The sequence below is a fragment of the Chiroxiphia lanceolata genome, chromosome 3 (genome assembly GCF_009829145.1).
Source record: "Chiroxiphia lanceolata isolate bChiLan1 chromosome 3, bChiLan1.pri, whole genome shotgun sequence".
Lineage (NCBI taxonomy): Eukaryota > Metazoa > Chordata > Aves > Passeriformes > Pipridae > Chiroxiphia > Chiroxiphia lanceolata.
In genome coordinates, this window is record NC_045639.1 from 65,266,999 (window position 1) to 65,339,087 (window position 72,089).

At 38.6% G+C, this 72,089-nt stretch overlaps 1 long non-coding RNA gene across 1 annotated transcript; it reads left to right on the top strand.

Annotated features, from left to right (window-relative positions):
• Positions 1–30,392: 30,392 nt before the first annotated feature.
• Positions 30,393–39,581, top strand: LOC116784552. Its single transcript, XR_004356129.1, has 3 exons — positions 30,393–30,555; positions 32,206–32,289; positions 39,482–39,581. It is a non-coding gene; the product is annotated as an uncharacterized LOC116784552 (long non-coding RNA).
• The last annotated feature ends 32,508 nt before the right edge of the window (positions 39,582–72,089 follow it).

Sequence of the window (72,089 nt, forward strand, 5' to 3'; positions counted from 1 at the left end):
AGATCTAACAGTATATTCTTTTCCATGGAGTTTATAAAACAGTTTCCATGAACTGAATGATTTTTTTTTTAGTTTTGCTGTAATCCTTCCAGAATAATGCACCTTGTCTTGCATTTTACCATGAAATGATTCCACATCATTATTGCCTTATTTGTATAAAAACTGATAGAGATCTTTCTGTATAGAAAAAATAAGTCCTAGAGAGAATGTTTATCACTTTGCTGTACAAAAATTGAAGGGAAAAAAATTACTCAAGCTGTCACGAAGAACATGTAGATTTCCTAATATGAAGAAGGTTTGTACCTCTAAAGCTGATGAGAGGTTATAAAGGTTTTCTGGATAGTCTAATAGATCTCTTGTAGGTTGGATCTCTAAAGCAAGCTACTTAGTATCTGCCATACATAGCTTAATTATAGCAATTTCTACTGTGTGTAAGAATGGGAAGTCAGTTAGGAGGCTTCTTGTCAAAAAAAAAAAAAAGAGAAAAAAGAGTGTTGTAAAGCAAGAAAAAAAGTCAAGCTTTCATTCATGTTGACTAACATATTAAAACAGCCAAATAGGAAGAGGGTAGATAGAATTTTTATCATTTTCATACACTTTTCACGACCATTTTGGAACATAGTTTGCAGTGAAGAAATGCCAAACTGATGGGCTTTTGTCTTTCAGGCATCAACTGCAGCAAAGTGTTAGAAGAATAGTGATGAAAGAAAAAATTGACTAAAGAGAAATATTATCTACTTAAATGTTAAGGGAATTATAAGAGGTTTTTATTATTTTAGTACTCTCAAGAAATAAACATTGTTGCTTAATCAGTGAACTGTAAGCTAAATGAAGCAATAGCCTTGAAAATTAATTGGGGAAATTTTTTTAACATATATTCCTTGGAACCAAATTTATATTTCCCAAGTGTTGGGAAAAATCAGATATAAATTTACTACAGTATCTTCTTAAAACAACTACTTGAATACAGTCCAATAAAATCACTCAATTCTGGAGACAAAGTAGGAACATATACAACAATATCAAACTTTATATGAAAGAGAAACATACACTAAATATTTTATTTTCAGTAAAGCCTATGAGTGTACAGATACATTATAAGGAAAAAAGGGAATATTTGTCTTTATATTCTTGGGGTTTTACTACTTCATTTATCTTGTTGCTTTTGGAAATCCAATTTGCAACACTTTGAAAATTGCCCATATTTTCTCTGAGGATCATAGTTTCCTGAAGCAATTCTAAACAGAATACTGAGTTATTTTTTGTCAGACTTGATGAATATAGGTTGAATTTTATAGCGAGTAGTTTCACAGGATCAGCTTCCTGAACAATATCCTAGAAGTACAGATGACATCCCAAAGCGATAACTAGATAATCTAAGTTGAGGAAAACCTCCCATCATTTAATAAATTAAATTTTTATATATTTTAAGTCAACTTGCCATAGAATTTCTGGGAACTTAGATTTGGAAGGAAAAAAAAGTGAAGATGTTGTTCCTGTAGTTGTAAGGTACATGTTAAAAGGCCTAGTAAGGAGGATATGGGTCTTGTGAGAGCAACATTGTTATTGTCTCATCTAATTTTAGCTATTTATTAAAACTACCATGTTCCCTGCAAGGAGTACTGTACCTCTTGTGGGCACTTCTCTCCATATAAAAATTCTTCAGGCAGACAAGCTGCATCCAAGGAGAAACAGTGAGTTTTCATATCTCGGAATACCAGGCGTCACAGTGATGCACTTGAACTATATGCTCAACTTTCAAGGCAGTTAAAGTAAAATTATACGAATTTACTCTTCAGTGACCTTAATTCAGCGCTATGTATCTTGCTATTACTGTTCCACAAAGCTTTATTCTGGTAGAAATTATTTTTTAAAGAGTACAATAGCTGAAAGGAAGCGTTATATCCCTAGTGTCTTGAAGATATGTAACCTACTGCAACTTGATTTTGCAAACTTCTTGAAAAAAAGGTAGAGAAGTATAACAACTTTTTTTTTTTTCAATCAATAAAGAAAAAACTCTTTTGATTATCAAAGGTCATGGTAAACTAATTTTGGAAGAGATGGATTTTGATATTACCTACATATAATGAATATTCAAGAAGAAATAGAGATACAATAATTCTATATATTCGATGGTAATGGAATCTATTTAGGCTGATTTTTCTGGTCAGGAATTATGAGTTTCTGAAAACACTTTTGGTTTCATATTTAATATTTTTATGATCTAAGTACAAGAGGAAATAGGAATTAAAGTCTGAGTGGGAGGTGAAAAGTTGTCACAAATAGAAAGTCATTTGCGAGAAATGAATGGAGTTAGAATGAATGGAAGAGGGAGGCTCAAGTACACAAAGATTATTAAGGATTAAATAAGAAATAGCAGAAGAAGAGGATACCAAAGCTCAGGGAGAGGAGAATTAAGAAGAGCTACACATGAAGAAAAAGTTAGGGAGATTATAAAACATGAAAGAAAGGAAGGTGAGAAAAATAAACAGAAACCTTTATTAGGTAGGTAACGTATCTGAGGCAGGTAGGTGCCAGAAAATAAGATAATGGAATTAGCAAAACCATAAAAGGCAGAAGAAGTGGCTTTTTTGTTTTCCTGCAACAACAGTGGATTGGACTTGATGGTCTGTCATAGAATCATAGAAGCATAAAATGGTTCAGATTGGAAGGGACTTTAAAGATCATCTAGTTCTAATCCCCCTGCCATGGGCAGGGACACCTTCCACTAAACCAGACTGCTCAGGGCCGCATCCAACTTGGCCTTGAACACTTCCAGAGATGGGGCATCCACAACTTCTCTGCACAACCAGCTTCAGTGTCCCACTGTCCTCACAGGAAAGAATTTTTTCCTAATGTCTAATCTAAACCTATTCTCCTTCAGTTTGAAGACATTCCTGCTTCTCCGGTTGCTACATGCCCTTATCAAAAGTCCCTCTCCAGTTTTCTTGTGCCTTTTGGCACTAAAAGGCTGCTGTAAGGTCTTTTTGTAACCTTCTATTCTCCAGGCTAAATAACTCCAACTCTTTTAATCTGTCTTCATAGGAGATGTGAGCCAACCCTCTGATCATCCTCCTGGCCCTCCTCTGGATTCACTCCAACAATTCCACGTCCTTCTTATTTTGGGGGCCTTGAGCTGGGCACAGTACCCCAGATGGGGTGTCATGAGAGTGGAGTAGAGGGGAGAACCAGCTTCCTTGAAATGATGATCATGCTTCTTTTGATGCAGCCCAGGACATGGTTGGCTTTCTGGTCAGCATGTGCACAATACCATCTCATGTTGAGTTTCATCTCAACCAACACCCCCAAGTCTTTCTGCTCAAGGCTGGTCTCAATCTGTTCTCTGCTCAGCCTGTTCTTGTGTTTAGGATTGGTCTGACCCAGGTGCAGCACCTTACACTTGGCCTTGTTGAACTTCATGAGGTTCACACAGACCCACCTCTCAAGCTGGTCAAGGTCCCTCTGGAGAACATTCGTTCCCTACAGAGTGTCGACTGTACCACACAGCTTGGTGTCATCAGCGAACTTACTGAGGGTGCATGAAATCCTGCTGTCCATGTCACTGACAAAGTTGGTAAACAGTGCCAGTAGGAACATTGATGCCTGAGGAACACCACTTGCCATTGGTCTCTACGTGAACATCAAGTGATTGACCGCAACTCTGTCTGACCATCCAGCCAATTCCGCACCCACTGTGTTGTCTATCTGTTAAATTCATATCTCTTCAGTTTAGAGACAAGAATGTCATGTGGGACAGTGTCAAATGCTTTGCACAAGTCCGGGTAGATGACATCAGTTGTTCTTATCCACTAATGCTGTATAATGCACTGTAGGAGGCCACTAAAAAAATCTGGCACAATTTGCTCTTAGTAAAGCCATGTTCGATATCAGCATCATGTTCTTATTTTTTATGTACCTTAGAATAATTTCCAGGTTGATCTGCTCCATGATCTTACTGGGCTCCATAGTGAGATTCACTGGCCAGTAGTTACTGGAGTCTTCCCCTTTTCCCTTTTTATAAAATAGGTATTATGTTTCCCTTTTCCAGCCAGTGGAACTTTACTGGACTCCCATGACTTCTCAAATATCGCTGTCAGTGGCTTAGCCACTTCATCTGCCATTTCCCTCATGCCCCGCAGATGCACCTAATCAGGTGCCATGGACTTGTGCACCTTTGGGTGCCTCAAGCGCTCTCAAACCTGATTTTCTCCTACAGCAGGCAGTTCTGCATTCTCCCAGTCCCTGATTTTGCTTTCTGTGACCCAGGTGATGTGACTGGAGCACTTGTGGGGCTGAGGCAAAAGAGACTGAGGCAAAAAAGTCATTGAGTGCATCAATCTTCTCCATACGCCAGGTAACCAGGTTTCTCATTTCTTTCAGGGGGAGTGGGGACATTTTCCTGAGTCTTCGTTTCATGATCACCATACCTTTAGAAGCTTTTCTTGTTGCCCTTGACATCCCTGGCCAGATTTAATGCTATCAGGCTTTAGCTTTCCCAATCTCACCCCTAGCTGATTGGATAATTTCTCTGAATTTCTCACGGGCTATGAATCCTTGCTTACACCCTGATATGTTTTGAAGCTGGCTCCCTGCCAAGTCTCCAAACCTTATCGCAAGAAGTCCCCCCCCAAACCTCAGGGAGAAGAGGGAGAAAAAACAACTAAGAAAACCTGAAACGAGAGAGAGACAGCTAAAGTGATATATATAAATATATTTACACTTATGTTATAATTATATACAATTGAAATATATACAATTTCACAAGGGAAAGGGAAGGGGGAAGGGAAAAGGAACAAAACCAAAACAAAATATATATATATATCCCAATTAGTAGCCCAATATCTAGCGACTAAAAGAGTTAGCAAAGAAATATCTCACTACTCTCCTTGGGACAACCGAGAGTCGCTCTGGAACAATTGCCGGCTACCTCCACCTCCCAAGGTCAACAAGGCCCTACCAGGCCTCGCTCCCCAACACGGCAGACTCAACAGCAGGGAACCTGCACCTCCAAGCCGCCGGAAGGAAAGAGAGCGAAGGCCTTTCCTCCTTTCTTCTTATAGTCTGGCTTACGTAAAAATCGTAGGGAATACTGGGTAAATCTGGGCCCTTCCTTGGTTACAAACTGGTCACCAAGGAAGGCCCAGACCAAACTACCACACACCCTGTGTGGGTTTCGTTTTTGTGTTTGTCAGTTTGTTCAGGAGCTCCTTTATAAGGAGCTCCATATAAGCCTTGTGGTGGTTTTGCCTGACTTCCTTATGGTTGGGATGCATTGCTCTTAAGATTGGAGAAGGTGATCCTTGAATATTTACCAGCTTTCTTGGGTGCCTCGTCTCACCAGGGATTTATCACATGGCACTCTTCCAAGGACATCCTTCAACAGACCAAAGTCTGCTTTCCTGAATTCCAGAGCAGTAAGCTTGCTGTGCATCCTCCTTACTGCCTCAAGGACCTCAGATTCCATCATTTCATGGTCCCTGCAGCTCAGGCTGCCCTTGGGATTCGCATTCCCCACCAGTCATTCCTTGTTGGTGAAAAAAAGTCCAACATAGCACCTCTCCTCATTGGCTCTTCTATCACTTGGAGAAGGAAGCTATAATCAACATATTTCAGGAACCTCCTAGTTTGCTTATGCCCTGCTGTGTTGTCTCTCTAATACATACTGGGGTGGTTGATGTCTCCCATGAGGACGAGGGCTTGTGCTCCTATCTGTCTATGGGTGATCTCATCTGTTCAGTCTTCTTGGTCGGGTAGCCTGTAACAGACCCCTACTATAATGTCACTTGTGCCAGTCCCTCCCTTTAATGCTGACACATAGGCCCTCAGTTGTCTCCTTATTCATCTTCAGGTGGAGCTCCATGCAGTCCAGCTGATCAATGATATAGAGGGCTTCACCACCTCATCTCCTCCCCTGACTATCTTTCCTAAAGAGTCTGTACCCTTTCATCCCAGCACTCCAGTCATAGCATCCATCCCATCACATCTCCATGATGCCATTAAGGTGATAACCCTACAGGTATGTGCACATCTCTAAATCTTCTCAGTTATTTCCTGTGCTGCATGTGTTTGCCCAGAGACATTTAAATTGGGTCCTTGAGCAGCTGGAATTCCTCTGTGCTGCCCTTCAGCCTACCAATATGATGCTGTCACTTCTCTTTTACTGTGCTTCCTTGAGTGAAAGTAAGAAACAGGCAAATGTCCTTTCCTCTGGATGCCGTTGGCCAAAGTAGCTAAGCTTGTCTCTCTTGGCTCCTCTGGACTAAGCCCCAGAGCTCCTGCCTTTGGGAAACTGGGGCTTCCACACTATTCTTTCTGTTTTAGCTGTTTACAGTTTATTTTCTACGTGGTGCCTTTTCATCACCATGCCTGGGACATCCTGGTGGTTTATAACCAGTGACTTGAGTAGGTTAGGAAACAGGAGGCCAGGTTTCCAACACTGCCTTTTGTTTACAGAACTATGATTTTCCCACCAACTGAGGCCTAATTTTCAAATGTCATTATTTTAAAATATATTATAAAATAAATAACACTGAACTGTTATTGCTAGCTTTATTGTTCTGGGCAAAGCAGACCTACTAATCAGTGACAGAGGTAAAATCAGAAAGATAGCTTTTGTTTACAAGCACAGGAGAAAAACTTCTCTGAAGAGGAATTGGACTCAGAACATAAGCAAAGTAATTAATCCTAAATTAAAATAAATAACTGGTTTACCTAAGAAAGGGAGATATAAAACATAAAAAATTTGTTAGCAAATCTTTCTTAAGGGATTCTCAGTACAGGTTATGTATAATTAAAAATGCTTTTTGTAGTGTAATGAGAGCTCAGAAGACAACTGATGATGATGTTTGGTTGTTTTGTCTCAGACATGCAATAATATTTTTTACTATAAGAAATTATCCAGTAAGTAATTATTCACAATTAGTTTGCTTTTGTCATGTGCAAAAAATCTTTAAACTTTTTTCCTTAAATTCCTGAAGTCTGAACAAAGGGTCAAACTCACTATAAAAAAAGCATGCACTTCCTTTTTTTGTTTGTTTAAAATTCCACATAAAGGATCTAATACAGAATCCACATGAACAAATTTTTGTCTTCCTTCATTTTTTCATTTCCTGTTCTTGTTATTGCAAAAATAAAATTTAAAAAGAGGAGTTGTTGAGAATAAGAACTAAAAATATATATTCCTCAGTTTGAATAAATAGCATGGAATGTATTTATCTTGATGGGAAGTGTTTAAGCTGAAATATCAAACCTACTATATTTGCCTACCTGTCTTGTAATCTTGGGATTATGAGACAGTGATATCTCTTGAGGGCAGCTTATACCTCCTAAAATATGTGTCTTTTAGGTGTATATTAGGTGTATGAGTTAGAATAGAATGGAGTGGAACAGAACAGAATAGAATAGAGTTGAGTAGAGTAGAATAGAACAGAACAGCATAGAGTGGAATAGAATAGAATAGAATAGAATAGAATAGAATAGAATAGAATAGAATAGAATAGAATAGAATAGAATAGAATAGAATAGTTAATTAGAAAGAATCTACACAATCATCTAGTTGAACTGTCTGGCCATTTCAAGGCTGACCAAATCAAGATTATGGAGAGTCTTTTTCTTATCGCTGGGTACAGGGGGAAGATAATTAACAAGGAAGATCAAATTTATACATAATGTTTATCCCACACCTTAGTGAGAAAATGTTACCTGTTTGCACGTAATCACTCAAACAAATACAACTAGGACTAATAAATCAAGTTAATGGATTTTGTTACTTCTTTGTTTGGTTGGTTCTATGAAATATGACTCTCAAGTATTATGAGATTTCTTAGCAACTTGGGGGACATTATGTAAATACCAGGCTTAGGCATAGAAAGGCATCATTGCTATCTATAGAGGATTGTGACTAACTTAGCAACAAATGATTACTGGAAAATTGGAAAGCATGCTGGATTAACTCTTCCGCCCCCCGCCCTCCTCCTCCAACCCAGCAAGCTCATCTGTGTGACAGTCACCTGCATCAAAGCAATCTCAAAGACTGAACTTTCCCAGTATTAAAGGGTTGCTTTCCCATTAGGATACGGATACACTAAGTAGAACAGTTTCTTCATTGTGTCAAAACAGTTTCTATTAACATTAGGAGGACAAGTTTTTAAAATTCTAAGGCTTTGCAAAGTGTTTTATAGTCAGGACAGGTATTGCCGTAGCTCACAACAATGGAGCAAAGGATCTCATTTCAAAGCTGTCTCTTATGGGCTACCTTTTTAGGATTACAGTGTAAGTGTAACTACTGACATTACAAAGCCTATCTTTGGGGAATAAAAGCAGATTTTTCCATCAGGTAGTGATGAGCCTTCATCAGAATTTTCCTTATTCCAATTCCTTATTAGCTTGTGCAGTGCTACTCTCAGCGGGAAAAGATCAGCACCTTTACTATTTCACACAGGTACTGCTAAAATTAGTCAGTACTGCTTCCTCATGATAATCACTGATGCACACCTCTTCTCCTATTTTGAAGTACAAAACATACAATCCATGTTTTCATGCCATGTATGCTTATACATGTATAACAATTAGTAAACTAGACTCAGATTGATTCTCCACAGTTTGATGAAGAGGTGACTAGCACAGATAGGAAAATTATGTTAAATTATTGCTGAGATATTTTCTAGTCAATCCTGCCCAAGAAAATTGAACTCAAGACTGAAGTGATTCAGAAAAGCAGTATTATACGTACAAAGGAACAGTGACTACTTTGCCCAGGACAATGGGAAAGATTGGGTTATTCAGTCTTAGCAGCTGTCTGTCAGCTGGAAGGCGGGAGGGCTCTGCAGAGGGACCTGGATAGGTTGGAGGGTTGGGCTGATTCCAGTGGGATGAAGTTCAACAAGGCCAAGTGCCGGGTCCTGCACTTTGGCCACAACAACCCCATGCAGTGCTACAGGCTGGGGATAGAGTGGCTGGAGAGCAGCCAGGCAGAGAGGGACCTGGGAGTTTGGATTGATAGGAAGCTGAACATGAGCCAGCAGTGTGCCCAGGTGGCCAAGAAGGCCAATGGCATCCTGGCCTGGATCAGGAACAGTGTGGCAAACAGGTCCAAGGTAGTTATTCTTCCCCTCTACTCAGCATTGGTGAGGCCACACCTGCAGTACTGTGTCCAGTTCTGGGCCCCTCAGCTCAGGAAAGATATTGAGATCCTGGAGTAGGTCCAGAGAAGAGCAACAAGGCTGGTGAAGGGACTTGAGCACAAGTCCTATGAGGAGAGGCTGAGGGAGCTGGGGCTGTTCAAACAAGAGGAGGCTCAGGGGAGACCTCATCACTCTCAACAACTACCTGAAGGAGGTTGTAGCCAGGTGGGGGTTGGTCTCTTTTCCCAGGCAACTATCAGCAAGACAAGAGGGCATGGTCTCAAGTTGCACCAGGGGAGGTTTAGGTTAGATATTAGAAAGAATTTCTTTACAGAGAGAGTAATAAGACATTGGAATGGGCTACCCAGGGAAGTGGTGGATTCTCTATCCCTGGAGATTTTTAAAAAGAGACTGGATGTGGCACTTAGTGCCACGGCCTAGTAACCGCAGTAGTAGTGGATCAAGGGTTGGACTTGATGATCTCAGGGGTCTTTTCCAACCCAGCTGATCCTATGATTCTATGAAAAAGAAAACCAAGTGTGGAAACAGACATGAGATGCGAATGTTTATGTAGAAATACTAGGGAAGGAGAAGAATTACTTCAGTTCTCATAGTAACATGCAAACAAAATGTAATAAACTGACATCAAATTTGTAGAAACTGGAAATTAGAAAAAGCAATTAGAAAATTAGGAAAAGGAATTAACTTGGAAGAGAGGAGGGGAAGTGAATGAAGGAGCAGCAAAGGAGGATATGGATTGAGACAAGGCAATCAACTGCAAATTCTTTTTCTTGCCTCAAAATATAGTGTTAATTTTGAAATATCTTTGACCTGAAAAAAACCAAACAGAATCAGAGATAGACTGCAGGTGGCATTGAACCAAAGAATAAACTATTGGTTGGTGATTTTGAAAGAACTAAGCAAGGTTATGTTAGTTTCTGGCCTCAATAAATATGTATTAAACGAGTGAGAGCAGTTCACATTAACAAGGAGACTGATTTATGTATGTATCAGCCAAGGAACCTAAATGAATTGTTTTATTGCATTGTTGCATACGGATTCCTACCGACGCTCTGCACATCTGGGAGATACACAGTTAAGAGGAAGATGGAGAAACATCTCATTAATTAGCCAGGAATTCGTGAATTAAAACACGGTGTCAGCAGAAGAGTGCATTCGTTCTTCTAAATTGATAATTGGTAATCATATTTTCTTTGAGGTGCTTTAAAAAGGAAACTTGGTAAATAGTAGCACAGAAGATATTGTCAAATGAGTAGGACTTACACTGTTCACTGTTCCATGAGAACTGAACTGGCGCAAACACTGAAACATCTTCCTGACATAAGAGCAAGGCTGCAAAAATAGTCTTCCCATCTCTGTTCTCCACCTTTCCATCTCTGCTCTTTTCTCTTGCTAATCAGTTCACTGAGTAAATTGTGTCATGAGAGTAATGACATAGTGCCTGAGCTGCTCAGTATTTTTCTCCAAATTAAAAAAACCAAAGGCTTGTTTAAAAAGAAAAACATGCTTGTTTTTCTTTTTAATTCCAAGTTAGTTAAGTGCATTATACAAGGTGATTCTCTCAGGATTTCCCATGACTCTTTGTTTTTATAGCAGAATCATTTAAAAAACAAAACACATATTCCATTACTGCTGACTCCTTAATGGAAAAGGAGGTGTTTTGTGTTCAGTACTTGAAAAAACTCCAAACCAAATCACACTCAAAAATCCAATGAAAAATACCTCTGTGTGTCAGATCAGATGGGTAGTGATATGAAAATAAAGATTTCATTATGACCTTGGTAATTTTGAGAATACTGGCGCATATTATTAAAATACAGATGAAAATTTGAAGAACAGTCAACAAATCACATTTAATGACTGTTTTAACATTTGTCTCCTACACATCTAAGCTAATTAAATCCTACAAATAAAAGAGCAGATAATATCGGTTTAGGACTCTGCTGTGAGATTAAAGGGTCTATTGTGTGTTGTCTAACCTTCAGATATTAAACTAGAGACAACCTTTCAAAGAAATGCCGGTGATAAGCCTTCAAGTGAGTCAGACAATGCTGGAATAAAGATCAACATGCCCCAAAGGATCACGACAGTATATGGTAGCTGGAGGCCTAAAAGCTAATGAAATATAAACTCTCAGTGGAAGGCCTGTCAATGAAAGTAAAAGGTTTAAATAAAAAGTCAAGGTAGGAACAGTATGTATTCTGCAATAATAGTGAGGGAAAGAAAGACTGGAAGAATGAGGTTGTGAAATCCAACCTGATCTTCTGACTTGTAAACATCTGTCTCCTGGAACCAGCTTTTAAAATCAAATAACTTTATTTCTGGTTTCCAGTGGATTATGGAAAGTCACCAAAAATAACTTTAGTACTTTGCAATGTATTTCACAGACTGACAAGAAGTCATTATTTAACCACCACATGCATCACAGTATACTCCCTTCTGAATTCAGAAGATCATGGCTGAGACTCAGGACTTTTGGCTTATACGCCACATGCTACATTTAGGTGTTACCTGTGATCCACCTTGTCCCTGATTCTCGCTCATTGACTGGCCAAACTCCCTACAACAAAACAAACCAACAAACCAGACTTAAACAGTGGTATTTCTAATATATATTTTCATAGGGAGAAGAGCTTGAAAGGCCTGAGGATATATTCTCCTTTTTCCATCTAGAATGCTCATAGTCATTTTTTTTGCCACTTTACAGTATAAGCACATAGCAAAAATGGAAAAAAAAAAAGGCCAAAAACCCCAGGAAAAACTAACCTCAATCACATATTCCAACGGCTCAGAAGACAAAGGACCCTAATCTGGGCATTGTAGCATTACTGACTGCTCTCAGAAAGTCCCCCAAGGTGAATGATATAACTAGCCCATACATTCAGAACTGCTGGCATATCCAAAATGCGTTCATGCCAAGATTTTCACAAGCATGCAAATACCACCACAGATACTCTGTGCTTAACAGAATTTTGAAAAATCAGCCTAAACAGCTAAATTTTTGCGTTATTTTTTACTTGTGAATTATATGTGAAATATACACTAAAATTCTATTAAATATAAGCAATAATTACTGACTTGACTCATATATATCACCTCTTTAAAATGTGCATAAAACCAATCACTCTGTAATACCTAAACTTTTCCACGTTCTGCTTTCTCCAGCAAACCAGACCAATTTTTTTTTTTTTTTTTTTTAAGGAAGGAAGATGATTCTCACCCTTAAGATTCTTAAATAAATATCTGACAACTAGCAACCGATAAAATAAAAAGTTATTGTATGGCAGCAAAGCTAATTCAAAGATCTCTGTTGGGAAAAATATACCTTTCATCACTTCTACCCCCTGCAATTGATTCTGTTTCTCAGTTTAGTCAAAAATATATGGGTAGGAGGGTCAAAGCTTGCAGTGAGATATTCCACTGCTTCTAAGCTAATGGGACACAACTGCAAAGGAAATAAAGCACTGTAATTAAACATTTGTCTCCTTGGTTCCTTTCTTCTATCACAGATACTATTTTTGTATTGGTGAAGAAAAAACAATAATTAAATAATGGCTTTTAACCCTGAGAAGTACAGATTTAGAGATTCTTCTCATCCACATCTTCAATACAAGTACCATTCCAACTGTACTTCACAGGGCTCTCATGTTCTAATAGATCACTCCCATTTGGGTCACGGATAAAAGATTGGAGCTGGAGATAAAAAGAGAAACTAACCAGCTCTAGTCTTAGCATTTACAGTACATACAGACTAAGACAAGGAAAATTGAATGTAATTTTTAGTTCTGCTCTAATTTCATAGCCCTTTTTTTTGTGAAAGTATTTACTCTAAACCATATTTTCACAGTTTGGAAAACTGTGAAAAGGAAGATAATATAACTGCACTGGTTTTTGTCCTTAACCGGTAATATATGTCCACTAGTTAAGAATTTTATTGTAAAAGTCAAATGTTAAAAGCATCAGTCAGTAGGAGACATTGTTACATAGATTTTGCTTTCTTTTTTTCCTACCCTTTGCTTGTTAAAAAGAACAACACTTTAAGAATTCTAGGTACTTCTTAAAAGGTGATACAGAAGTTTCCAAGAATGACAGTAGTTTAGGATCTATGATCTGATAGATGCAGAACAACAGAGAACAGAAAGAAGAATATTTGGAAGTTAAGTCTGTCTCTGTGGAGTAGGTGTGAGAGAGAACATGTTTGTGAAACATGAAGAGGAAAACCAGTAATCTCAAATTCTTTCCAATATCCTACAAACTTCACTTTTGAATGTGTCAGTGTAAATGGCATATCAGATAAAAGGGTATTTTGTTGGCAAAGTATCTTTTTGTTAAAAGACTAAGAAGCTAATATTTGTTTTACTCATTTATCTAAATTCTTAAAAGTGATTTATCATTTCTAAAAAATATTAGATTATTGTTCAAGTATTGTTCATTTTACAAATTATAGGTTAAATTTTCTCTCTGTTGTGTAGAGTAGCATGTCCGTTCCATGAATAATCCTGAATGCAGTGCTATGGATTTTATTGGGGAAACAAGGTAGCAACCAACACAATTGAGCAACACAGCTTCTGGATCAATGATTGAAGACATTTCCCAAAACAAAACAAGTAACTCCTGACGTTCTACTCCTCTCTACTAAGTTAGAACTTGCTGTATTCCAGGGACGACTGTAGAAAACACATACAGCCTTAGAATTAAAAGAACAGCTCCCGTCTGTGTTATGCCATGGTTGTGGTGAAATTCAGCAGGACACAACTGACTATCTGAGAAACTTGTTTTGAGGAAGAAGTGAATGAATATAAAGAAAGTATAATCTCTTTAGATCACAGGTTTTTAAAATTACAGTTTAAATAGTTTGTCTAAATAGAGATAATTTGACAAATGAAAACAAATTTGTTGGGCAGTAATGATCTCTGTCCGTACTAAAGCAGCCCTAACATTTTTAGATAGAACTGCATCAAAAGCATATCTAAAATCATGACTGTAATTTTATACCCCGATCATAGACTTTGCAGAGAATACCTTAGCAGCCCCAAGTGCAGTCAACAGTATGCTAAGTGGTTATTTTTCAAAATGTCTGAACAAGAAATTCTAGGGCAAAGAATGAGAAAATAAAGCTCTGTTTGGTAATGACAAAAACCTACATAAGACCCAAATAGAGATCTTAACTTTTCTACATCATACACAATGTTTGCATGCTATCTGTACTGTAGTTGTGACACACAAAAATTACAGTGAGCAAGGAAAGGCTTTGGTTATCTATAGCATTGGACAGATGAGCAGCTTGAAATGAGAGACCAGCTTTTTTTTATAATATCCCTTGTAGTTTTTTCAGCAAATTATCTTTTTCCACCACAGTGTGTTTCTTCTGGCCACAAAGTGCTGTGTAAGTGTGTAGGAATGGAAAATTCTTACTAAACCATGTTGAGCACTCATTAGAAAAACCCACATTTTCTTGCAGAAGTGAAGCTGGTACAGCTCAACCTTTATTTAACCCCGAACTCACACACCCTCTCTCCCCCACAGAAAGATATATAAGATTCAATTACATTTTTGCCTCCAGTTATGTCAAGTATAAAAAGGAAAATGAGATCTTAACAAGATTGGGTTTAAAATAGCTGCAAGTCATAGCTTTTATATGTTGGAACTTACTGCACAACGTTCCAGACATCTTAAGTGAATAGTCCAAATGAGTCAATATTAGGAACATTTCCAATATAAACCTTCATTGCATTCTAGGTGAGATGATTTGCAATTAAACCCCAGAGGATGCTATTCAAATTTTAAAGGAGTCTCCTATTTTCTTTGGAATAAGATTGATATACTTGCTTAATAGTTTCCCAGCTTCAGTAATTGAATTGCCTCCTCTGCATTTTTCAAGTCTCAATCCATTATTTTAATGTCTTAATTTCTGAAAATCCTTTGTGTTTTCTCTTTTGGAAAATTTGGCAAAATAGAAACCTTGGGAGTCTGCTGTGCTTTAATTCACTGTAATGCCCCAGCAATTTTGGTGGGATTTTTTTTTGTTTGGTTTGGGGTTTTTTTTGGTTGTTGTTTGTTGGAGTTCGGTTGGTTGGTTTTGGTGGTGGTTTGTTTTTACTAGTTTGGGGGTTTTTAATTTGCTTTTCTTTCCCCATTTGTCTAAAAGTAGATGGTTAAATCCTTCAATACAAATGAAATTCAAGGCTAAGAATCATACAACAATGCCTTTTCACAATAATGTATTATACAAAACGCACAGCACCACTTGTTAGCTCTCTATTGCCAGGAAGAATATTGCTTCTGCATTGAATCTTAATTTCCTTCTTTTGCCAATTAAAAGTTGAACATCCCATAGGAAAAAAGAGTTCAATATTTTTAGACAAGCTCCCATAGCTTAAAAAAATACACTGACCTGGTTCAGTACTTCAAACGTTTATTATATTAACACCTATTTATGTGGCATTACTTACATGCCACAGTTATGGAACCTTGAGTCCACCTGCAGGAGCTCATAATACATGAGCAAGAAAAAAAGAGATCATGGAGCATTCTTAAAGGCAGCTTTTTGCCCTAGAGTAGAAAAAGAGGATATCCTTAAACTCTTGAAAATGGGACAGGTAAATGCAAGAAATGTATACAAGTTGACTTTGCTTTGACCTCTCGTACCTGTAGCAATAGCAAGAGCACTTGTATGATGAGGGAAGATGCAAGCCACATACATCTTCCAGTACCATATGCTCTAGGGACCCTGTACAGCTACTGACTCAGTCTGACATACTCACTATCCCCAGTAAAATGCTGTAGAGATAATAGCACCTGAATGGCAAAAGCTAAATTCTTTTTTCAGGCTAAGTCTCACCTTATATGCTTAGGATTACACAGTACTAATTTCTGGTTTTAGGACCAGGCCAATAACTGAATGACAAACATATCAGTTTCAAGTAATGCTAGCTTCAACACGAGCAGCATAGATTTCTGTAAAATAGTCTGTTTAATTTGATAACATGGTGTATAGTAGCTCAGAATGTCTGAAATACAGCACTGTTGATTAACTGCAGGTCATTCTTCAGCAATTATTTAGAATCTACTTTGAATTATGCAAAATGGTTTGACAATGCCAAAGCAAAACATCAAACAAGACAATACCACTGTTCAGTCCATTTCTGTAACTAGAACAGCATTTAAAATGAAGGTTGGGAGTGTCCATTAACACCTAGCTAGGAAAAGAGAGGAACTGATTTCTAAGCACATTCCATCAAACACAACAGCTGATAATCAACAAGCAAAAACTAGTTATTAGACTTACAGTCATTATCTTCATGTCTAACCCAACAGAATTGTTATACTGATACAATAGAAGACAACTAGAGATGCAGTCATTTGTTTTGAGTTCTGCAATCAACGAAAACAAGATAAAAAGTCATTTTCCTGTTCTCTTCCCTATCATGTACACAGCAAAGGTGTAACAAAATTAAAGCCATATCCAGCCTTATGATCCAATTCCCATTCATTAGATTTACTGTCAAGTATGGCTGTCAGGACTGTCTTTCTTGTTCATTGTGCATTAACTTTTTTCTTAAATCCGCATTTCATCATCATAGACTCGCCATATTTTCTAATAACTGTAAGATTCAACTTGTTCTGCTCTACTGATGCTTCGCCAAAAATATAGCCATTGTGCAAATTAGTATTTACTGTGCTATCACTGAATAATGTACTTAGTAGTGGCTCAAAGCATAAACTAGACTCCTTAGCTAGAAATGTGCATTTTACTTTACAGACACAAGTTGAAGTAAACCTTAGACAACATCCAGGTCCCTGGTTTTTTTAAATTTTTTTCTTTCAGTTTCCACTTGCCTTTCCCTAGAATGGAAATATGTTTCTGACTGTTAATTCTGCTCAGCATATTCTTGGATTCCTTGCATGACTTATTTTTTTGTTTGCCAACTAGACTAATAAATTTGCTGCCATTTTTACAGAGATTATTGGAATACACTGTGCAGAAGCTCCTCTGTGAGTGTCATAAATAGGAAACATTATCAGAGAATGAGTGCTTGAAAGCTTGAAAATTAGCTTCATAGCATTAATGTGTAAGTTATGTAGAGTCATTAAGAACTAATACTTTATTTTATGAATAATAATTGTGTAATATACATCAAAGAGGTGCTCTGAATGTTTGTCTAATTAAGACAACAGTTTAAGGATTAGCACCATTCACTGGTTTGTGAAGAAGTGTGATTGTTGTGATCTGTCAGAAGATGATATATTCCATTAAAATAGTCGATATACTAACGTAAGTATTTGTGCATCTGCTTAAAAAATTACACCCAAAACACAAAACTGAATTCATTAATTTCAAGAAGTACTTTACCACTACCATTATTAGAGTGGAAAATGAAAGTAGACCAAAAAAATCCTTATCTTATGACAGCTAATAAATATAATGGTGCAGTCTGTTGACTGACTATGAAACCCCATGATTAGACGAGCAAGCAGAAAGCTTAAGGGGTAACAAAGAAATTGGTTGTTAACAAAAAGTGTTATCACTTTTTATTGCTCCTGAAAAGAAGTCATTTGTCTTTGTAAACACAATCTCTATAAATAATGAAGGATGTTTTGTAATGGGGATAATAAACTGCCAGTTGCATTTTTATAGCAGCAAGGCATATCAGCATTTGCCTTGTGGAAATATAACCATGTAGATTAGCAATAAATATTGTTGCACATGTTTTTGTGATCTATTATTCTTATTTTTAATTGCTACAAACAACTACAACACAGAACAGAAGGAGAGTTTTGGCATTCAGAGGGTTTGGGAACCCTCTGTTTTTTTCAAGTTTTAGGTTGTAAAGATTTTTACAACTCTCTGCAAAAGTGCTTTAGTTCATCCTCAGGGACTGGTCCTTTCATTTTCCTGGGAAGATGATTTTTTTGTCTCCCTGTCTATACAAGTACTACCCTGTAATATTTGTCAAGTACCATTGCATTTTTTACAGTGGTACCACATGAAGGTACTCATTCCCTGGCATATAGTTTTGCAACAAAAGAATATGCTTTCTCTACATAGGGATAAAACAGTTCAAAAAACTTTCTAAGTAGACTCTGAGACAGGATGCAGACTTTCTGAGCCAACTTGTCCTTTCTCTTGACATAATTCAAATCTCCACAGTCCAAAAATGTAATTATCAATTCTATTGACTTCTGAAAGATCAGTCCCTAAAATAGAGTTAATGGTATTTAAGCATTGTGCGTGTGGCTTTATATATAAAGTGTAAATATAATTGTTTCCTCTCTTTCATCAAATACACCTTCAGCAAGCTCATCAGGCAAACACAGACTACAGACTAGAAGCAGGTGTCTAAATTACACCCATAGCACTGCAAGATGAAAAAGAGAAACATTTATCTGATGGGATGAAGCAGTAACAAGTAAGCTGAGAATATCTGAATGTCTTCCTTACATCTACCCTCTTTTATTTTAAAACTGTTGCCCTTTGTCTTATCACAACAGACCTCAATAAAAAGCTTCTCTCCCTTGTTCTTACAAACCCCCTTTAAGAACTGGAAGGCTTCTATAATATCTCCTCAGTGTTTTCTCTTCTCCAGTCTGAACAACTCCAATTCTTTCATCCTGACTTCTTAAGAGTGGTGCTCCAGCCCTCTCATCATGTTCCTGATGAGATGATGTCTCTTCTGGACCCACTCCAACAGGTCCATGTTTTCTTTGTACTGTAGACCCCAGAGCTGGACGCAGTACTCCTGTTGGGATCTCACCAGAGAGGAGTAGAGGAACAGAATTACCTCCCTGTACCTGCTGGCCACACTTCTTTTGACACAGCCCAGGATGCAATTGGCTTTCTGGGCTGTGAGCGGGTACCGCTAGTTGGTGTCCAGCTTTTAAACCACCAGTAACCCGGAATGCTTCTTGGTAGATCTGCTCTCAATCCCTTCATCCTCAAGCCTGTATTGGTATTGGGAGTGTACAGGATAGAAGTTTCTGTGAATCTTCTGGCTCCACAAAATATTTCTATTTCTCTTGAGCTAGATATTTTGCCTATCTTTCAGTTCTTTTGAACTGTAAAGTAGTAATAATAGTATTCCCATAAAGTTAAGCAATGTTCCACTCTTTATGCTATGTGCAAGAGAGATCTTAAGGTCCATAAGTATTACAGTAATGGAATATATCTATTTTTGATAGACCAAACTGTACTTAATATTTCAGGTTCCACTGTCTCCTTTTTTTCTTAAGCCAGGAAAAGATGCATCACACTGATATCTTATTTTGTTTGATATGGCTCATAGCAATATATATGAATAAAAGACAGGAATTACCACGGCCTGAAGAAGATAAATCACCATGGGATAGACAAGATGTAAAAATTTAGAATTTTTTAATAATTTACGACTGCAAGTGCACACAAGCATACACACAAACACGTGCTTTCATACAGAAACATGATTATTACTTTAATTTGCTAAAGTGATCATTGTAGTATTATAATAACAAATGAATACTTTTCTGATGAATAAATGAGTTTTGATTGCATCAAGATATTAAGTATAGTCTTTAGATATTTTCACCAGTAATTCAGACGATTACTGGTGTCCCCCAGGGATCAGTGTTGGACCTAGTTGTGTTTAATATCTTTATCGATGATTTGGATGAGTGGATTGAGTCCACCATCAGCAAATTTGCAGATGGCACTAAGTTGGGAGGGAGTGTTGATCAGCTGGAAGGCAGGAGGGCTCTGCAGAGGGACCTGGACAGGCTGGAGAGTTGGGCTGATTCCAACAATATGAGGTCCAACAAGGCCAAGTGCCGGGTCCTGCACTTTGGCCACAACAACCCCATGTAGCTCTACAGGCTGGGGACAGAGTGGCTGGAGAGCAACCAGGCAGAGAGGGACCTGGGAGTTTGGATTGACAGGAAGCTGAACATGAGCCAGCAGTGTGCCCAGGTGGCCAAGAAGGCCAATGGCATCCTGGCCTGGATCAGGAACAGTGTGGCCAGCAGGACCAGGGAAGTGATTCTTCCCCTGTACTCAGTGCTGGCAAGGCCACATCTGGAGTACTGTGTCCAGTTCTGGGCCCCTCAGTTCAGGAAAGATATTGAGGTCCTGGAGAAGGTCCAGAGAAGAGCAACAAGGCTGGTGAAGGGACTCGAGCACAAGTCCTATGAGGAGAGGCTGAGAGAGCCTGGAGAAGAGGAGGCTCAGAGGAGACCTCATCACTCTCTACAACTCCCTGAAGGGAGGTTGTAGCCCAGTGGGGGTTGGTCTCTTTTCCCAGGCAGCTATCAGTAAGACAAGAGGGCATGATTGTAAGCTGTGCCAGGGGAGGTTTAGGTTGGATATTAGGAAGAAATTCTTTACAGAGGGAGTAATCAGACATTGGAATGGGCTGCCCAGGGAGGTGGTGAATTCACTGTCCCTGGAGGTTTTTAAGATGAGACTGGATGTGGCACTTAGTGCCATGGTCTAGTAACCACGAGCGATAGTGGATCAAGGGTTGGACTTGATGACCTCAGAGGTGCCTTCCAACCTGGCTGATTCTATGATTCTATGATTTTTATTCTGAAAAGTTATCTACAGAAAATTCTGTAGTACTGAGAATGATGTAAGATATATGAACAATGTGAATAAGGCAAAAATTGGTGAGAGTTCATAAATACATAAGAAGCTGTGTTATACCCCCTTTTTCTCTCCATATAAGCAAGCATATGGAGGGAGATTTAAAAACCAGAACATCTGCATTTATTGTAAATTCATGAATGACAGAACAATCCCACACAGCTCACTAGATCTAGGGAAAGTAGAGCTTCTTCTATGCATTTGAATAACTGCATTTATGAGCTTCCAGTCACACCTTGCAAATATGACCAAAGAGCAAGTCATGACTAAACTTCTCTCAGTGGTAGATCCTAACATCCTAGTTTCCACATGAAGTTTCAAGGATCCTTTCTCTCCCTTCATCTTGTGTTTTGAACTGCAGCTAATTGTTGTTTTACAAATCATTTACGCCAACATTCCTTAGGACCCTAAGGAAACCAGTGATCCATCAAGACAACTTATGAACATATTAGTGAAACAAGCATTAAGAAATGGGCTTAAAGTCTAAACTCGACAAAGCATCCAGATAGGAGGAAGTGACACAAAGTGGATGCAACTTGGATCTCATCACAGGGTATGAGTGGTGGATGATTTTCTGAATTCCTGCTCTGGTAACACACTAAAGGCTTTATGTCTCCCTCTCTGTATTGCTAATCAAAGAATTTGAGATGCTTCTAATTACAGACTTCTATAAAACTGAAAATTAACTATTGCTATTGGAATATTTTCTCTCTCATCAGTGTGGGGTAATTTAAACCAGACTGTTATGTATGTGTATTTCAGACAGTAATCAGTAAAAGCACCAATTTTAAGCATTTTATGTCAGCATGTATATTTAATACACATGAAAACATTGTATCTCCTCTAACTATTCCTAAGGAATCAGTCACTGTATTCTTCAGAATCTATTTCCTCTCTGCCAAACGAGATCTCCCTAGTGTGCCCTAAGTCAGTCACTGATGCTGCACCCTAACTCTAATAAATCCACTTCACCTTGCCCAAAGAACCTCAATTCCACATTTTACAGTAGGCATTGTGAAGAACATATATTCAGACCGCATCCCTGGGATAAAGTTGGGTTAAGCGGAGTGAAAAGGAAGCAGCAGTAGGGAAGCACAGTCTTTCTGATCCATCTGTTATATTTGAACCTTACTGTTGTACCAGAACATGATCTTGAGCTCATGATTCAGGTTTTGCTGTACAAATGACTGGAACCAAAACTGCAGGGGTTCTCATTAAGGTATGGAAATTTTTCATGCGTATGATTTTTTTTTTCTCCTATTGGCATCATCAGACTTGCCTTGCTAGAGTCTGGGATTAAAATGAAGGACAGCTTGCACATAGGGGAGAAATACACTCTTATTTTAACTTGAGTTGAGATGTATTGTTCTCAAAGATTGGGAGGGAAGGGTACCTCTTAACAGAACAGACATCTTCAATGATGCCTAACCTGTCTCTCCATCCATTCAGCTTTTCCTTACAGATGCCATACTCTAATTTCACATGCTTGTCTGTGTTTCATTCAGACCTTTAGAACTAAAGGGAATATATGTCGTTTGCCTGTGGATGTTCCATCATGGCTGTATAAATTCCTGGGTTATAGAGGTATATAATTGTATTGATGGATTGGCAGATAGATCATGCTGCACCCAAGTGGGTACTGCAGCTTGGTAGTTGAAATTTCCACCTTTGCAAAGAAAAGAAAACCAGGGTTTTGAGAGCTATTAAGAAATAGATTTTTACAAAAATGAAGTCATGAGAAAGCAGACTTTGGAGGTGGCTTTTTTTTTTTAAAGGTGAGTTCTATCAAGCCAGTGCTTCCACAAGAAATAGTGATGCACAAGAAGTGGATGGACTCTGCTGAAAGACCAAACTAAAAGTAATTTCTTACTGACCTATTGCTAAAGGTGAGAGGGTAATACTGGGAAAGACTGGGAAAGACATTGCATGTTCTGCATTAAGGACACACTAATTTTCCTCTAGAGGCAGGTCTTCTTATCTGACCAACAGTATGTGTGTTACTTGATAAAATTCTGAACTGCTTTATAAAATGAATTTTCTGGGTAATCTTTTTTTTTCTGATATTAGTCCGTTTTTATTTCTAATAGTATTATAAACTACATCACAAATATGTCACTAATTTTGAATCCTGACACAAGTCTGTATGTTATAAGTTCTATACTCATACACATTACTTAAGAAAAGACATATCAGTGGAATGAATTTTAAGGTTGCAAAATCAAGTGCCCAAATACTAGGAAATGCCAAAATTAGGGCTGCCTGACCAGGATTGCTTCCACTTCCTTATATTTCTCTATCATTAAATTTCTCTATCATTGATCATTGAACATGTGATGCAACATTCATTTTGTTAACAGAGATTCAGTATTTCTGCTTAGCAACATTATTCAATGAGAAGCTTTATACGTCTTTGTACATATCATTCAAATCACAAGCCAAAGACAACACAATTAATTTCTTTAATGTTTTTCCTCAGGTAATGTTGTTATAACATTTTAATTCTTTCTACATATTGAAAAAAATCAATCTTCAAAACACTTCTGCAGGGTGAGATAAGATGTGTTTTTCTTCTTAATAGATACTTGTTGAACTAGCCAGAAGTGTCCCTGAAACTTATTTGTCCTATGCAGATATGGCTCTTTCCTGTGGAGAGGGAAAAAAACCCAACCAAAACCCACAGGATTCTATAATTAATGTTAAGGGAATGAATAAGATTTGCATAGGTTATAGTCATAATGCTGGCGTACCCTATTTTTTAAGAATATGATTTAATTAGACTAGCACCTACTTTTGCAAGTAATTTTCTCCTTTTTCTTTTTAAATTAAAAATCTCAGAACTGTGTCTTGTAAGGTTATATTTACTCATATATGAGTCATCTTCAGGGATGGGATCTTTAGATCTATAGCACAACACCATTTTAAAGTTAAAAGATTAAAAAATGGAGAAAGATTCCTTGCTGACAGCATTTTTTCTTTTGAACTATTTTTAAGTGATGTGGACCTGTCACCAAGGCAGGTAGAGATACTTGCTTTATCAAAATTTTAACCATTTCCAAATAAAAACATTGAGACTCGAGATTCACAGTTTTCTTGGCAAAGTTTGTACAGAGGCATAGCTAAAAAAATTATTTCAAGATTTTCTGGATGATTTTGCTTTTCCCCCTAATAGAATTCCTAATAGTTCTGTGTGTCTCCCTGTGTGTTTACAAATAAATGTGTGGGGGTTTATTAAAAAATAATTTTGAAAGTGTGAGAAGCCCGTGGACTGGGATCCTGAGTCAGTGGCTCTGTGGCACTCCTAAAAACTTTTATTGCCATTTCAAAGCTATCACTACCAGTGTAGCTGATGGCAAGTGGTCTCAAGACTTCCCAGCTGTATCAACCTTGAAATCTCTCTCCCTGTCTGAACTCAACAGCATACTTCATCAAAGAAAGCCAAGGAGTAAGCATCAATAGGAAAAGTCTGTGTGGAATGCTTAGAAAGTGTGCAAATCCCACTGGTGTTCTGCAGGGTGGAGAGCACTCAAGCTTCAAGGTTATGTCAGGAGTCCTGTCAAGGATTGTATCCTGAAAAGAACTGTGTATTTATTTAACTCGATGCACTCTGAGTAGTTTCAACTGCTTAAAACAAAACATATGTACAAGGCCTCAGAAGTATACAGAGATCAGACCTCAATCTGAAAACTGCAGAAAGCTAAAGGATGTTATGTAGTTGGTGTCCCTTATTAGAAAAACACTTTAAATTCCAAATTCAAACAGTGTTGTTCAAGATGACAGTCTTTCTGTCGTGTCTCACTGGGAAAACAACCACTTGCGGAGTGGCAGTTTATACAGAAAAAAAAATTAAATTACATTTTAATGGAAAAACCCAATTTCCTAGCTGCAGGAGATGTTGAGATGTGCAAACATTCTAATCTACTGGACATTAAGTAGTTTTAAAGCTTCACAGCTGCAGGAGTGTGAGGAAGAAACTTCCCAGTGAGCAAAAGAACAGTTTTCAAGATAGAAAAATAAAAAGCATGATTGCTTTCCACACTTATTTCTTTATTAAATAGGCAAACACAGCAAATGAGCAATTATAGGCCCAGACTCAAAATCAATTTCAAAGCAGTGTGTGACCATATATTAATCATAGTAGACCTTATATAAGTTTATGAAACAAATAGGTAGATCTGCTAGCAGCAAATGTTGAAGGAAATCCAGCCTGTGCAAAACTGAAGACTCCAGAAGTGTGACTCTGGGTTAAAAGCCTGTTAGTGCTCATTTTTAGTGACATGTGAGTGTTTCAGGCAGGTATAAAATTTAGGTTGGGCATGTTGCTGATTAGGAGATGTAGCTGCACAAGAGCAGGCTGAGAAGAAAATGGATTGCGAGCAGCCCTGAGGAGAAGGACTTGAAGGTGTTGGTTAATGAGAAGCTCAACATTGACCAACAATGTGCACTTGCAGCCCAGAAAGCCAACCATGTCCAGGGCTGCATCAAAAGAAACATGGCCATAAGGTCAAGGGAGGTTATTCTCCCCTCTACCCCACCCTCATGACACCACACCTGGGATACTGTGCCCACCTCTAGGACCCCCAACATAAGAAGAATGTAGAACTGTTGGAGTAAGTCCAGAGTTGGGGTTATTCAGCCTGGAGAAGAGAAGGCTCTGGAGAAACCTTACAGTAGCCTTTCAATACCAAAAGGGAGTCTACAAGAGAGCTGGAGAGGGACTTCTGACAAGGGCATGTAGTAACAGGGCAAGGGAGAATCTCTTCAAACTGAAAGAGAGTAGGTTTAGATTACATATTAGGAAGAAATTCTTTCCTAATGTGGTGGAACATTAGTGTGGTGGGACACTGGAACAGGTAATCTAGACGACTGGGTGGACTCCCCATCCCTAGAAGTGTTCAAGGCCAGGTTGGGTGGGGCTTTGAGCAACCTAGTCCAGTGGAAGATGTCCCTGCCCATGGCAGAGGGGTTGGAACTAGATGACCTTTAATGTCCCTTTCAACCCAAACCATTCTAGGATTCTATAACTTTATTTCTGAAGGTGCAAAAGAAAGCAGTTTACTGCCACAGAAGAAGCTGTATAGCTCTCACATTGGTGTAATGAAACCTTTCAAACCAAGAAGCACTCTTAGGCCCCAGTCGGAATAAATAAAGCGAGCCAAATTACTTGTCACATTCTATTTCACATTGCTAGACTATGTGTTAGGCATTTACTCAAACACATTTTTTTTATAATGGAAGTATTTTACTCCAGAACTAAAGTTTTCATCTTCCCATATGGTCACTAGAAAAATAATATCTAATCTTTTGCTGTGACTGCAAGAATATGATCACATATATCCATTGATATCTGTGCTTTTCTACACAGAAATTCACAGCTCAGGAAAAATAAACTGAAAGGAGAATGAAGAACTCCAACTGTATGGAAAAGAACATATAAAGAACACTGATGACTTAGAGAGATCATTATAGAAGCAACAGTGTAAAAGAAAATAATTCTTGTAACATGCATATTTAATTAACAAAGTGATATTGTACCTTAGTCACGATAAACTAAGTGATTTGTCACGCTTGCCTAAGCACTATCCAGGACTTAATTTTACCCATGGAAGAATTGCAGGTTCAGCTATGAAACAATGCAAATCGAGAGTATCTCCAAGGATGAGATTTCAAATTGTTAATACTGAAAAACGCATTGCTACCACTAGTACATATTTTACAAAGCCTTAAACAACAACTTAATAAAAGGGTTTTCACCACTTAATTAGGATAGTTTTATGATCCAAGTCCTAATGAGTTTTCAATGTTTCTGAACAAAAATAGACAAAATGCTTTCCATTTTTAAAGTCCATAGCACAGGCTAAAATCAGGGAGATTTACCTTTGAGAGATTTCTGTGATACTTTACATTACAAAAGAAAGCAGTGAAGACATTTCCTTATATATTAAGTCACAGTGTCACTGACATTCAAGTCTCAGACTCTGTTGGGTATGATTCCAGTATAAATGCCCAGATACCACACACAGGTTTGAGATTAATCTCTTGGAATTTCCATTTGTTATTTGTCTTTGAACCTAAAATGTAAAAACCTTTCTTGCAAATATTGTTTTTATGGATTTATTTTGTAATTGTTTCTTACAGGTCAATGGAAATTTTAATTATTACATTGATATGATAAGTACATTTTATCTAAAAATTTGTCATCCGGTATCAGAGAATTGGTTAGACATATTGTTGTGAGGGTAGGACAGTTGTGAGCTATTTCATTCCTTTAAAAAGTTAAAGGATTAACAAGTGTGAGCTCACAAAGTCTTGGCAAGGATTCTCTCTAACCTAAGTTAGAGCCATTTTGGCACTGAAGGCAGCGTGGACTTGCCCAGGGCCATCAAACCCTGGAGGAAATATGAGCACATGTATGTGTGGAAAAAATGACAATATAAAAATGTTGGGGGCTGCAACTGGAAATGTAAAAGCTGGTAAAGGTGATTACAACAAGAACATTAAATACTACAGCACAGTATGGATTTTTTATTGAGACTACACATACTTCTTCATTGTTCACTCTGTTACTGCAAGAATACGATAATTATGGAGAATTTTTTTTCAGGTTTTTAATAAGAAGAGGATTTTGTATGGTTAGTTTTTAGATTATTGTCACTGTACACGAATGTTGATGCTTTTTGTTCTGTGGAATTTAGGAATCTGTTATGAAAAACATGGTTAGGAAGTCTCTACTATTTATAAGAGTACTTGAGGAACATTACGTTGGTGACTGATGAGCAGAATATGAAAAGTTAACTCAGTTGCAGAGATGTGGTGAGATAGTAGAAGGCAGAAAATGGTAGCTGAAATAATAGATTCACAGTGTTCAATGCTGACTACGAATATAAAATAATAACAATATTATAAATAAAATACTATGACTATAAAATAATTCATTCTGAACCTCTGGGTGTCATAAATAATTTATTTTCACCAAGTCACCCTTCAGTAGCTCAGTTATTGGTGCTTAATAAAGAACTAGATGCCTTTGACTAAAGCACAGTTTCTGACATTCATCCAGTTTTGAACTGGAGAAATGAGAAATGGGAGTCTGATGTCTTTTGACTTTTCTTTTTTTCTTGTACAATTGATCTAGTCCATCTAGTTGTTAAAAATGGTTTTTTCCCAACCTTTTGAATTTGTCTGACTCCAGCTTCTAGACATCATTTCTATTTTTTTATCCCCTAGATTAAAGAACTCTTTCCTGATGAGAAAATGGCTAGAGAGAAGAATCTAGCAGAGCTGAACATTGTAAAGCACTTTCTCTATTAAATTCACGGCATAGAAAAAATATGTTTTGGAGAGGCAATTGTGTGAGTTGGCACAGGCAGGACACAGGAACAGCCACAAAACCACAGATGAAGAGTAATTTTATTTTCATTACCTCGCCAACTGAGGGGTCCCCACATGGGCAGAGGAATGCAGACAGTAATGCTGGCACCACAGAGCTCAGTCCATGCTAGAGAATCATTAAACCTGCTGGTTTTGCCAGTATATCAGGGATTCATTCAAGCACAGTTTACCACAATGCTTTGATCTTTCCAGGAATCTTAAGCATATTTTATAGGGTGTCTCTACGTCTATTACAGGCGTATATTATCTAAATATAGATGCTCTACTTGTCCAGCATACTAGGCTAAAGAACAATTAGAATGATATATGGGGTTTCCTACATCCCAGTTGCATGTCACTTGACCATGTTTACAATCCTCCTAGCCAATTTTCCATTACCTTCCCAAAACAATAAAAATTTTCACATCAACAGGGCAACTCTGCATGGAGACACTGCTTAAAACCAGCACCTTTTTATTGCATTCATATTTGTCTGCACTTTGGTAATTAACAACTGTAATCAAGCAATGAAGAGCTTCGAGTATCTCGTTGAAGTATTCTCCAACTCTTTAATAAATGCCACAATTTTATTATAGTATTTACTTTCCCTTTGAAAACTTTGGACCCCTACATTTTATAAAAAAATTTACTAATGACTTCACAATGTCTCATACTGAATGAAACCACCTTGTATTCCTGCTTTCATTGTTGCATAATAATTTATGTCTTATCTGTGGTTCCCTAATAACACATTCAGGGTTCATGCTTTACCTAGTATTAAGATATTCTTCTTTTCAAAGTCCCTGATACTGAGACAAACACCAATTTTTTCAAGTTGTGGAATGGATATCTTGTTTGTAGGTATATACATTTACTTTAAACTGCAGAAAGAAGTCTAATATTCAAAAGGACCTGAACTAGCAATCAATCAGGAGGACTCTATGACCCATCCGCACTGTTCATTTGCCACTGTAGTCACGTTAGTGTCATCTTGCAAATTTGGTTTGATTTCGTATTTCTTCTAGATCATTGATCAAAATGTTGAGTTGCATCAGACCTGATATTATATATAGTGCATATAGAAACCAAATAACTTTGTTGTATTATAACTCTTTATTAGTTTTTGTGATATATCCACCTGTTCTATTAAATCCTAATTAATACTCCATATAGTTCTAAATGATAATGCTACATAGTTGGGGTTTTTTTCCAGATGATAAATGACATGAGACATATTTTAGTCATGGAAAGTCTCCCTGCTGCTTAATTTTTAATTTGGCACCCATTGCCCATCCAGGTCCTTTGCACAAGAATGCTTTTCAACTGGTTACCAAGCAGCACTGGTAAATGGCAATGTTCTCGCTTTACACTTCTCTTGGCTGAAATGCATCACATTTCTCTTAGCCCAGACCTTTTTTCCTCTGGACGTGATGTTTACCACCACTCAGTATGCCAACTGCTTCCACTAAGTTAATCTAAATCTGGCACACTCCAACTTCTGCTCTGAAGCTGAAATTATTCAATAGTCTTTTATATTTTTAGACTTTACAAGAAATATATTGTTATAAAGTCGAGGTTTGGGAATTATTTTTGTTTATCGTATTTACTAAACTTAACTATAATCCTGAGATAAAGCCTTAGGGAAAAAAAAGAAAGTATTCAAAATGTAACTTTTTGGGTAACCACACTTGAGTAAACTTGGGGAAATTATTTTCATAGGGTCCAAAGTGAGTAGTACAGCTTCGTAAGCAATTTTTTGTGTGTATACACAACTGTGAAAGAGCAGGTTTAGATTAGATGTTAGGAAGAAATTATTTGCTCTGAGGGTGGTGAAGCATGGGAACAAGTTGCCCAGAAAAGCCGTGGAGGCCCCATCCCTGGAAGCGTTCAAGGCCAATTTGGATGGAGCTCTGAGGAACCTGGTCTAGTGAAAGGTGCCACTGCCCACAGCAGTGGGGTTAGAACTAGATGATCTTTAAGGTTCCTTCCAACCCAGGCCATTCTATGATTCTCTGTTATGAAAACATATATGAAAATGAGTAATTCAGGTATCATTGAACTTTTCCAGTCAAAACAGAATTTAAATTTGTTATTTCATACCTTCTTGATGAAAACTATAGTCTTCACTTACAGCTGAAGGTACAAGTGAATTTCCTGAGCTATCCCTTTTTATGAGGTTCTTTGGACCTTGCTGACTATCCAAGAGAAAATTGTCCTAAAAATCATACTGTTTTGAAATTAACTGTGGTTTTTTCTATTCTTTTAGCTACAGCGACTGTGATTTACCACATCTTCCAAAATTCACCACAGCAATGGAAATTCCTTCCTTTAAATGTTTCTGAACTTGAAAAGGATGGTAGATGAGAGCAATCCTATTGAACTCAGTCTGAACTAACCTCATCCCATTCTAACAGCCTGCAGAAATAAGCGCTGGTACAGTGAATTAAAATAGCTTTCTATTTTTAGAGTTCCTATCCAGCAAAACATACCAGTATGCAGTGAACATTAAACACATGTTTCAATACCTCCACAGCCATATAAGCATTAAAGAATGTGCTTGGTTTAAGTACTACTTAAATCAGACTGACAACAATTTGACTTAAGCATATGCTTAACTGCTGTGCTGGAATGGGATAACTAACGTGTTTAAGACTGGAATTGGGCTGCATGGAGAGTGAATATAACGTGATACTATCATAGAGAATTTTGGATCTGCCCACACTCCACTAGGTGTTTCCTTTTATTCACCAGCACTGTCAGAAACATTCCAGTTCACCACAGCATCTGGGCAAATGAATTGCTATAAAGCTGATGGTCCAGGGAGGGAACAGGTTACATACCTTCCGTACTGCTTCAAAAGCAGGGTAATGGTGAACCGAGGTCTTAACTCAGTCTCAAAATCTCAGTCCTGAGAGGACGACTCTATAGAGATGTGTTCTTCGAGAGAGTATAGAAAACAGTTAACTCAGTAAAACTGGTCAAAACTCAGCATGTTCATCCCACATAGAGTTCTATTTTGGCTACTAAATCTAGTTTTTGGTCCAAATGATAGGTCCTGTGGGAATACAACTGAGAAACTTAATTATAATTTTGAAGAATTAGGACTTCTTTAATTTTTTTATAGGGCTTAAACTAATTACTTGGCTACCCCGTATTTTAAAGATCTAAGAGTCCTTTACAGCAAAATAGAGGGCAGAAGAGAGCTTTTAGGACTTTGAAACTCTATACCACTTAAATAGAAAATGACTTCAAGAACAGCTCTTCCCATGTGTTCTCAGATCAACTGGGAACCCAGAAAGAAACTCACAGGTACAAAAAAGAATATTGCTACAGAACTTATTGCTTTCTGACAAACCAACATATTTCATAGAAAAAGAAAATGTTGTAAGGCTTCCAGCAATCTCTAATTCTCAGGAGAAAACCTTTGTTACTCTCTTTAGCAGTGGCAGCTGTCTGAGAACAAGAAGTACCTGTTTGCAAGGGGTTGAGATACAGTCACTAAAGTATAGAAGTAATTCAGGGAATAAAACACTGACAATATGCAGCCCCGAATTACATCATCTTTAACCTAAACCAAAAGTGTTTGCAATGAGTAAAGGAGAGACTGTTTCCACTTCTTATTCCTGAATAAAAAGTCACCATGGTCCTGTCTGTCACACCAAGCACTTGAACTCCTCTGCCTTCTCTGAAGAGAATTATGGTTACAGCCCAGCTGCCTACACCAACACCATAAATTCTGACAAGGTCATGCACATCAGTAAATACTGTTTCTCACAGTGTAGACAGAGAGTGCCTGAACTCTTTTACTTCAAAAGGCACTCTGCACAACAAAGAATTCAAGATAAAACACTCTCATAAAATACAGTGAAATAGTAGAAACTCTGTCTAACAAGGCAAGTTTAAGGGGCAATGGGCACTTGATAATTTAATGTTAGCCTTCTGCTTTTAGCTACCCTGTACAGAAGGTATTCTGCTGTGTATGCCCCACCATTTGCTCGACAGCGCTGGCACTACTTCTGCCCTGGAAATATACTCTAAATTATATTACTGTTTTAAATCTAACCTTCACCATGTCTCCTGCAGGGATTAATATGAGAATGTCACAGAAAGATCATCAACAACTTTTGCTTTCATGCTGGAAGCAAACACCTATATCAACTGCTGCTGGTAAGTGAACAAACACATTGCAAGGTCTACACGGCTTCAGGGTTGATAGAAGTTTATAGAGCCAGGGGTTGCAAGAAAATGTTTTACTACCATTGGATGGTAGTAAATCAGATGGAAACATTTACTTTTTTTTAGCTCCTGGAGAACTAGTCAAGAGCTTTGACTGCAGTAGTAGCGAAGCCATCTCCTGCTCCATCATCCCTTTCAGCAATGTCCACTGCTGAGGTAGCCCTGGCAAAGGACACAGTCAGAGCTGGGTAGCGAGGTAGGAGAGCTGTCAGTGCACCATGGTCACCACAGAAGTGCAGGACTAACAGGACGCAAGGACTAACACAGGGAGATCAACCAGCTATGCAGGCAGAGCACCTCAGTACAGGGCTCAGGAGCACGGTGGCAGGTCAACATCACATTCAGTCAAACAAAAAGGGTGCCCTGACTCCAGTGTGGTTTCTAACCCTGAGTCATATTTAAAATCAGTGACCTGATCTCAAATCAGGTCAGATTGAAACCACCTCTGTGTCACTGCTGCAGCTGCCTCTGCCCTCACTGTGGTCCTGGCTGCCCCTCCACAGTCTCTGGCAGATTTGCAGCTGCCTGAAAGCAAACACACCTCCTGCTTGGGGACCCTCAGCAGTGTCACTACCAGTCACAGAGAGCAGCACCCCAAAAACAGCTCACAGTTTAATATCACTCAAAGTGGAGTGCCTTTTTCCTCTGCTTACCACCATTAGCACTGAAAAGTGCACACCATTCTCTATTCAACTCATGAACCGTGCATCACCTTTCAGGACTTTTTCTGTTGATTGCAACTGAGTAGAGTGTGAAGATTAGACACCTTTTAATCTTTCACTAGCCATGATTACCATCAGTGGAGTAAAAAAGCAATTGTCTGGCAGCGCAAGTGGCAGACTAATAAAAAGTTTTCAGAGCAGAAATTAGTCATACATCAAGTTAAGCTTCCACTTTTCAAGTCCACAGTGCCTTCCTTTGAAAACTGTAGAACTTAATGACTGTTTCCTGAAGGATTTTTTCATGGCCCTTTATGACAAAGGCTCATATTTCTCATTAATAACATTTCTACACAAAAAAAAAAAAAAAAAAAAAAAAGTCAAACCTGAACATAATTCTTTTTGCCTTAAATATTTCAATATTTCTACTTATCTGGAAGACTTTAGTTTGTATTTGAACATATCATAAATGAAGAACAAATAATTTCCAGAAAACTTGAACATCTCACTAGTATTCATCTGCTACCTGCAACACTTTGAGCATTGGGAATGCTCCTATAGAGACACTTATGCAGCTCTGACAGTATGTGAGCAAAGATTATTTTGGTTTAAGAATAAAAAAGGAATTCCTTTCCCCATTACATTGTCATTGGTAATACTAATAACACTAATGTCACAGCTCTGTTCAGACTGAAATTAGGCATATGATTTCAGATCATGGAATTTTGGTTAATACCAACTCCTAGACCAGTTGCCATGGCACAGGTTTCTCTGTACGTAAGTCCTTGCAGGTGTACCCCACATCTCTGTATGGTCTTCATCACAAAAGTAGCTGTCATGTGTGTCTTCAGTGCTCTTGATATGCACAATTACTGAACTAAAACATCTCGAGCATGCTTTCACGTGTTCACTCCAACCTCTCTGACACAGCATGAGCATCACTGTCAAGATTGAAGAAAAATAAGTGCTTTGAACAGATGTGTATAGATACCAAAATCTGATTTACAAAGTTAACTTAACCCATTAGCAAAAGGTAACCACTGAGTAACAATGACATAGGTAATATTTAAGGAGGTGAAGTCTGGGTTAAAGCTTTAGATATCTCATTGACATGCTCTGAGTTATCCGCTTCTTTCTCAGCCTTATGGGAGACATTATGTGAGTTAAACTCAAAATGCTTTTTGAAGCAAACAGACCTGAAGTGATGTGGATTTGAAGTTTCTTTTTTATATTGAAGTTTCTTATATTTATATTGAAGTTTCTTTTTTATTTAAGTATTCACTAGAAGCGCCTTGCCCATTTAGATGGGCACTTGTCACATTATAAACCTAAACAAACACAACAATCTCTAGTATAAAAAGAAAAATGGAGCTATTAATCTCAAAAATGTGACTAGAAAATTTTTATCCAGTAGTCAAGAAACATGGGTAGTAGAGAATAAATATTAGAGGCAGAGACATCACCAGAGGAGAATGAACAACCTGACCTTAGATCTGGAAATGCAACATCATATAGTAGAAAAGTCTTAAAATTAAATTCACTTATGGGGGCCCTCTGGTGGTCTAGTGGTTAGGATGCGGCACTTTCACCGCCGCGGCCCGGGTTCGGGTCCCGGTCAGAGGAGTCCCCCGGGTAGATGGAGCTCGTCAGCCCTGTAAGGCCATCCATCTAAGAGAAGGTCACTCTAAACAAACCTACGTCCTGAGGACCTCACTGCCACCGTCCAAGCTTGCTCGGCCCCGGTAGATGAACCTTAGGATTAAAGGGTGGGCTCAGCTCAGCGCACACTGTGTCTCACCTAAAAAAATCCACTGCGCAGGCTCGAAGGGCAAAGACCCTTCCCAAATCTTCGTTCGCGAAGACTGGCCATACATATACATACAAATTCACTTATAAATTCTCTCCAATTAATTCTGAATAATCCTTGTTCACACAGATTTAAGGAGGGTGATGATGTCATATCATTGGTGACATCCTTTCTCTGGTATCTGAAATCTGAAATAAAGGAAACTGAAAGGAAAAAGAAAATATAAAATAGCTAAATCATTCACAGTATGGAAAAGGAACAGGAAAGGAACAGGAAAAGCAAGACTATTTACAAGAGCATATAACGACAGAATAAGGGGGAATGTGTTCAAATTGAAAGAGAGTAGGTTTAGATCACGTATTAGGAGAAGATTCTTTACTGTGAGGGTAGTGAAGCACTGGAACAGGTTGCCCAGGAAAGTTTTGAATTCCCCATCCCTGGAGGTATTCATGGCCAGGTTGGATGAGGTTCTGGTAGAGTTGAAGGTGTCTGTGCGGGAGGGTTGGAACTAGATGATCTTCAAGGTCCCTTTCCAAGTCAAACCATTCTATGACTCTGCTCCAGTTTCTATGAGTACCAGTTTCTTTCCCAGCTACAAATTACTTTTGGAGCATCTTGGAGCGTTCCTCAAAGGAAAAGATTAGTTAACTGGTTTTTTTTTACACTGGAAACATCTGGATAAACTTAGTAATAAGCGTATTTGAAAACTACAGCTTCATTTGTATAATATAAGCTCCATGCACCATACAAATGGGACTTGCAGTACTTTGTGAATTCTCCAACGTTTTCAATGATTTAGTACAGTGACAGCACACTCTCTGTAAAAGCATCAGACTGACTTTCTATTTATACACAGGACTGAAGGACAACAGTAACCACATCAGACACAATGTCAAAAAAGCACTAACTGAAAGTTATCTCTTTGACTTTTAGGATATATAATGATATCTGTATACCTCCCAAAGCAAGTGTAACCACATACAACCACTCTTTAAATGATAAAAATATGTGGATATACTGCCATATGATCTCAGCACTTTGGAGCAAAGAGAAGCACAGAAGCTTTTGCTGTAGCCAGAGCTCTTCCTTATTCTATGCTACTTGCCATCTCCAAAATTTTGATAATATTATGGACTTATGAAGGACATCTACTCAATCTGTCAATCAAACTGAATGAATTAGGCAGCTGAGGATAGACTGCCACATGCCATCCCGGGTCAATTTTACAGTCCAACAGACAAGTTACATCTTTTTCATAGTTTTCTCAAGGTGTGATTTTCAGTGTATTCCTCTGGCTTTTAATTTCCATCTGCTCCGAACAGCTGCTTGTGTAACAGCAGGTCCATGAGAGAAGTCTCCAGTGTAAATGCCTATATAATTGCCATTCCTAGCAGTCACTTTATGTAACTATTTATCTATCTATCTATCTGATAAATCCACAAACATAAAGATAACAGTCAAAATAAAGGAAAAATTACTCCAATTAGAAAAAATTAAAAGAAAAAATATAGCAAAAAAATAAATCATCAAATTCATAGTATGTTCTGCTTTATTAATTTCTATTTTTTTATGGCATGAAACTCACTTAGCAGAACCACAATCTGTCTCTTCTCAAGGTGCAGTTTTACAGATCTAGAGGTGTCCAGTTTAGACCCTTGGCAATAAATATGAGGCAAAACCTTCTTCTGTCTCCAGCAATGGTGGTGTGAGAAAGGAGACTGTCAATAAGTTCAAACTGCAAGGATGGTTTGTTGAGTAACAACCAAACAACATCATAAATAACCCTTTTGCTGTGTCCAGCTATCAAGAAGAACATATTGGACCAAATTAATTTTTAGGAAGTCTAACTAGAGGCAAATATCTATACTATATATATGACTATTTTTCCTATACCACAGGTGCAGATGTATATTAACATAAGGATGACATAATGTAAGTGTGAAATAAAATCTCAAAATGCACCACTGAACATGGCATTTGCAACTAGAAATGAGAGGGAAGACAGCAAAACCCAACAATTAAATAGTCTGGATATTTTCCTAAAACACAGATTCAGGTCGAATACTCTCAGTCATGTGGGCATTTATGTATCTAGATTGATGGGTTTTCAGCATTCAAATCAGCCTGACTGCACAAGGTTTGTAGACATGGAAGAGTTGTAGGTCAAAAAAGAAATTATTATCCTTGAGATCTCTGGACAATAATCAAAAAAGCTCCTTTGCTCAGGAAGTTTATTCATGCTTATCCAGGAGCAGTCAACCTGATCTATAGCTGAAAGGGTGAATTCAATGTTATTTGATATCAAACCATTATCTGAAAACTCTGCAGATTTCCTGAAATGGATATTTCAAGAAAAGTACTGACTGTGCTATGCCTCTGTCAGCAGAGTATGTATATTTAATTTTATTTTCCAGCAACTGCTGGCAGATGTAACAATCATAGAGTGTCCCTACACTTCCCTGCAAGTCTACTTTTCCAGGACCCACTCCAGTGCCTTTTGAAACTACTCAGAGAGGTCCTCTTGCAACCCATAGATGGCAAATCAGACCCTTGAACCGAAGCTAGCTGAACATTGTCTTTAGAGTTTGTTCTTTGCCACAAAAGAAAAGCATTTTTCCAGGCATTGCTGCTTCCGAATGCTTTTGCAGTGCATTCAGTATCAACAGGCTGGACTCTCACCATCCATCAGGTGGAGAGATATTCCTTGAAGTGACTTTCCTTACTGTCCTACATATATTTTTGAGAAAAATCCATAGAGTGAGGTAATATGTTTCTGTCCTGGAATCACATTTCAAAGTTCAAGGAAACTCAACACAGTATTTAATAAAACAAAGAGTTGCTTGTATCCATACTAGTATACTCTCTTATATGGATCTGAATCATGGGTCATCTACCGCCACCACCTGCGACTCCTAGAACATTTCCATCAACGCTGCCTCCGTACAATCCTAAACATCCACTGGTCAGATTATGTGACCAGCCATCTGTTCTAGAACAAGCAGCAGTCACAAGTATCGAGGCCATGTTGCTGAGAACACAGCTGCGCTGGGCAGGGCACATCTCAAGGATGAAGGACCACTGCCTCCCTAAGATCTTGCTTTATGGTGAACTTGCCACCGGCTGCCACAAGAGAGGAGCCCCTTTTATACGAACAATTCAGGTATAAGAAAATATTAATTTTCTTCATGAAAATCTAAAAGTGTACACAGCTTATCAGATAAATAAATCCTTTCCCTGTTTACCATTCTCCTCCCAAACTAAGTGCATACATACAACTCCACTATTACAGAGGGTACATCCAACAACTTTTAACAGTATCTCTGCAATGTTTGAGGTGCTATGAATCTCTTCTGAAGGTCAGAAACTGAGGCAAGTTTCCAAGACTTTCTGCAACTGCTTCAGCTTTACTATAGAAAACTTCAGCCCAGAGGTCATAATTATTAATCTGCCTGCCTGGGTTGACCAGGAAGTGGTAAGCCTGGACCTACCAATGCCTCATAACAAGAGAGGAGAGGAGAATGTACTAAACAGCAAATACTATGGTCTGATGGAAGTCTAATATTTTCTAAACTCCAGTCCCAATGGCTACCAGTTAAAGCATCTTTTGTAGTTTTATTTAGCTCTTATTTTACACATGATCTGCTGATACTCTTGTTCCCTGGTGACACCAGCCAGACATTTTATTGTCTGCAGTTTACCAATAGCAAGTTGACCCACTGGTTCTGACCTTCTCCCTCCCCGTGCACACATTTTCAAACACTTCTCTACTGCTGAGGTATTTATTAAAAACTTTTAAATATTTTTGTTTGTTTGTTTTATATCAGGACAGAATTTTGTGGAACATCATTCCTTCCCTCACACGCAAGTAGTTTCTTAAATGTCTTTATACACTTCAAATGGACACACCATCTTTTAATTTTCACATCAGCTTTTTGTAGAAAAGCCATTGTACACTTCGTGCTTCATAAATAAACTAGGTGAAAAATGTCCCTAGGCATTTGAAAGTGAGGTGAAAAAATTAATTCCTACCCGTTCTGATTAACTTGTTTTGCAAAGCATTTTTAGCAGATATCCCCTCTGGAAAAATTTCTTAATTGCTTCCTGAAGGCAGAATGCCTGTGACTAGTTCTTGATATTATTAGGAAAATATTTTACTGTAATTTTTGGTGTTGTGCACACCAAAAGAGCATGTATTACTTAGAGAGAAACAAATCTCCATGCTCTTATTCACAATTTCATGAAGTTTAATAATTAAGATGGAAAGAAACAGTCAATTATCAATTAGCTGCACTTTCATAATGTTCTTAAATAACAAAAACTTGCATTCTGGCACATGTCAAAAAAACCCCAACTATGTAGGCCTTCTATCCCCAGAAGAATGAGAGATGTTATGTTCCAGCAGATTCAGTTTTCATAGAAGCATGAGGAGATATATGTATGTCTAAATACAAATATATATTTGCATTTATATATGTATAGCAAGGTGGTGACTTAAAGACAATTTAAAAATCCTATGTGGAAGGATGTCACATATTGCATGCTTAGGGAAAAAATGCCCCACCAACTAAAAGGAACTGCAAAATGCCAAGAGATTTCTAAGGACGGAGAGCAAAGAGTGAAGTGTCAATAACAGGATTTGTCTTTCATAATTCTCTAGCACCTGACCTGCTTACTGGTCCTAACAAATGGCAAAGTCAACTCAAGAAAACAGACATCATCAGGTTTCTTTGAACTACTGGGCATATTACCTCTGCAGGTAGGAGCTAAACAGCAAAACTCTACACTTCACCGATCAGCTTCACAAGTAAGAATGAACTGCACCGGAGTTTACAGCAATTCTTTTTCTCTTTCTGCTTTAGAAACAGTTTATGTATTTTTTCCATCCATACAAGAACAAAATGGTAAATTACAACAACAACATCAACAAAACAAAAAAACCCAAACAAACAAAAAATTATCTTGGGACTTCTAATGTCAACAGTGTCTCCAATTATCTATGTAGACAGTATCTAGATAGAAGGATATGCTGTGCTCTAGTGGTTATTTAAACTGTGATGAACTAAACCCACTGGATATAACCATATATATGTCAGGTGCAGTAAAACACTGTACTAATCATCAAATCATAGAATCATAAGAATGGTTTGGGTGGAAGACACCTCAAAGATCATTTAGTTCTAATCTTCTATGCCATGGACAGGGATATCTTTCACTAGACCGGGTTACTCAGAGATGTATTACCTTGCATTGTGTCTATATGGGTTTTTTGCAAATGTTTAAAGCAATGACAACAAGCATGTACTGGGTATGCCCAGATGGCCAAGAAGACCAAAGGCGTCCTGGCCTGTATCAGAAATAGTACAGCCAGAAGGACCAGGGAAGTGATTCTCCCTCTGTACTCAACACTGGTGAGGACATCCCTTGAGTACTGCAACCAGTTCTGGGCCCCTCACTTCAGGAATGATATTGAGGTGCTGTAGCATGTCCAGAGAAGGGCAGCAAAGCTAGTGAAGGGTCTGGAGCACAAGTCTTATGAGTAGCGGCCGAGAGAGCTGGGGTTGTTTAGCCTGGACAAGAGGAGGCTCAGGGGTGACCTCATTACTGTCTACAACTACTTTAAAGGGGGTTGTAGCCAGGTGGAGCTATAACCATGCAGTATGCTGTATGTTTTTTCTCCCAGGCAACAGGATGAGAGGACATAGCCTCAAGCTGTACCAGGCTTTAGCTCAACATAAACCTTGGACATTAGGAGGAATTACTTCACAGAAAATATGCTTAGACATTGGACTTGACTGGCCAGGGAAGTGGTGGACTCACTGTCCCTGGAGGTATTTAAAGAAAAACTGGATGTGGCACTTAGTGACATGGTGTAGTTGACATGGTGGTGTTCAGTCAAAGGTTGGACTCAATGATCTCAGAGGTCTTTTCCAAACTAATTGATTCTGTGATTCTGTATTCTGGCCTCCCTCACACTCATAATGACCTATGCAGATTACAAGATGTTGTCACTCTTAAGGAAAAAACACAGATCTCCATCTGTGAAGATATATCATTAAGTCTTGTTTAAAGAGGTAACTGGTATGTCATGGGAAGACAGATCATCATTTATGATTTATCAAAATACAGAGAATACATGTACTCACTATCCCTCTTCTGCTCTGGTCCTTTCCACTTGATAAAACATTTTAATCCTCACCCTGCTGACTTTCATGTCCCACCACCTACTGTCACATGAAAACCACACCAGAAAAGAAGTGGATGACCTGTGCTAGACACAAAGCAGAAAGTCACTACACAAGGGAAAAACTCATACGTCTTTGTGTCAACCAGTGATAATGACAAAGATTAATTGGAGAGAAAGCTGATTCAGTTGGGCTCAAGGGCTTTGTTCAGTGAGACAAGAGGCTTTCAACTGTCGGGATTTAGCTCACTGCAGAACTTTTGTAGAGAGATTTTATAGACCTTTTTTTTGGTTAGCCAACCACACTGTACCCATCAGTTTCATAGTCACAAGTGCTGCTCTAAAGACAGGGTGTGGGGTAAGCATCCCACTCTTGCTCTGTTTCAGCTGGGGATTCAGCCAAAGGTTTAGGGTTCAGCAGAAACAGCCAGTTATAATGTAGTTGAATGTGGAATTATATGCCTTATAAGATCATCATTAGAAAAAACATCCAAGTTAGATAATTCATATTGCAGAAAGGTGCTAACAACTCAACATTTTGTATCGGGTGTACATGTCAAGGTGTTGACTGGGGAGGGGAGCGTTGCAGGGCTGGCCTCTGTGAGAAGATATCAGGAACTGTCCCCACAATGGACAGAGCCAGTTCCAGCTAGCTCCAAACTGGACCTGCCACTGGCCAAGATGAGCCCATCTGGGATGCTGGTGGCACCTCTGTGATAACATGTTTAAGAAAGGGCAAAAGAACACTGCACTGAGGCTGTGAGACAAGAGTGAGAATACATCAGAGAAAAAACTCTGCAGACACCAAGGTCAGTGAAAGAGGGGTAGAAGGTGCTCCATGTGCCAGAGCAGGGATTCTCATGCAGCCCTTGCAGAAGGCAACGAGGACTTGGGTTGTTCCCCTGCACCCCACAGAGAATCATGCTAAAGGAGATCTCTGCACTGAAGTACATGGAGGACCCTGCATCAGAGCAGGTGTCCTGAAAGAAGTTGTCGACCATGGAGAGCCCATGCTGGAGTAGGGTCCTGGTAGGAGCTCTGGCCCCTGGGGCACTCATACTGGAGCAGTTTTCTCCTGAAGGATGGTACTGTTACTGTGGGATTTAGGTGCTGAAAAAATCTTCGGAGCAGTTAATTAGGGGTGAAATAAGAAAGGGTTTATTTTCCAAGGCAGAAGATGTTACAAGACGCCCGCCCCCGTGCCCGAGAGGTTACATTTTATAATACCATCCATCCAATCCCAGATGTGTCCACCCTGTGGCCTTTACTCTGGTCCGCCCCGGGTCCACCCCCTTGAAATGGGTCTGGGTGCATTTCGGGACCACCTACTTCATCACCTTCACTATCATCAGAGCACAAAGGGTACATAGTTACCTAATTCTTGACTTCATTCTGTGGTTTAGGCCCAAATATGCTGTTCTGTCAACTGTCTAGGCCTTGCCTTGACAAAAGACTAAACATTTCTATTAGATTTGGGGCTATGAGTGATATAGGGAGGATAGAATGGGGTAAGAGGGTTAAGGAATGTATAAACAAGGGTACTGGAGAAAGGGAAAGGGACAAGGGACAAAGAAGGGAGGGTTGCTGCTTTTAGAATCTACTTATAAAACTTATAAGGCTTACCAATATTAGAAAAATAAAAAACCATTAGGGGCTTAAGGCATCAGTACCTTGTGGAAAGACCTCACACTGGAGCAGTTCTTGAAGAACTTCAGCCAATGGGAAGGACTCGTACTGGAGTAGTTTGTGAAGAACTGTATCCCATGGGAGCAACCCCCACTGGAGTAGTGGAACAATGTGATAAGGAAGGAGCAGCAGAGAAGTTTTATGGACTGACCACATCATTTCTCATTCCCCTGACCTGCTGGTGGGTGGAGATAAAAGAAGAATCAGGAGTGAAATTGAACCTGTGAAGAAGGGGAAAGAGAGGGAGAGGTGCTTTTAAGGTTTTTTTTTGTTTTGTTTTTGTTTCTGTTTCTCACTATCTTACTTGTCAAGAGATTAAATAATCTTCCCCAAGACAAGTCTCTTTTGCCTGTAATTGTCATTGTCGAGCAATTTACCTGTCCTTGTCTTTACCCATGAGCCTTTTCATATTGTTTCCTATAACTGTCCTGCTGAAGAGGGGGAGTGAAAGAGTACCTGTGTGGGTACCTGGCAGTCAGCAAAGGTTTAAACACTGCACATTGTTAATGTGACTTCTAAGGGACTGTAGTACTAACACCCTTACTGAGAGTGACTACACTGCTTATGTCTGTTGCAGATAGAGCTCAGTACAATCATAATCCTGTCATTAGCCAAGTTAATATGACTAATGGACCATAACTGCAAAGAAGCAACTGTTTATATATATTTTTTCCAGGGGGCAAATTAGGAGATACATCCTTTCAATCATTTTGTTAATAAATAAAACAGAGAGGAGGTCTCATTTGGCACAGATCAAGGATACTTAATATTTTTACTTCTGTAAATTAGCACTCATCAGTGCTCCCTCCCCTTGCTTTTCATTTTATTCCAGAGAGGTTTCTGTAGCAACTATGTCATGTACCCAGGTTAGTATTCAAAGCTGTAACATCACAATGGATTCTTTTTGTAAGTGAAACAAATAATAAAGGGCACTTTTTGTTTGGAGCCCCCGAGATTTGATGATAATAGAGCTCTACAAGCGGATCTCTGGTAGTCAGGCATGTAAAAGTCCACCTTTTTCTCATGTGGTTAACAACTGGTTATGGACAGGAACATGAAGGCCTGGAAGCAACTCTCTTCTAGAATTTGTCCAACACAAAAAGCAGTACCACCCCAAATACATTTCTGGAGGTAAACAGAAAACCTGACACTAGTCCTCCATAACCCCTTTCAACTTGGCAGTGCTCTCTTGTCACTGCTTATTTTTTTGAAAAGTGGGTTAATATAGTTGGAGAGCAAAGCAAGTATTATTTATATTTCAGCAGTGTGTTTGATCCAAAACATTTAGAGATGTGGAGGATAAGCAAGGTGAAAGGAGCTAAGCATTTTTCACTTTTAAACACAAACTTAGACTACAAGAGACAGCTGGTTTTATGGGATTTACGGTCATAAAAGTTAATGTCTGAATACAAAATTGTCATGGTTTAACCCCAGCTGGTAACTAAGTACCATATAGCTCCTTGCTCACACATTGCCCCAGTCCCCTCCAGTGAGATGGGGAATAGAAGTGGAAAAATGTAGAATATGTGGGTTGAGATAAGAACAGCTTGATAATTGAAACAAAGAAAATAAAATATAATAATAATAGTGATAACACTGGCAATTATAATGGTGATAATAATAATAGTAATAGTAATATAGTAATGAAAAGCAAAAAGAAAGAGAGGAATAAAACCTCAGAGAAACAAGTGATCCACAATCAGGTTGTTCACCATGCACTGACCAATGCCCAGCCCATCCCCAAGCAGCAGTAGGCCTCTCCTGGCCTATATTCCCCAGTTTACATACTGAGTATGATGTTCTGTTGTAATGGAATATCCTTTTACCCAGTTCAGGTCAGCTGTCGTGGCCGTGCTCCCTCCCAGCTTCTTGTGCATCTACTCACTGGCAGAGCTTGGGAAAAGTCCTTGACGCAAGGTAAGCGCTACTTGGCAACAACTATGTTATCAACATTATTCTCATACTAAATCAAAAACACCACACTATACCAGTGCCTAGGAAGAAAATTAGTTCTACCCCAGCTGAAACCAAGACATTTCTAACATGAGTTTCACAGGGCAATGGAAACAATGAGCAAATTGATTCAGATGAGCTCACTCTCTCCTATGCTACTCCTATGCAATGCAATAACACCATATCAAAATCCAGAAAATTGCCATCTTATTCTCTTAAGCAGTCCAGCTTACATCATATGAAGCCCCATCATCCTAGAACACCTCCTTCCAGCACTACCAAGGCAAAAAACAAAGCAAGAACTCTGGTTTTCTGTAGATTTCCCTCTCATATTCCTCATCTTTTTAAGAACCCCATGTTCTGTTTGCTTGCTTGTTTGCACCACTTACCTCCCATCTGAAAATAACGTTTCATATTCTTTAGGTAAAGAATATAAAGAACTCAACCATAGGGATTCTCTTGATTTCAAGGAGTAGGTGTTATGGAAGTAATAAAACAGCCTAAAATATTGCTAAGTAAATGAATAATTGAACAGTGTTTTGTTTTACAGAGAACTTTCATTCTACTTAGTTGGACAATTTGCAGTAACCAAAGGTCGAGATTAAATGTCCCATTTCTGAAAATATTACAATCAGATGTGAGTCCTTGTACCTGGATTTCTATAAAAAAATTCAGAACTAAAGGTATCATAAAATATTAGTAACAGTTTAAAACACTCGGTGTGCAATCATGATTCTGTGGGAGACTGAACTAATTAAACATGACATCAGTCCAGTGCCTAATTAAAGTGAAATATTAAATTCATCTTTCATTTTAAGAAAATGAGAAAGTGAAATAAGTTTAATGAACAAGAAGAATTCTAAGAAATGCAAACATCTACAAAATTGGTGTAACCTCTGTTAAGAACATGAAGTGAGAAAGCCCACTTCTAGCATATGCTCTCATTTAATGTTTGTTACCTAATACTGCACTGCATGTTGGCCTTTGGGAAACCCAGCTTCCAGTTTTCTGTACATCATATTCAGGATCACATAGGAAAACCCTAAAAGCAGAAAACTTTATTTAAGTACATAAACACTAATCATGAGTCCTCTGTGTTATCTTTTAGCTATCCAAATCCTATCATGGTCCAGATTGTGGACTTCATTTTTTTCAAGAAATACTTTTATCCATTCTGTTTGAAACTAATTCTTACATGACTGGCAAATTAAATGCCAGCTTTGAATTTCTAATCAAGCTTTTCTCACCTTTTCACTATTATCACAGGATGTCACCGGCTCTTTAATGAAGGAAAACAAAAAAAAGACAACCAAAACTCTGATGTAATCTCACTCCACTCCTTCTTCCCTTTGTCTTCCACCCCCCTTCTTCTTGTTCCTTATCCTTTGCCACCTATGTAGACTTGAAATTCTCTTGCTTTTCAACTCTTCTTATCTTTTCCCCTCATAATATATCCCTCACATGCCTTTACTTTTCCATTTTCCCTTACCCTTTCTTCTACAGCGTAAACATAAACATATTCCATTCATCAGTAAAAAATTGATTCCTGATAGTCCTTACTAGATTCAGTTGTCATTGTGATGAACATGCCACCATCAAGTTGATGTCTTTAGTTCCTCCACACTGTTTTACTGATTACATGTGTTCCCCTCCACATGTTGAAACTGATCTGTCTTAAACAATGCCACACAGGAAACCTACTAAAATAATGTATTCCTCCCACAGCCTCCTTCCTTGATATCCCACCCTGTGATTGATGTGCATCTGTCTGGTACAACTAATTGTGTCAATTGTGTCACACACAGTCAAGCCACTTCTTACCAACTGTATTCCAAGGATAAGCCTTATATTGGGTCATGTGAAAGAGGCATATCTAGACTGATTGCAGAAAAAATATACATATATATAATTTCTCATGAAAAGACCAGTAAAGTACATAGGGGGTTAAAGCACTGGTACCAAACAAAGTGGACGGAAACTAGAAGAACTGGTAAATTTAGTAAAAGATGTGTGACAGATTGCACCATTCCTTTAAAACTAGAGGGAGACTTCATGGGAACATTTTGACAGCATAAAGCAAGGAAGATGGCAGAGGTGGGGTCTTCCTTGAACTACTAAAGGTCCTTGATCATTACTACAGATAGCAGTAGCTCTTTCTGGAGCTCTTTAGTACTGCCACTGAAAAGGAAATGGAAGTGACAAAAGAAGATCAAACAGGGTGGAGAGAGAGAAGACATGGAAATAGCATTTAAAAGAATAGAAATTATGAAAAGGAAGCATGATAAGATAAGAACAAAATATCATATCATATCATGGCTAGGCTTTGCAAACAAAGATTTGGGAAGGGCTCTACTCACGTTTGTTACAAGTGTGTTGGTGGCTAAAAAGGCCAATACGAGATAGGCACATCCGGTTGCAAAAGGCACAGCAGAAAGACTCCTTAGGTGGTATATTCTGCAAGGCACGATTCTTTCTGCTTTGCCTTTTATCCTCAAGAGTGATCCTGCGTGATTTCTCAAAGGCATCAGCAGCGTTATAGATGGCATGTCTCCAGACCTCCCGATTTGAGACCAGAGTAGACCAGTTACGTTGATCAATATGACCAAGGCTGAGATGTTGTTTCAGGGAGTCCTTGTATCTTTTCTTCGGGGCTCCTCTCTTGTGGCAGCCGGTGGCAAGTTCACCATAAAGCAAGATCTTAGGGAGGCGGTGGTCCTTCATCCTTGAGACATGTCCTGCCCAACACAGCTGTGTTCTCAGCAACATGGCCTCAATACTTGTGACTGCTGCTTGTTCTAGAACAGATGTATCGGTCACATAATCTGACCAGTGGATGTTTAGGATTGTGCGGAGACAGCGCTGATGGAAGTGTTCTAGGAGTCGCAGGTGGTGGCGGTAGATGACCCATGATTCAGATCTATATAAGAGAGTAGACAGCACTATGGCTCTGTAAATGCTGATCTTTGTACTTTTCTTCAAGTGTTTATTTCACCAAACTCTTTTATGAAACTTTCCAAAGGCACTATATACCTTTGCTAACCTGTTGTCTATCTTCCCATCAATCTTACCATCTAAGGAGATGAGGCTACCCAGGTAATTAAACTGCTGGACTGATTTGAGCTCTGATTCGCCAATGGTGATATTGGGATGATGGAAGACTTCCTAAGGTGTGGGTTTATAGAGAACTTCTGTCTTCTTTAAACTGACTTCCAGCCCAAAGAGCTCAGCAGCATCTGCAAAGCAGGATGTTAAACACTGCAGAGCTGCTTCTGTGTGGGCGACAGGGCAGCGTCATCAGCATAAAGCAGCTCCTGGACAAGATGGTTTAAGGTCTTAGTGTGGGCCTCCAGCCACCTTAGGTTGAATAGGCTTCCATCAGTACAGTATCAGATGTAGATACCATCCTGATCCTCGAGGTTTGCCATGGCCCTTTGGAGCATCATGCTGAAAAAGATTGTGAATAGGGTTGGTGCGAGAACACGGCCTTGTTTCACACCATTAGCTATTAGAAAGGGCTCAGAAAGTGCATTGCCATATCTGACTTGGCCGTGCTGATCCTCATGGAATGAGATGATCATTTTAAGGAACTTGGGGGGACATCCTAAATGTTCCAAAATCTGCCATAGACCTTTTCTGCTCACGGTATCGAAAGCCTTGGTGAGGTCAACAAAGGTTACATAAAGACCTTTGTTCTGTTCCCTACACTTCTCTTGCAGTTGTCTGAAAACAAATACCATGTCTGTGGTGCTTCTGTTGGCTCTGAAACCACACTGACTTTCAGGTAGAATTCCTTCTGCTATAGCAGGTATTAGTCTGTTCAAGAGTATTCTTGCCAGGATTTTGCCAGCAATGGAGAGCAGAGTAATACCACAGTAATTTGAACAGTCTGATTTAACTCCTTTCTTCTTATACAAAGTGATGACGACTGCATCATGAAGGTATGATGGTAGCTTGCCTAGTTCCCAACAGCACACCACAAACTCGTGAAATTTAGCATGGAGCGCATGGCCCCCATGTTTCCAGACTTCAGGTGGAATTTTATCACCCCCAACTTCCTTGCCAATTTTCACCTTCTCTATGGCCTTGAGGGTCTCTCTTAAAGTAGGGGCAGTATCCAATTCATACTTCACTGGTTGTTGTGTGATTGACTGAATGGCTGAGTCTTGGACTACATGAGTACTGAAAAGAGTCTGAAAGTGTTCAGACCATCGATTCAGAATGGAGGTTTTATCTGTCAGAAGCGTTTGACCATCAGCACTGAGTAGAGGGCTTTGGACTTGGTATGTAGGCCCGTATGCTGTTTTCAGGGCCTCATAGAATCCTCTGTGATCAGCTGTATCTGTGCATAATTGAGTTTTTTCAGCTAGATCTATCCACCATTTGTTCTGTATGTCACAAAGTTTCTGTTGGAGCTTGCTGCATGCAAGACAAAAGGCTGTTTTTCTTACATGACAGGATGGCAGTGCAAGGTGTGCTTGGTGAGCAGTTCTCTTCTTTCTCAACAATTCCTGGATCTCTTGATTGTTTTCATCAAGCCAGTCCTTGTTCTTCTTGAAGGAGAACCCTAAGGATTCTTCAGAGGACTGCAGGATGCTGTTTTTAATATGGTGCCAAAATGTTTCAGGAGAGGTATTTGTGGAATCTATGGAGTGATTTCCGAGCCTAGTTTGAAGATTTGTATGGAATCTGTCTCTCACTGTGGCTGATTGGAGATTGTTAACTTGGAGTCTCCTCCGTGGGATGCTGCCCCTTTTAGGTTTGAATTTAAGTTTGAAGTTAAATTTACAGCGCACAAGGTGATGATCTGTTTGACATTCTGCACTGAGCATCACGCGGGTATGGTGGACATTGTGGACATCTCTCTGTCGCACCAAGACATAATCAATGAGGTGCCAGTGCTCAGATCTAGGATGCATCCAGGTTGTTTTCAGACTATTTTTCTGCTGAAAGGTAGTATTAGTGATGGTGAGCTGTTGCTCCGCACAGAATTCTAGCAGAAGTTGACCATTTCAGGAATTCTGCAGCTGTATGACAGAAGTTTGACAATGAAGTGTGGAGGAAGACCTTTGTGGTTCCACAGGATTCACACAGCCTGTTACTAACAGTCACTGATGAACTAATTAATGTGGGCACAAAGTTCTGGTAAAAATAAAGGGGAATACTCACAGCCAGTGTCGAAAAGAACAGAATTCCCTTTCTCCTGATGAAGATGAGCATCACATTATTACAAAACCAGTTGAGATAAAGAGGAGTATTGTTTAATTCCACTCGAACTGTTGAAGAAGCTTATAATGGAAAATTTCTCAGGAGTCTTTCCTTTTGTTGGCCTACAGACAGTGTGTTGATTTTTCTTCTTAATCTCTAATAAAAATATGACATTTAAGAAGTTCAGGGTCTCTTTTGAATGAAATTCCAGTGTAAACAGGTGTAAACAACATTTTTGACAATATGCCTATATCCTGTACATAGTTATCAAAAGCTGGAGGCCATGGAAAAGAAGCAGTTCCTATGACAGTCATTCAGCACCACAGAAACTCAGTACAGAAGCAGAAATTTCTCAAATTGTGAGCAAACTGAGGTAATCCTGTAACAGACAGAGTTAGGGCAGTTACCTTGGACACTATGGTTTACAGGAGAAAGGCTCTTTCCAGTACCTCATTCTCTGGAGTTTTCTCAGCAGCTGGTTTTTTATATGTTTTCCACACTTCTTTACACAGAAGACTTCAATTCACACAGGCTTTGCTTTCATTTCCTACCAGGGAAATTAGATAACCTCCATACTGAATTCTAACTGAGTTTGACACATGAAATTATAGGCCTGAACTTGCATTGTAAAACTGGAAAATACCAAACCTACTAATATTTGAAGGGAAGGACATGGGAAGTGGTCATTAATGTAACTTCATAAAGAGCATGAATGATTTAGAAATTTAAAAGGAAACACAAAGGACAAGGAAGAAGCAAGATATAATGAAATATATGTTCATCTAAGTTACAGCATGCCAGATCAGCCTGATATCTGTAATAACAATCTTTTTTTGGAGTAGATGAAGCTTGGAAAGAGTGCATAAACTGGATTTTATTAAGCTATTTAGCTATGGGCTAATTTGAGAAATTATTTAATTAAGAGCAGTTGAATTTGCAAAAGGGTTGTAAAATAAATAATAAACTGATAGGTGGGTGGATAGCTCTTCTTAGACATTAAGACCTTGGAAATGAAAGAGAGAGGTAACTCATGGAGTTTTTTAGGTATCACTGAAGGAATTGATTTAATTTTCTATTTTCATGAGTTGGAACAAAAAGTAGGAGGGTGTTGCTGGTGGTGGAAAGTTAATAGATCCAGTTGATGAAAAGGACTGGCTTGTTGGACAGGAAGAAATGGCTGAAGCATTGCAAACACCAGAATTCAATAGTGCAAAATGCAAGTCATGTCCTTCAGGACTTAAGGCAAGAACTTCTGCTAGAATACATGAGTTTGTAAGCTGGAAATGACCAAGAAAAGGAAAGACTACTGCACTGACTAATTGTAGAGTGAATACCAGCAACACTACAAGACATTTTTGATAAGATATCATTTTTCATGGAAAAGATTTTCTGTTTTCTGGAAGCTCTAATAACAGTGTGAAATTTACGTGAGGACTCAGGTCTTTGCATGAAATATCATGCTCTCAAAAGATAGGCTATGTAGAGTCTGAGAAATACTGCTTTGAAGTATTCCATTATGACAAAGTTCCAGTGTGATCCGTGATAGGATGTTGGTATCTTTGCCTTTTTTTTTTTTTTTAATCTTTTGTAAAGCTTCCTGACTTACAGTTTCACAGCGAGCCTGTCACTTCAGCAGAGCAAACCACAAGGTACAAGACACTCATAAAGAACATCTCTAGTGCTAGATGCAAAGTCTTCTGAAGTAAATTGAAAGATTCACATTAACTTCAGTGTGCTTTAGTTACAAAATATAAAATCTAAAGGTCATTTTAATACATATTTTCTGCAGATAATTAGGTGTTTTGATGGAAATTTAAGAGAGAAAAAGCTGTGAGGGACAAAGGGAGTATTTAGGTAGCTGTAATGCAGGCATCCTGATAATCTAACCATGCAGCAAATTACTGAGCTAGATACACTAGCCAGTGCTAGTCCAAAAGATTACTAAGTCTCTGGGTAAAATTCATTAACCTTTATGTACCACTGAACTAAATCCTTCTTTACAAGAGACTACTTCACTGTGACAGCTTTAAGCTGTTTACAGTCCTAAGAGGGGGAAGAGAGAGAGAACTGAAAGCCTAATATGCCTCTCTCTACTGATAAAATATATGCCATATGTTTATTAACTTGAAGATTCTGACAATAAAAAAAAGTGGAGGTCATTACAAGGTGTTTTTGTACTTTTGCTATAATTTTCTACCCTACAACAGTGTTTTTGCAAACAAAAGATGGGTTGCAATAGTTACCTGTTCATATATCTCCATTTTACAGAGAAAATGCCATTTTTATTTCTTACAGTTGATTTTTTTTTTGAAAAATTGTATTTGAAAAAATCTGAAAATTCTGCTTGGATACAAAAGCTTATGTTGGGAGTAGGATGTGTGATTTTGGAGAGGAAAACCTCGCTCTGAATGGAAGAAATAATGAAGTTTCAGAAAGGAAAGTGACTGAAGCTGAAAAGCTGAAGACAAATGGAGGCCAGTCAAAACAAGCTGGAAAACAGAATAGGCACAAAGATTAAGGCAACGTCCACCATATTCATAGGATCTTCTTCTGCAGAGGACTGCAATAGGGTCAGCCTGGAATGACAAAATGTACCGAAGAGCTGGAGCCCTAAATCTTATCCAGAAGACAAGGGAAATCAGGAAAGATGTGTTTCTTTGTAATTTGCTAAATGATTGCTACAGTATTGAAACATTGCACCAGTAGGATGCTTCTGTGTCATTGAGACAACCTATGAAAAATGAGGTACTATTTTAGGAAATAGAGGCAAATATTATTCAAATGGTTTGTAGGAGATTGCCAGCACCTTTGTAATTTTTCAAGTAAATCTCAAACAGATAAGAATAAGTAAGGATTTTATTAAAAAGATGAACAAATACTCAAATTAGCACAAGCCAAACCACTGCATGGGTTCTAGAAGCAAACTAAAGAAAGAACTCTTTTTTTTTCCACAGCAGAAAGCAAGGTCATAAGTAGAGACATGATGAATATGTCCAAGGTATCAAAGCAATAGATATTCAAAGCAGATAATCAAACTAATCAAACTGAACTATGGCTGAGAAAATTACTTTGTCACTTTAAGTCAGGAAAATTTACAGAATAGTCAGATTTTTCCTGTTTGAGATACTTAGCCAATGTTTAAAAAATATAGTGCTTTTTCTTTGTGCTGAGGACAAAATGATCTGTAGGATAAGATTGTCTGTGGGAGAGAATCTACTTTAATCTCAGATTCTTGGCTTTCCTTCAGAAAGTATAGCAATACTTATAAAAAACCTGATTTGTCATGTTCTCCTCCAGTTTCTTATTACTACGATTTATTTTGTCTCATCCCTTCTGATAATAATACACAAACTTTTCAAGGACTTTGTGCAAAGGTGGGACAATTAAAACTTACACACCATCAGCTTCTGAACAACACCAATTTTAACTCCAAACAATTTACAGACTAATAAGGGGGAAACTGGGATGTCCTACTAGAAGAATAATAAAACTTAGCAGTTCCCATACCAACAGCCACATGATGCACATATGCAAAATCAGAATTGAAGGAGATCTTCATTAAAACATATACTGCATCACTTTTTTGGGAAGGGCTAACAAGTAGTGTCGAAAGAACCTCTATCAAAGCATTTATCGTTCGAGTGTGAGACAAAAGCCTTGTTTATTTACTGTCTTTGGCAATTAACACAGTAAAAACAAGAAAATTGTATGTGGCCACTTGTTCCCCCGACCATTACTGGATCCTCTAGGGTAAACACACCGCAGCCGGAATACATGTCAGAAGAGCTCAGTAACATTGGGACGGAGAAAACAGGGGAGTAAGCATGGGTGTGTTCCGTGGTCTCACTTGATCTCTTCAATGTGCTACAACAATTTAAAGAACAGGTATAAAAAGACCTGTCTTGTAGAGTTCCCTAATAGCTGTGAGGAATTGGTATCCTCATCCCACAGAGATAGACGCAGGGCTCTTTGGGAACAGCAGATCCACTGAGTGGATGTCTTTATGCCTTACCAGGGAGAAAGGGAGCAGCACGGGGCAGTCATGTCAGGGAAGCCCAATTAACTGTTCAGCCAGTTCTTGGACCTTGCCCTCATTCTGGTAGGAAAATTTTAAAAAGGCCATTTGTTAGCAGCACTGCATTTTATGTTGTTCACAGAAACTGAATGCTCATTTTGGGGGATTTTTACATATACTTCACACATTATTTTGGGTGCTGTGGCAATTGCCATCTGATTTGCCATGCTGGATCTTAAACTGTGTTTTGGCAGGACATAGCAAGACAAAATCTGTGACAATTAAATGAGATGGCTTTTGGCTTCTGCACAAAGGCAGAAAACAAGCCAAATGCACACCAGCTCCAAGCTGTGAGCTCCTGTCTAAGCTGTTAATGTCTCAAGGACACTATGTATACAAAACATACATGCTGTATCAGGAAGTCCAGTTTTAAAGAAACCTTCCCTCACAGAACAAGAATCTCAATTCTTACCCTGTATCCTCCATCCTATTCTCATTGGGAGTCCAAGAAAACCTTCAAGGCTGTGCTGGATTCCCAGCCTCAGGGAACCTTTACTGTCCCTTATCTATGCCTAGGTTTTCTACAGACCCTAAATGCTCTGAGATTTAAGCACATCCTCTCTTCCTTGCATTTACACCATTTGCCATGTAACAGAATGATTACTCATGTGCATGCAGAATTCACACCTGCTGTATGTCCAGACATATCTGAACTCTCCAGGAGTAAATCTCCCATGCACAAATGCCCCCTGAGCTGCCCCATGGCAGGTGTGCCAGACTGCTTCAGGCTGTCAGTAGCAGCAGTTCTGACAGGAAAAGCAGAAAAAGTAATAAATATTCGGGCACATTCCCCTCTGCTAGCAGTTTCTCAAGCAGATGGAATGTCAACAAAACCTGAGCCCAGTGTTAATATGAAGGAGTAGAGGAATAACAAAAGAATGAGTCAACCTAATTACAGAAACTGTATGATGGCCTTATAGAGGAGATGGAAATTACTTGGTAATGATGGAAGGAAAGATGCCACGGGAACTCTGTCAGAGAGGTAAAAATGACCCACAAAGTAGATTTCTCATTTTAGCACAGCAATAAAGAACAAAATGTTGAGAGTTAGTTTGCAGTTACCTATGCTTGACCCACCCCCCACCCCCCCAAACAAAAAGGAGTTGTAGAAGTAGGTCTCAAGATTGTGCTTTTCAGTAACTAGGGAAAACATGTCACCCAGGACTATGATCAACACCAGGAATTGTCCTTTTTCAAATGAGCCAGAATTTGCTTTATCTAAATTACTGTGCCTCTTAGTGAACCAAAGCTCAGCCAAGTGAAAGAGACTGATAGATACATATGCTTAAACTAAACGACTATAGCATTTAGCAAGCAAAGACTACCAGGTGAAAGGAGTAGATAGGGGCAATACCAATAAAACTTTCCTAAAAGTCTTTTATTATTATTCCATAAAATAGCTTTTCTAAAATGTGCAAAATAAACAAAAATCCTGGGTTGTTTGCTGTAGTAGATGGGTTTATTTTATATGTTTAGGACAAGCAGAATAATTCATTCATGGCTTTACTTTCTGTGGATCAGCCAGATGTTCTCTGCTTGAGCCAACAAAAATGTTGCTCACATGTCCAAGAAAAGCAGCAAATGCAATATGAAAAACCATTCAAAACAAGTACCTACTAAAAGTACATTTCTTAGTCTCTTGGAAATTGTATTAAATAGTAATTTGAATCAGTCAGGTTAGTAAAGATATACAAATTCATATCTGCGTTTTAACTGAAAACCTCAGCATTTTTTGACATTTAAAGCACAATGGATTATACTTGTATGTATTCTGGTAGATGAAGTTGTAGCCACAAGGAAAATTTCTGGGACAGAAAAAGCTCTTACTGATTAGTTTATGACTCAAAGATACATATTTCACATTTTATCATCATAAAGTCTACCACAGCATTTGGAAATCATCTGTCAACATAAAACTTAATGACAAAACAAATTTAATTCCTTTTACTGTTAATTTTTTCTTCCAGCTGCACCAATCACAAATAGCCATCAAGGAAAGATCCCCATTAGCTGCTAAGTCAGTGTTGCCTTTAGTTGTCCTAAACTTTCTGTGATTGCTATTCAGCCATATCACTTTAAAAGAGCTTGATGAAAGATTACACAAGCTTATCACTAGTCCTGGTTCCAGCTCTTGCAGTGATAGAATCAAAGAGCTTCTGGAGAAGAGTTCAGCATCCTGAGGAGCCCTAGAACAGCTACCTGTTAAAGGAACAGCATGCACATTAAGGGTACATTCAAGGTCTCCACTCCTTTTTACCAATATTAACAGCAATCTAGGTTTCCCCATTGACATCTGCTGTTTTTACTTGAAGAAATTGCATATAACTGCTTCAGCTACCATGCTGAAGGCCAGTTCTTTCCCCTCTGCCAACTATTTAGTATGTACTTGGTCATCTATGTTTCTGGTTGCAGGGGAGCACCTCAATAAACTTCTTCAATTTCCTGTCTGTATTTTTTTTTTTTTTATTATCACCTTACCCTTCTTTGCCAAAGATCGCTATGGATAGTAAAATGAGAGATTATTGGGACCCAACCTTGGATCTTTCTTCTTTGATTGTACCAGATCTCCAGCTGTAACTTCTTTCCCTTGTATACACACCATAAACTTTGTGGACACGAATATTTTACAGCCCTTTCAGAGGTTCACCTACATCTCCAAGTCCCCTTTCCCAGAGGACCATAAGACATGTAGTTACTACCTCAATTTCTTACAGTGAAAGGGACTGGGTTCATTTCAGAATTAACCTGGATATTTTCACAAGTGGAAATCATGTGTTATATACCTCTTCAAAACACTAACAAATAAATCCACTCTCAAAATAAAAGATTAATGCTGGTGCATTCTATCACTAGAATGAAAGGTATCAAATAATCAAAGAAGATTCAAAGTATATCCAGAGCTGTTAAAAATAGATACATTAGATGCAAACATCAAAAATTCCTCTTGGGATCTTCAAAAGCCCCCTAAAATAGCAATTATCCTTTCATCCTCTTTTAAAAGACTATATTTTTGTAACTGATGGTTTCAGATGTTTTGAAATGCGACATCTGTCGGACAGAACATCATCTCTCTCCCTGATTCCCGGATTAAAATATCTGAAATATATGCTCAGTGTTGCAGTAACACTGAGCATCTTAGCTTTCTTCTGTGAAAAAACGCACTCTTCTGCTGAGTAAATATGCACTCCAGATTATATCTCCACTGTAAAACTTTTTGAAAATATGAATTTCTCTCTTGTGGGTTTGAAATGTGTTTTGTTCCATCAGAATGGGGAGCCAAGTACTTTCCCTGTCCTATTTTCAAAATGTGTTTAATATAATATATCGAAGCTGAAAAAAATATTTCAGTGAGGTAAAAAGGAAGTTTTCCAGGTGATAAATTGTAAAAAATATTGAAAATTTTGGTATTTTCCTGATAAACATTTTTATTTTACCACATCAATATTTTGTACGGAAACATTATTCACTTGGACCATGACAGTCCATTCATCAAAATTATTTTGATAGATACTTTAGTTTATTGAAACATCTTATAAAGAAATTCTGTGCTACAACACGTATTATATTATGATTCAGCGTATGTGATTTTATCTCTGATCAGCAGTGTATGTCATTGAAGTTCATACATGAGTGTGCTTTTTATCTGCACATCTTTCATTACTGCCTTTGTATCTGTAGGTATAAAATAAGTAAAGAGATACAATGAAGATAACCCTACTTGTAATTATCCACACCTAATTAGTGAAAAACCTTTACAGAAACATAATACAGGTAAGGTATTCACGCTTGTGAGTCTTACAAGAAAATGTAAAACTTTGTGTTGTGTTTATATTATACTCATCCCAAACTTTCAGAATTAACTTCTCCTGTTCAAAGTAATTACAAGGAGTAAAGTAATATAGCTTGTTTTGTAAATTGTGGACAGTTTTTCTACTGGCTATAGCTTCACATCAGGGTAACTCAATGAACTGACTTAAGAGTTACTCTTGACACACTTCTGCAAGCAAAGAAAGAGTTGAATATTGAATGCCTAAACAAGGGAAGAACTGTGGAAGTCATCTACTTGGACTTCTTTACGGACTTTCACTCAGAGTCCCATAATATTCTTACCACTAAATTGGAGAGATATGGATTTGATGGATAGACTGTAGATGGATAAAGAATTATCTGGTCTACCACCTCTAAAGAGCTTTCATCCATGACTCAATGTCCAAGTGAAAAGCAATAATGAGAGCTGTCCCTCAAGGATACCTATGAGGGCCAGGAGTTCACCCTCTGCAAGTTTGCAGATAATACCAAGCTGACTGATGCAGTTGATATACTTGAGAAAGGGGTGACATCCAGAGGGAACTCAACAGGCTTGAGGAGTGGGCCCATGAACTTCGAGGTCAGGTACAGGGCACTGCACCTAGATCAGGGCAATCCCCGATATCAATGCATACTAGGGGATGAATGATTTGAGAGCAGCCCTGCAGAATGGACTTGGGGATACTGGCGGATGAAAAATCAGATATGAGCTGGCAATGGGCACTCGCATCCCAGAAGGCCAATTGCATCCTTACCTGCCTCAAAAGAAGCATGACCAGCAGGTCAAAGGAGGTGGTTCTGCCCCACTGCTTCACTCCGGTGAGACCTGGAGTGCTGCATCCAGCTCTGGGGTCTAGAGTACAATAAAGATGTGTACCTGTTAGAGTGGGTTCAGAGGAAGGCCACAAAAAGGATCAAAGCTGTGGCATCCCTCCCGTGAGGAAAGCCTGAGAGATACAGTTCTTCAGCCTGGAGAAGAAAATCACAGAATGGGTGAGGTTGGAAGGGACAGTGGTTTATCTGGTCCAACCTCCCCGCTCAAGCAGGATCATCCTAGAGCACATGGCACAAGGTTGCATCCAGGTAGTTCTTGCATATCTCGGTGAGGGAGACTCCACAACCTCTCTGGGCAATCTGTTCCAACACATGTAAAGAAATTCTTCCAACTGAACTCTGTGCCACTGATTATGACTCTGGGATATACTATTTATCCAGTTCTCAATCCATGGAGAAGGCTCTAGGGAGACCTTATTACAGCCTTACAACATATAAAGAGGGCTTATAAGTTGGAGAGAGACTTTTTACTAAGGTTTGTAGTGACAGGACAAGTGGCAATGATTTTAAACTGCAAGAGGGTAGATTTAGATTAGATGTTAGGAAGAAATTATTTCTTGTGAGGGTGGTGAGACACTGGAATACATTGCCAAGAGATGATGTGGATTTCCCACCACTGGAAATATTAAAGGTCAGGTTGGATGGTGCTTAAAACAATCTGATCTGGTGAAAGGTGTCCTTGCCCCTGAACTAGATGATCTTTGAGGATCAATTCCAACCCAAATCATTTGGTGATTATATGGTTTTATTAATAAGTTCATTGATAATTATTTTTTAACATTAACAATTAAGTAGCTGTCATGGTTTGAGAGCTCCAAAATTCAATTCCCTAGTCCAAGCCCTGCTCCCACATCTCAGCCCAGTGTGATATGGGTTTTCCAGACACCACATGAGATTCAAAGAGGGGAAAGGAATATATTACAATGACTGTACCAATAAATACTACAATACATTATATACAATCTTAACTACCTCTAACCATGACAAAACAGTATTTACAATGGATCAAATCTCTTCTCCCCTCCAAATAAAAGTCCAGGAGGGAAGAAGGAAAGATCCTTTCCACTCTCAGAGCAGCATTCTCATCAGAGTAGCAGTCTATCTCTCTCTTCCACGCAGCAGCTATAGCTGGATCTCTGCCAGTACACACGAGGGGTATCCAAGCCCTCTCGGTCACTCATCTTCAAGAGAGGGTCTTCTATTCTGTAGGTTGTGTTCACCGGGACAAGGGTCACTTCACTAAGCTCACGAAGTTATATCACGAAGCTCAGGGGTCTTCGTGACCGTCCCTATCTTCAGGGGATTCAAGTTCCTCTACAGAGCTTTTGGGCTTTGATCTCAGGTTGCTAACTTAGCTTAGCAGCAGCAGTGAGGGGGGGCCAAGGTCACCCCCTCTGCATGCCTTTGGCCGTCCTGGTCTAGCTTTCCAGGACGCCTGAGCTTTTCAGCTCCTCTCTGCCATGCTACTGCACTTCACTCCTCCCTTCTAGGGGGGGTCTCCAAGGAGTTTGGGGGTTTTTGGTTTCAGTTCTTACCCAAACTTTCTCTCTGTAGAGCTTAACTCTGCTCTCTCTGCTGTTAGCTCTCGTTCTCTTCAGACAACTCTGTGTCTTCCTGCTAGGCTGCATGTTTGTTTCTGCTGCTTCTCCGTTATCTCTTGGCTCTCAGTCACAGTCTCTGGATGCTGCTCCTGCTGCTGCTCTGTCTCTGCTCACTCACTGTGGAGAAAACTTCCAACTTTCTAGCTACAGGTACTTAGCCCAGTTTAACACTGTTCCAAGTCCCTGTAGCCCCCCTGCCAGGGGCTGGGGGGTGGGCCCAGAGGCCCCAAGGGGCTCCGAGCCCCTTGCTCTTGGCTCTACAACATGGCCACTTCTTCAACAACAACTACAACTACCTTCTCTTCCGTTCTGCTTGTGATATGTTTATATTTTGCAGAAGTGCTCATTGGCTCAAATCTTCAAGGGTCGCCCCCCCCTGGGGATTTACCATTTTATAACTTCAGGGGCAAAACTCTTTCCCACCACCACAGTAGCACTGAAGAACTCCAGTGGTTGTTCAGTTCAGGAAGGAGAGCCTATGCAAAATGTTCACTCGAGCTTTTCTGGTTTGGGCTGTATTGCCCTAACCTGCTTCATGCCATCTTCCAGCGACTGTGTGACTTACAAAGCCCTTTGCATCCACTTACCATTATTTCACAACACACACACACACACACACACACACACAAAGTGAAATTTTACTACTCCATTTTACCATACTCTTTCTTTGGTTCCATCTCAAGACTACTATCCATTTTTCTTGTTAAAAATAATAATAATTAGGAACAAATTCTGAACAGATTGGAAATGTTTGAAAAAAAAATTATATTCAAAGATATAAATAAGGACTGTTAAAGAGTGGTAGAGGTGAAAATGTGAGTGTAACTGAAAGTAAATATATCAAAATAACACAGTTTTAATGCAGCTAGGTATTAAAGCAAGAAAGAGAAAGAAATTAAAGGTCACAAGCATATATGTTTTGGTGGCACACTGAAAAAAGGGAAGCTTATTCTGCATACAATAAACATTGATGTAGCATTCAGATGTTTTAACAGAAGAGACAGAAGAGCTGAAAAGAAGTAATTCGTCTCAGCTAAAAAAGCAATAAATATGACTGGAATTTGTAGATACAAAGATCCTTCACTATCTTTACAAAAAAAAATAAATTGGTGACTTACCTCGACAATTCTTGTAATTGTTTAATTTATGTCTACCCAAGAACAAAAGATACAGCTAATACTCAATTATAGTTAACCATACTAATTCTTAAAGTCACTGGACTCTTTTAAGACATTTCTGATATGTTAATTTTTACAGTCTTTATTTTCTTTTCTATCTCTACTTTTCCTATTTTATTTCAATCTGCTGGGGAAAAATGATGCACTGCTGACTTGGCTTCTGAAGAAGGAGATCCCATACATCTTGTGTCTAAATGACTCTTACTGAAGGATATCAGGTGAAAAAGCTGTTGCAGAAAATGGAAAACTGGATATTGATTATGACATTCATGAAAAATGTTGATATATTGTATGCAAAAAAAGGAGTATAAATTAACATCTGCCTGTCGTGAAGATGACAGATATCTGTTATAAAATACCTGCACGGTCTTTTGTTTCGGGCTCATCAACCTGCTCAAATATCATTCAATTAAAAAGAAAGAAAAAAAGCTAGCAGAAAAATGACAGGCTTTTTCATCTACCCAATCATATGCTATAAAATTTGTCAGCATGGAGCATTCAGACACAAAGGTAAAGGGAGACAGGTGATTAAAGAAGGCTTACTTGCACAAATACATTTCATATTTGGGGTCAAGAGGAATTTTTCTTCCAAAGACTGATGGAGACCATAAAAGTCTTTGCTTTCCTCTGGAGAAAAGAGTTGAGTGTGGTCAGACTGAAGATCCCAAACTTAGCCCATCCTCAGCATCATGACTTTCAGATGACCAAGTTGTCTTGGGTGGTGAATGCTGTGACAACTGTTGGCTAACTGCTACTGTTATAGCTGCTTACTAAGTCATCACCACTAAGCTATGGATAATTCCTCAATTTAGGCAAAGTAGTTACAGACAAAGAAGAGTGGAGGGACACAGAGGGGCAGCATTTGGTCAAACTCAAGAAAACCAGACCGGCCATTTCTGCTGTTACCAGAGAAGGGAGGTAGAAAAGGTACCATTATGCTCCTCTTTCCCTTGCAGTGCCTGATGGAACAAGCTCACCTCCTTGCAGCTCTCCCCAGTTAGACAAATTTAATGATGCAGGTTGTGAAGAAACCAACAGGATTGTCAAATTGCATGTCCAGCAATCAGAGGGAAACAGAAAGGTCTGTAGAATATTTTCATCTCACAGCCCAAATGCACTGAGTATCACACAGGCTTGCCACCAGCCTAGGAGAAATTCACAAGCAGAATCCTCAATTTGAATGTGCTGCAAGACATGACTATAGATATTGAGATCAGTGTCAGGGAGTCCCAATAGTGAAGATTTGCTGAGTGAAACTCCTCGACAGTTGTAGGAAGTGGTTCCCACTCTGCACACTAGAGATTAGCACCCCCAATGATTTTGAGTTAAAATTGAGGGGTTAATAACAATTTTGGTTTTTTTCTCTTGACTGAAGACAAAACAACATAGTTAAATTACAAACACATGGATTATTTTCTCTGATAAGTATTGAATGGATAATGCCTAGCATGGTTTTCCATGATATATAAATGTGTGTTTTTCAGATATGCAAAAGGATGCTCAGATTCCCAGGCTGCATGGGCTCATGAGAATCCACTGAAAGCTTGAGTCAGTCAAACTCAGTACTTTGAGCGTCCTCAGGCTTCATACTGTTGGCACTATAATTCTCAAAGTTCCCCCTAGAACACACCTAATGGGAAAAAAAACCTGTACAGAGCTCACACTGACAGATGCAGAGGGGTTACTTGTTTTTTCTGGACATATGTTTGATTATTGCTTTGGCCATGAAACTATAAACCTCAGTTACCACTCAAGAGAGATGTCTCTTCTAATCAAATCATCTCTTAAAGAGCCTGGACCCATTCCAGTCACAGCCACTTTTTTTTCCCTTTTGCGGGATGATGAAGTTGTTCTTCCAAGTTTTCCAGCTTACCTTTAAATTGAAAACAAGTACTTGCATAGCACAAGCAGATCTAGCCAACAGAAAGCTTTCAGACTTCACTAAGTCCTAAAATATATTCTCAGAGTTAGTTATAATACAAATTCTAAACAAGAAGACTTTGAGGACAACTTTGAATTCTAATTGAATCACTATGTTTAAACTCTCCCTTGATTAGAAAAAAAAAAGAGCACAAGAGTGATCCCTTTAAGATTTATCTTGAAAAAGCTTCTCTGTTTACATATACAACCACATCCTTTAGACTGCATATAAGTGTATAAAAGTACATCAAGAAGCTTACTTTCCATTTCAAAAAAAATTCCATTACTTCCTTTAACAGAAACTGGTTCATGAAATTAGGTGGACACTGCTGTCACAAAAGATTTTAACTAGTTGTCTTTGTAGAAAAAGGCCTTAGGGAGTTCAATTAGGACACTGGAGAGAGTGGGATACATGCATAAAAATCTACGTCTGAATTAATCACTCCAGGCTCCCTTTACTGCCAATTGAGAAAAATAGGTAGATCTGGGCCATAATTGATCTTTCATTGGAGTTGGTGGCTCAAATAGACTGGATGAATGGTGCCTTAAAAGCATCTATATCCCTTAATCAAATCTAAACAAAGCCTGGGGTCACCAACTCAGAGGTAAATTTCTACACCGTAGATAACAAAATCAGACGAGCTGGAGTGCACCCCACATGTAGAAGGGAAGTTAAACTGAAATCTAACTGTTCTGTTCCTTTCTTTTCAAAGCTGATCTCAGCAGCCAGACATCCTTTTTGCAATGAAATAAAGATGCTGTATCTGGGGCATGAATGTGGCTCCACTGTTTGTAGCAGAAGGTAGAGTTTCGTGACTGTTACATTGCCTTCATAATTTGACCATGTGGTGTGCCTCCCGTTGCTCAGTCCAGCTGCTGTGGCACTCATGATTCAGATGTCCAGGTAGAGCCATGTCCTTGTGTTGTGCACATCCTGCTCATCACTGCTCTGTTGCTACTGGAAGCAAATCATGTTTGTCCACTTGGAACACTATTTTTTTTTTCCTCATGAGAACAGTATTTGGAATCAGATATTTAGGATCAATTGCCTGATAAAGACTTCTGGATTTGTTTTCGTCTAAGGCTAATCATTTCAGTGGGCTGCAAGAAGGTTTAAAGTTTAATCCACACTTACTGTCATGCTTGTAAATAGAAGATATGCACATAGACCCATTTCCTTTGAAAAACCTCAGGGTGACCAGAGGAATGAATTAAGATGGACAGTGTAATATCAGGAAATTATAAAGGTTCCCACTAAATTTGTTTTGCGTTCCCTTAATTAACATTCCCTTGGAGAGGAAATTTAAGGTTTAAATTATGAGTTAATAGCACGTTTACAGCTCTAATACTTCCTGTTAGTTTTTTATTCTAAAGAAATTAGTAAGAGGGAGGAGTATATTTGCAAGTACTTTTCTTAAAAAATTTTATTTGGAATAATATTGCACTCAGCATGATATTTTTCTGGAGTTACCTTAATATTTTAGTTTCAAAGTTTAGTGAGATCTCATGAAACACCTTGACTAGACTTTGAATAAGACCTTCAGTACACAATGTGGCAGCAATAATTAGAGATGACCATAAGAGTAAAAAAGTAGGATGCTATTTTCATCTGAAACAAAAGAACTAAACCCAACGACCAGAAATCGTTGTATCGGACATCTCTTTAATATGCCAGCTGGGTGTTCATGGGGAATTGATTCACCATACATGAACCGAAGAATCAGCACAAATTTTGGAATATAAATACAGTGATACCTGAAAGACACCCCCTTTCACACCCAACCCTTGATTACGTCATGATTTTGGGGTCAAATATCATCTTGGAGTTCATTCGTGGAGTAGGATTGCCATCTAGCATCCATTTCTTCTGGTCGTTTTCGCAGAGTCTTTTTTCTCGCTTGGTAGGCCTCCTAGCATCTATGATTGATCCAGTTGACCTCTAACTCCTAAACTAATTGTTCTAGGACTAGCTAAGACACATATATTCATCATTGATTAAAGATAACTAGAATTTCCCATTAGTTTAAACAATCTTCAATTGAATTTACTTCTTAGCAGAACAATCTCTTATTGATCAAGTTTTCTGAGGTATGTAAGCAGATTTCTTTCAGGTGGACATACAGTACACTCTCTATTAGTTCCCATGTTTCATCTACATTCTACATCCTGAAAGTAATTGTAGTCCTAAAAGAAAAGACAACTACTACGCCAAGAAAGCAAATCCCTTAGTTGATTAAAATATAATTTTTGTCTAAGCTAAAACTTCTAATTTCCTAAGTCATTTAGAAGGGAGATCCTCTCTCATTTTACGTCATACTCAAGAAAATCTCTCCAGCTTTACACAGGAGATTTTCCTGAAGCAGTCAGAGGGTTCCAAAGACACTTCTTACTACATTTTTCATAAATAAGAAAACAAAAGAGACATTTCAGTCTTTAACTACCCTGCTTACAAATAGGTTGGTTCTGCTATATGCTAAAATCATGTTACATTTCTAGGATCCTCTTTTGAGTTCCCATTTACACTGTGAGAGAAGTAAAACTCTTCAGTAAACAATTAGGTATAGTTTTTATGAACACTGATCCACAGTTTTGGGTCTTTTTGAACATTAGTGCTCTACGCCCTATCAGCAAATTCTTTTGTTAGCAATTGATACACGACATTCGCAATTCTATGTCATGTTAGTGGAATGTGACTGATTTTCTACTTTGTGTTTCCCTCCTCTTAAACAAGAAGGAGTGAGGAAAAGGACAGGAAGAAGCATTTGAACTTTGGATTTCTGAAGTAGAGGTAAAGGAGCAATATATATCATATAAGAAACTGGTGGTTCTTTCACCATCTGAACTCTCTGGGATAATATGGCTTTAGATATGTCTTAAAATTTCTTGACTGGATGTGGCACCTAAATTTAATCTTCCCTTATTGTAGCCGGGAAAAATGCATGCATGCTGTAACACCCCCTTTAAGGAACACAGGCAGTTATTTATCTTGGCCTTTCTGCATTTGGATATGTTCAGAAATGCAAGAAGCATTAACCTCCAGTGAGTGATATTGTTTCCTACCCATTGAAAATAGAGAGCGGACAAAGTAAGCTTCCTTCATTCATATGAAGGTTCCTCCCAACCTCAATTATTCAGTGACTGAATCTGAATTACACAAATGTTCTAAAAAAAAAAAAAAAAAGAAACCCATGGGAAACCCAAACCCAAATGCATTTCGTTGTTCATTTACATTAAAGTAAATATTTTTAAAATTTGTCTTTGGATGCGGCATGTGTCCAGAGCTAAATCCAGTAATGTATCTGGTAGGAAAAGCTAAACCAGCTGTTATGAGAGTACACATATCTCATCAGTCACATCAACCTTTCTCCACTGTCACTCTCAAAATAAAAATATCTGCTCTGAAAAATTCAGTAGTTTAGCTATCTAAGCAAGGTTGCTTATACTCCGGATGAAGACCCAAACACTTCAGGTTTCAGGACAAAACTTTGCTGGATACCCAAGGATGTCTATTACATACATATACTGTTTGTCAAGCTGGGCACCAATTTTGTTCTCAATGGTTTTTAAAATAAAAAAAAACCAGCATCATAATTGAATTTATCCAGTAGTAAACAGATTTTATCCTTACATGCGCTCAGAAGACACCTAATTTTTTGAAAAAGCAGAATTTGAAAAGAATGGGCCTGAGAGAGTGATGACACTTTACTTGATTTTGAGTAAAAGCTCATTTTTTACAAAACTAGTTTCTCACCAGCCCTAAGTTGCCTCCTGTAAGTTGACAACTTAATATAAGGCAAGTAAACTCTACAAGGATCTGGATTCTTGGTAATTCAGTGAGTTAGAAAATATATGAATATAGTTCAAGGGAGTAAAGCAGACTTACTTAGAAGGCAGATTTCAGAGGATCTCCTGGTATTAAACAATACTGATGAAATTCCATTCAAATCAGTATAGATAAAATGCCATTCAGTGTTGATAAACACAAAGGAACTTGAATGAGGAATAAACAGATCTAACTCTCTGAACATGATGGTAGTCTTGAAATTACCTCTCATTACTAAGGAAGAGATTTTCGAGCCACTGAAGATAGTTCTCTGAAAATATAATACTTTTATCTGTGGTGACAAGAATAAATGGAACTATAGAAATTACCAGGACAGAAAGAGAGGACAAAGTAAATATTAGGTGTTACTATGCTATTAATGAAATATCTGTGTCTTGATTCTTATGGAGAGTTCTGGTCACCTCTTTTAAAAGGGATGCAATACAGAAAAAGAATAAAAGATTTGATCAAAGGTATGACATGATGTATGATGAGAGATTAAATTAGGTAGAATTTCTGAGGCGGTAAAAGAAAGATCCACAGGTGGGAATACAGTGGAGGTATTATAACATAATGAGTAGATGAAGAAGAAATTTTATTCAGATCATCATAATGTCAGAACAAAGGGATATCAAATTAAATTATCAAACTGTCCATGGCAGGGGGGTTGGAACAAGATGATATTTAAGATCCCTTTCAACACAAACCATTCTGTGACTCTGTAATTACAGGCTTTAAGCTGAGCTTGCTTAAACTACAGAACCATGTGTTGTAGAACGCTGTGGAGACCAGAATTCTAAATAGGATCAAAATGTAACTATATCTAGAGAAGAAAAGCTAAGGGCTATGAAATGGAAAATACTACCAAGAGTTGCAATGTGTGAGTGAGCAGAATAAGAGATCCCTTGCTCTGAGTTTGCTGTCTGGCCCAGGCACTTGCTGCTACTCATGGTTTTAGAAACCTTCCTGGAACTAGGTGACATTATAGCTGTTTTACAAATTAAGATTAGCTGGGGAGGTTTTCTTGCCATAGTTTTTTTCCATGGAAAGCCTAGAAATCTACTTCTTACTTTTTCTGTGAGTGCATTAAACCCTGGGCTGTATAGAAGATTCTAAGCACAAGAATTTATTTCATTAACATATTCTTCCATTTTTGTAAAGTTACATAGGAAGAAAAGCTACAAACATACTCCTCCCCTTAGTATTTCCGTGCAGGTGTCATTGCATTCAGCATGTCACTGTGATACTTAGTACTAGTTTCTTACTTTTTCCATAATAGCATAATGCCATCTTTTTGTTCCTAAATCAGACTCATGAATTCTGCTCCCAGAACAGCACCTACTCTTTAAGACTGCTGGACCCTACAACACCCAAAAGTGCTTGGTAAATACAGAACAGAGTTTCTTCATTGTGACTCCCAAACACTCATTTTCAGTGGGTTATAGACAGTACAAGCAGGGTGAGGGACCTGTGCCAGATCAGAGGGCACAAAGTGAAACACCAGGCTGAGCAGCACTTCTTTTTGCAATAATTGTCACATGATCTACTTGAGCAGCTCTGATCCTATCTTGTCAAAGTGTCTGGGACTAGAGAGGGGAAAAATATAGGAGAATTCCTAAGAGCAAAATAGTGGAAGCAGGATGGCACAAAAGGGTCTGAAGAAACATGAAACAAGTGCAGTCATCAATGAACGAAAAAGCAAGAGCTCCAATTTCAGCACAACCTTGCTGTGAAAGGAGCCCTGAAATAGGCCATATTTAGAAAAACAGAACTGGGTTAAGAATTCTGTTCCAAGTCTGAGAGGCTACCTGCTGTGAGCAGGAGCTGGCTGTCTCTGTCATTTCCACAAGCTTTTGAACAAGAAAAAAGAAGACAGAAAAGGAAGTCAAAAGCAGAGACTATGACTGGTGCCTGCTTCTGCTGGTATTATCTTTGCCTCATTCCAAGTTACTTATGCACACAAGTACATGAATGCTCTTAGAGAAGCCGAAAAACCTGATCTGCATGGAACCTCACGTCAGAATATTATCAAGAACGGGGCTATAATGTAGAAAAAAAAATCTTGCATGTAGCTTCACAAAGAAACAGTTGCCTCATTACCTCTGCTGAGTAGAAACAGCAGTTATCTCATATCCTTTCCTATTTCAGACTCCTGGAGACTAAAGTCTGGCTTTTCTTCACTGATACAGTCTTTAGATGCCTATGTGTCCTGAACACCCAGCAATGTCATTAAGGCAGTGGTTAAGCAGATGGAGAAGGCTGACTAAGTAAACACGGGGACCTGTATTCAACACTTGCAATATTAACATAGTTATAAAATAATACAATCCCTATAGACCCTTGGGGACAAGAACAAGGCAAGGATATTTGGTCACAAGACCAACAGATTCATATCAGTTTGTTCCTTACTCCACTTACACTGTGGTCCTAGCAGTGGCAATGGAAGCAGCTGTTCCTAACACTCCGTTTCACAGCCATTCATAACCTTAGAGGAAAACTTAGACTACCTTTCCAGGAGCTCCGGAGCAATCAGTTTATCTGTACTCTCAGTATATTAACCTCAATTTTTGTGATTTCTGCCCATATGCTAGAAAATACCACTGAGTTGATTTTACAAGCACAATTCTAGCCCTCTCAAACTGTTGCTTGCTAAAAAAAGTAGAAAGAGGAGAATGGAAACTCTTCCTGGATGTGTCAGTGCGATAAACTTGACTGAATGGAATCATTGATTGCCAGAGCTGTATGCAAACATTTGCTACTTCAGTCCACTCAATTTCTACTTCTGCTACTCAAAATGCAGAGCTACACATTTGCCTGCACAGCAGGGCATGGAGAGGCTGTTCTGTGAGTGCCTGCCTACAGGCAGCAATGCTGACTGTGCTGGCAGTGGGGCAGCTACAAACCACCTGGCCTGGCAGCCAGGCTCCACCAAGTGTCATTGGCATGAAATAGGAACCCACACAGCCAGAAAACAGCATTACTGAATTACGAATGTATCAGGACTATGTGGGAACAGAGGAAAGAGAGAGAAATAAAAAAAAAAACCAAACCCACAAACAAAACTGATACAAAAATAAAGCAAAAGACTTCAATTGGGCCCAGCTGGAGTACCTTTTGGGATCCACCTTGCATGTTCCCTTTAACCAGGAAGCAGAGAAAACACAGGGAGATATATTTACAGAGTACTAGGAAGTAAGTCCAGAAAAAAAAAACATACAGCACTAAAGGTATCAGGGAAAAAGAAACAGAAAACAACATTTATATTTTTTTTCCCCTTCAACAAGACTGTCTGACAAACAGTTGCACACCATGATTTAAAAAAAACAATGTCGAAATATCCTGGATGCCCTAACGTAGAATAGAAAATTCAAAATAACGTATCATAAAACTCAGAAAGTAGGACACGAGTTCAAGCATTTGTCTCTCTGAATCAAAAGCAAAGGCTTAAGCCTTGCTTCCCCATAGTCCAGGTAGATCCTATCTTTGGGGTCAATTTCTAAACTACATGCAGGAAAGATATCACCACTGATCATGGAGACCTTTATACAACCATTAACAATTACACTAGCCACTTTGCATGTGATGGAAAGCCATACAACAGTATACCACGTGTGTAGGACATTTGATCCTGTTGCCAAGAAATAGTCAGTCCTAAGAATGGTTTGATTTTCCTTACTGGATTATTCAAATCTTTTGTATGCATGGTAAATGTCAGCTTGTTACAAAGGAAAGCTAAGAGTGTTTTCCAAAAGCATGCATGCACCCACCTCACAAAAGTGGCCTCTGACTTCCTTTATAGTTGTAGAGGTTTCATTTGTTGAAATATTGAAAACATCCGCCTCTCGCTCTAAATATACCATTAGCATAGCATGTATTAAAAACATTTATAATTATACTCTGAATTTCTAGTTTTGTATTCAACAGAGAGATTAGGCTGTGTCAGAACAGACAGGGAAGAATTAAAAATTGCCCAGGCAAAATCAGGACCTGAAATAGACACAACAGATAATAAGTTAAACATTACATACACCTTACTCAATCAATAGAAATTAATTCCAGCTAACAGAGCAAACATAACATTTTTGTTTCATATTGTACATGAAGTGATTTCATCTGGGCTATCTGACTTAGGGCAAAGGGTAACTGAATCATGTATGCCAAAATAAAATTTACTATGTTATCCATTGAAGCAATATTCATGAATGAAAATAAATCATCTTTGCATTCATCGCAGGTCTTGCTGAAGTATTGCTCAGCTCATATAAAGATTTTGCTGAAGTGCTGAGTAATGTGCACCTGAAAGGAGATATTTACCATGCAATATCCATCAATGTCAATGAGCTCAAATGTAAAACGAGAATAGTGGCATATGCAGAGCCCCATACAAATAAGGGATACAAGACTCTTGAGCAGAGGATGGTCAGATACTGCATGGATATAACAGGAGTATACCAAGAGGATGGATCTTGATTAAAACTGTCAACATGAGAGTGGAAGGCAACATCCAATCTATTTTGATATGTAGCTTGTTCTGATCAATAAATGAAACAAAAGTTGGAAACTGTACAACTATTTATTGGATCACAGGGTGTGGTTTGCTGTTAATACCCTGTCATGTTACCAGGATGAGCTCCTTGCTGACAATAAACATATCCCAGTCTTTGCTTCCTAGTTGAGCTTGTGGTCTTTATCTGCAGACCAAAGTCCACCCTGGCATCTCAATACAGCTGGTTTATCTGCACAAGGAGCACTGAGACCATGAGGATGCTATGGAATTTTTCAGTGTTGATTATGCGAAGTGCTGCTGTGCTTTTCATTGTACCATGCACTCCTGTAGTTTTCCTACCACTTCCTCCTGGAGGAAGAAGTTGGAAAGGTGGCCTTGGTGATTGCCCTTCCCAAGACCAAAGAGCTGTGTCCTAAATTGTAAGAGGGCACAGTGTTGGTAGTGAACAGAAAGGCGGGAGGGGAACAATAAAAATTTTAATTCAGCTTCATTTCC